This window comes from Melopsittacus undulatus, chromosome 1 (assembly GCF_012275295.1).
Source record: "Melopsittacus undulatus isolate bMelUnd1 chromosome 1, bMelUnd1.mat.Z, whole genome shotgun sequence".
Taxonomy (NCBI): domain Eukaryota; kingdom Metazoa; phylum Chordata; class Aves; order Psittaciformes; family Psittaculidae; genus Melopsittacus; species Melopsittacus undulatus.
In genome coordinates, this window is record NC_047527.1 from 76,120,106 (window position 1) to 76,192,194 (window position 72,089).

The 72,089-nt window shown below is 39.4% G+C and overlaps 1 protein-coding gene across 1 annotated transcript; it reads right to left on the bottom strand.

Moving 5' to 3' along the window:
* Nucleotides 1–17,891: 17,891 nt before the first annotated feature.
* MARCHF11 (membrane associated ring-CH-type finger 11) lies at nucleotides 17,892–50,215 on the bottom strand. The gene is made up of 4 exons (XM_005153555.4): nucleotides 49,925–50,215; nucleotides 48,743–48,898; nucleotides 26,668–26,860; nucleotides 17,892–18,241 (listed from the first exon to the last, which is right to left on the bottom strand). The coding sequence occupies exons 1-4, from the start codon at nucleotides 50,213–50,215 to the stop codon at nucleotides 17,919–17,921; spliced, it is 963 nt and encodes a 320-aa protein (XP_005153612.3). The 3' UTR covers nucleotides 17,892–17,918.
* Nucleotides 50,216–72,089: the final 21,874 nt, after the last annotated feature.

Consider the following 72,089-nt stretch of genomic DNA (forward strand, 5'->3'; position numbering starts at 1 on the left):
TTGTTTTGCAGAAAAAAAACAAATGTATTAGGTCAGTGTCCTTGTAGCCCAGGCAGCAAGATCTGGAGCTAGCATGACTGAATGCACATAGGATATTCTGTTTTCAAACCACATCCTCTCCTAGGCAGTGCTGTGCCAGCTGTGTAGAGCCAGCTGCTACAAGAATAGGCATACACCCTGCCTATGTCCCTGTCCTAGGAAACAGTGCTGCTTCTCTTCCCTGTTCAACTCTTCACTGGCCAGCCTGGTGGTATTACAGGTGGCCTCCCACCAGCCACAGGTCTGTGACAGGGCAGGATTCTACATATACATGGAGGGGCCAAGCCAGAGCTTGTCTTTGGGAGGGCTGAAGCAGGCATTGCGTTTCCATCCAGCTGTTTCTCTGAGCACACTGGTGACTTGCCCAAGAGTTAGATACTGAACTGAAGCTTCCCAGGCCTTTGTTTTGAGAGGATTTTTCTTCTTTTAAGTAGATAATGTATTTCTAGTGAAAATAAAGCTAAACAGCTGGCAAGTAGCCAAAGCTTAAAAGTTGTAGCTTTTCACCTGAAGTATTAGCAAGAAGCTCTTGTGCTTTAGCAGCAATCCTTTTAACTCCATGGATTTTTACGGCTGACCGAAAAGTAACTCCTAACTATTAGCATTATGCAATTCTCTCTGACTTTAATGAGAAAAGGTCTTTCCTTGCTTAGTAGGCCAGTTTCTGAATTATGCTGTGTATTCTTTTCTGGTTTAAGTTTTCTTATGAGACTCATCACAGAAGAGGTAGGAAATACTTTAACTGCTGTCCTGCTGTACAGATAGCTGCTTGCTTACCCTGTAAAACATCAAGGCTATAACCATTAGCAACCTCACTGCACCATTTCCCCCCTAGTGTTACTGAAGTAAACATTTCCATAATAGGTATCCCAAAAGCTCCCAAGGGAAGAAAAGTATGTATTGTAATGCAGGAAGATTTCCTCTGCCTGCTTTAAGCGCTGTTAACACCATGTCCTTGCCTTCTCTGATTAATTGTACTGCTTTTATCGTGATTAGCACATTTACCATTAGGCTGGCCAGCTGTCAAGCTAAGTTCAATCACAGCAGACAAGCACTAACTGCCTTTGTTATTTTAGGTTTCTGACTGATCATCCCAAGAAAATAGGAGGCCCAAATCTCCCAGCCCTGCTTGTTCCAGGCAGAAAAAACTCCTCCCTATGCAACTAATGGCACTGGCTTAATTAACCTAACTCAAAGAGGGCATCACACAACAGCAGAATTGATTCAATTTTCTTTTTTTTCTTTAAAGAACAAACTGTATGCAATTTAGATAGTGGAATTGCTTAGGTACACGATATTCAATTACATTGGGCTCTAGAGAAGAAAACATTTGTCGGACAAATTGGATATCAGTTTGCCTCCTTCTGAAATGTGCACATCAGTATCGATGTGCAACAGGAAGCCAGGATGGAGGGGAGAGGGGAGCTGGTTTCTTACAGGTCTTTGCATCACTACTTACCCTTGCACTCCTGCAATGGAGAGAGCACACACAGCTATCATCCAGAAGCATAATTTGAAAAGAATAACCAAAAAACACCTTATCCTCCCCCTTTTGTGGTGATGGAGACTGCATTCTGTGTCTTAACTGAGACAATCCTGCTGAGACTTGAGAAAGTCTAAATCAACTACATTAGATTCCAGTTCCTGTATTATGCAGCAGCTCAGCACACATATGCTTGCTTTTACTTTATGCACCGTATCATCTGGTGCTGCTTCACTATGTTGCTTCTATAGTTTTTTGTTACAGCTGCTAAGTGATCCAATTCTTTTCAAGCAAAAAGGCTGGAGAAGGTGTAGGACATAGTGGTTTATTGAGGTCAGATTTTTTTTTGGATTTCAAGGGTAAACAGATGTACACTGGAAGTCCAGTTCATATTTCATACAGAACTCCTTGGTCACCAAATAACCTGATCTTCTTGCAGACTGCAAAGCCTTTGGTTCAGAAATAATATCAATAAAAAGGGCTCATTTGTGGAAAATTGACCCTTCCATGGTCACCTGTATCAAAGTACATATCTAAACTAGCCAGCACCCAAATGTCTGTTTAGAACAGCTGCTTACAGGGACAGGGGAACACAGCTACTCAAAAGACATTGTCTTCTCTTGCTGTCCACTAATTTGTCTATTCCTCTACTAAACATGAGCTCACCACATCATTCTCTGACCACTGTGCATGAGAGATAGACTTTCAATGCCAGAACAGCAATTGCAGTCTAGGTCTAACAATTTTGTCTTCTAAAGAATTAACATAAGGAGACTGAAACAGCCTAAAAAGCACAGTATAATTGACATAACACAATTTTCCCGAAGTAGCTGGTGTACATATCACTGGACACTTACAATTATGGCTTGGTAAAAAGTTAAGATCTGAACTCATTGCAACAGGGACAGCTATGTTCTCTCTGGCACTTAGAAAAGTCTGACATGGTTTTTACCAAGTAAGCCACATTGGAGCATTTTCTGGGTTAAAATAAGCCAGAGCTGTTCCCTGTTTGTCACTATGGAAAGTAGCTTTTTTCCCTTTTGGTATGTCCCACCATTATGATCTTCTAGATTCAGGTATTTTAATCCTTTAGCTTCCTCCAAAACCACTAGCCAACCATAGGGAAACTTGCATGAGATGTTTCTGTTCTTTTTTTCTCATGGTTAGAGTCAGAGTCTGGCTCTGAGCTCAGGTTCCTACAGTTGGATTTCTATATTACTTGGTCCTCTATAAATGAAACTTTCGTTTAAATATACAGTGATTTAATGGAGGCTCTCCAGAAAAATCTAACCTCTCCTCTGTAACATTTCTCTCTTCTGCTCTAATTTATTCTTTGAACAGTGGTAAGATATTCACTGTCATTGATCTGTGGACTTCACACTGCAGAAGAGGGCAAATAAGTGACTGCTTACACATAAGTACATTTATCTCCTTTTACAGATAGCATTAAGGCTAATTTATCTGACTTGCAGATGAGACCAAGGAAAGGTGAGACTGTAAGTGAGAATGGATTCTATTTAATAGAAGTGGAAGAGAGTATTTAATCATAACACACTTCTGCTATGTGGGTTGTAGCATTCTCAGTGCTCTGGGTTAAAATAGTATTATTGCTTGCTTTTGTACAACAGCAACATCTCCTACTTTAGCTTTGCAGAGGAAACTTCTGCATCACTTCCAATGCTGAGATAGTACATACAGCATAGGTCTGAGACTCATAGCCCAGAGCAAGCATGACTGCAAAGCAACAACATACTAAAGTAGCAGAGGAAAGGTTGCATAGAGGAGCCAAAGTGCTGCGGTTTCTATAATTAATAATCACCTACTGCCTGCTTTGCTTTACCAAATGCTAGTGAAAATAATGATGTACCTTCAGCATAATGAATTTCCCCAGCTCATCTGAAAATGTCTTTATCTGTGCCTTTTGGCTGTACTCCACTTTGGCTGAGTAGAACTGTTTTGCCATTGTGAAACCACTTGAGAATTTGAGTTGAACAGGATGAAAGGAAAAACAAAACTCTGAAAGAGCAAATGGCAGCTTGGCTTGAAAGAGACACCATGGAAGCAGAGAGACCCAGGCTGGCAAAAGCTAAAATGCTACAGGGTCTTGAGTTTCTTTGTAAAATCCAGATGATTTTTTCCTTTTTCTTTATAAAGGGAGGCTCTATAAGAAAGCTGGGGATTTTCTCCTTACCAAATCTGATCTCAAAAGCTTAAACATTGGGTTTATATTTTCTTTTAAGATCTCCTGAATTAAAATCATCACATTTGAATGTGTGTATTTCAACCAGAGTTTCAATATACCCATGTGTTTCTGTAAATGTTTTCCAGGAAACAGTAAATCTGTCTTACTGAATCTGCATATGTTTTTCTATACTGTATCTTTACTTATCAAATTAATTGTATTCAAGCCAGCATTGAATGCTGGATTCATATTTAATACAAGTTTAGTATCATCCTGGAGATTTAGAGTGAGGATGCTGTTATATTACATTATGTGACATTTAAGTAGGCTTAAAAAAGCCCTGCTGAAGAGGGGATGCTCTTTTTGTGCCATACTATGTATGCATAGCAAGGAGGCTGTATATTAAAATTTTAGAGATCTAAGAATCTAAACTCTGGTTTAACCACATAAAGGGTGAGGGGGATCCAGGCACAGAAAAGCAAAGTGAGTGAAAATTCCTGAGCAGAGCCAGCCTGGAAGCCCACGTTCCTGTTTGCCAGTGCCCCTTTCCATCAATAACTTTGTTTTTCCTGCACAACCATGGCCACTTACCAGAGCAACTAAAGAGATTTTTGGCTTTATCTGTGATTTCTTCAACCAGTTGCTTCACACTTTCAACATGCTTGAGATTTTCTGTTAATATGCAAAATTGTAAATATTTTGTAAATATGTAAATGAATAACTGGAAAGTTAAGAAGGGAATAATATATATATATATAAAATCAACCGATAATGGCATCAAATGACTTTCAAATAAGAATGGAAGCATACCCTAAACAAATTGGAGCCAAAAAGAGGGAAGCCAGGAAAGGCATTCTTGTATTTTACAAGCTAATTCCCACCCCCTGCCCCAATCAACAGTTTTCTTCTTTCTTTCAACTGGTTCAGATTTAAGGTGAGAGAAATTTCTGAGTTCAAGGAAAAGAACCAAGAAGCTGGGTTGCATTGTGTATATTAAGGGCTTAAGAGGTTTTACAGGCTTTCTTGCATCATACCCAGAAGGTATTGTATAAGCTGTAGTATGGATCATGGTGAAAATTGTGCACAAGGCAAAAAAACCCCGCAGCATTGTTCATTTTGAAGATGTGAGTTATAAATGGATGCAACATTGAAACAGAGATACTGCCTCTAAAAACTGCCCAGTTTCTTATATATAATGAAGTATTTAAGAAGATGCCCTGTGGTAGGCTTAAATATTAATATCCCATTTCACCATAAAATAAGTTTTCTAAAACTGGGTATTCTGATCATCCCAAGTGTCTATTTTTAACTTACTGTCGATGTTTTTTCCCTCAGGCTCTACTTTTAGAAGTAGTTTCCAGCTCTGTGGTGTTGACATCTGGGAATCTTCATAGCAATATCTATAAATAGCCAAATCAATAACGTGGTTCTCAGGGGTCATGGAAAGATACGTAAGGACTATTGTGCACCATGCAGTTAGTACATATTCCTCATTGCAAACAAACTGTAGGTGAAGGGATCATCAGACAACAGAAACTAAGTTACAGCTGGACCTGAAGATGAATCACCCTTCCTTCCAAGAAATTAATTTTATCATACGTGAAGCGTAAGCAAAGAAAACGTGAAAGACAAAAAAAAAACAAAATACAAATACAAAAATCCTATGAGTTTGGAAGCTCCCTTTCATTCTATTTGGTCTGCCTTATTATATTCTGCTGTGAAAAACTCAGCATTTTTCAGGTAACTCTGTATTTTAATACACACTACAGATTGGAGGGCTAGAACCACACAATAAATCAGTTTTCCTGTGTGTGATTTCCTAGCTTGCATCTGTTTCTCATGGAAAAAATCTTTTCATAATGGAATACTCAACAAAACTTTATCTCCTTACTGAGGACATACTCAAAACTATACAAGCAAGTTTTTATAAGCAGGAGTCAACTAATGACGGAGCTGTTGAGTGTCCTCCTGTCATGTTCAATCTGGCAGGAAGACTTTGAGAGAGTGTTTACTTTATTCAGTCCTACATGTGAGGGAGGGAGAGGAGTAGCAACCTGCAGTCTGTGGTGGGAATTACTGATAAGATTTGCTGTGTTGCTGTTGGTAAATAATGTGACTTGGGCAGCTCTTAGTGTGTAAAGTGTGCTCCCTGGCAGCAACCAAGGTAGTTCCCCCCAGTCCTCAGCTGGACCAAAATATTTTATGCTTGCATTAAAACAATCAGACAGACTTAGCTACCTACTGCGGTAGTATTTACTCACCCAAGATAATTAGACTTTCTCAGAGCTCACTAGGAGCAGGTCAGATTGCCTTCACCATGGATGAGGCTCCAAATTTAGTACTAGGACAGGGGACTCTCTCACAAAGCTGAACACCCCAAGAGGCAGACTCACTTTGGGGATGCCCTGTCCTCTGGGGCAGGCAGCCACCAAGGTTGGCATGAATCTGGGTCTCCTGAGTGGAGAAGAGGCAAAAAGAAAGCAGGCTTGTGCTAGCTGTTAGGATGTCGCTTATGAGCAGTAATGAAGAAGTTAGGAGATATGTGTGAATAAAATGCTAGGAAAAGAAACAGCTACAAAAATAAGATGAAGCATAAACCACAAAGTTTGCAGCTAGAAAATCTAAACAGTTTCTTCGAATCAGAACTGGAGCCTCAGATCACGGCCAATTCTGATGTGTAGGGATCATTTACTGTGGTCTACTCAAATAGACCCTGTTAAAGTGATGGCTGCTATGTATGCCAAGGACAATGAATAGTCAGGAATTGTCTGGCTTGAACCTGATTCTCCCAGTCCTCCTTATGGTGATGATTCAGACGATCCAGGACACCAGGAGGCCCTATGATGGCCACATGCATGGACCACCCTGGGAGATCCCATGGACTCAACTGTGTCACTTCTGCTCTTGTGCTTGGTGTAAAGCAAATCACTTCCTTTAGGGTCAGGAAGAAAATATCTCCAGGTCACAGTGGCTGGGACAAGGCAGGTTTTTCATCATGCTTTGGTGCATAGAGCACCAGCTGTCTGCACCCTCTCTTTGGTCCACTTTTTCAAGTCATCTCTCATCTAGACAGGCTCCTCATGCCCTGCTTCCATCTCACCTCTCTCTCCATGCCTCTGACATCTGCCTTGGAAGAGATCTTCCTCTTTTATATGTTGTACTTTTATCTCAATAAAAATCAGTTTATATTTTATTTGGACAGTATCAGTTAGGCATTTTTTCATTCTGAGAGGTTTGCAGTCACTATATACCACTGTCTAAGCTTAGACATAAGAATCTGTCTGGTAGTGCCAAAATGTCATGTGTTTGCAAGCATTATGACCACCTGAGTGGTCACCTGGGTGAAGCTGCTAAAGCTTTCCCTTAGTTAAAGGAAGAACTATCAGGGTATCAGTAGAATTAACTTACTGAACTCTGATGCCAGAGGATGAGGATGGAAGCACCATAAACCTATGTATGTGCCATGGAGATAGAAGCATCAGGGTCCTCTGGAGAGCTTCTCAGCTCTCACTGCAGGTAGGGAAGGAGCTGAGCCCAAGGTTAGGAGGTTGGGTGTCAAGCAGGGCTGTCTGCTATGTTCATCAGAGTGCACCTCATTCAGCCCTTTTCCGGGTAATCAAGAAGCCTCAAACAATGGGATAATTTGTGTCCTCCCATGGGTTACTGGCAGAGGTTTGTTCCTGCCTTCTTACACATTTTCCTTTCAATGAAGGAGTGAAAGATAAGTTTTCCATTTTGGACAGCTGGAGGATGTCTTCTAAAGGAAGCAATTCTGTATTTGAGAACAGCATCCTACGTGCAGCAATGCCATTTGCTCTTGCCATCATTATCTCCAGAGGATAAAACTTCCCTTGAACTTGAGGAGGAAAACAGTCAGTGAACAGCAGAAGATCTTAATGGTATGCCTGTGCTGAATACCCAGAGGCATCTCAATCTGACAACTGTCAGCTCCACAGATTTCAGCTTTTTTGAGCCAACGAGGCACTGGGAGGGAGAAAGAAAATGTAACAGGGGTCAGCAGGACAGTGCTGGGCACAGACACTGTGAGCTATAGGTTAGGCATGATGTCAGGACTATATTCCCACACTACACTGAGCATATGGTACATCCTACAGTGAACTCTTGCTGTTGCTTTCCCCACACAGAAGTAAGGAAAAGTGCAGGATGCATCTGAGACCTGCAAATGCGGGTGCTGAGGAGATGGTTGTGACACTGCAAAGAGATTCAAGCAGAATAGCAGATCAGTGCTGTTTCACTGCCTGTTTCTGTTCAGGACTAATCCCAGTCTACTGCAGCCTGTCTGAAGTATCTTCTGCTACGATTATTTCATGTCCCTCCTGCTGTTCCCCTGTTTACCTCTGCTCAGATGTGGCATCTCCTCCTCTGCATGTAGACTCATTTCCAGGTGGGAGTTTGTTAAGTGCTGCCTCTGTTCTCTGCAAAGCTGTAATAGAATAGGTGAGGCTTTTCCCCTTCCACTGAAGACAGTCAGCCAAAAAGGCAGCCTCTGATGCTGGCTGTGCCCCAGAGCAGGGTGATGATGTGTGATGGGGTCCCAGGCACCAGGGGGAACACCAGCAGCAGAAAAGCTGGACTGTGTGTCGAGGGAGTGAGAGAATATTTGGTCATCCTTAGGCTTGGAGTCACTAATGAGGTAAGAAAGCAGTCTGTCCATTGCCAGGGAGCTGCAGCATAAGCAGGGTCCATGTCACCTGGGGAAGCAGAGGACAATGCTGACATGCGGCTCCTTAACCACAGCCTTCAGCCTATCTGGATGATGCTTGGGAAGAGACTTTCTGACCTGTACCCTTTCCATCAACAGGGTAAAGGTGCAAGATCTGAGTGCTAGTTTGATCTAAATGGTGAGTTTAAAGCTGTCCTATCATGTGAAAGGTGCACCTTTCATTGTGTGAGGCATGGTGTCTCTGGGGCTTTTCTTAAACGATGGGTTAGGAACTGTCACAAAAGACAAGAGAATTTGGGAAGAAGACAGGAAAACTAATTTCTCTTTATGAATGACTGGAAATGGTGGATTGGTCAGTAGGGGTTGTTACTTACCATGTGTTTGCATTTTTTAAGAGGTATTTTAGTTCATAAACAACATGAAACACACTTTTCTCCACTGGAGTAAATGGGTGTTTTATTATATATGTAATACCCATATTAATGTCCTACAGACGTGATCAACACTTCATGTGAGGATAAATGTTGAGTGGGTCTCTTAGAACCTCTTGTTTCATGGACAAATGCCAAATTGTCATTAGCAGCAAACTGGGATGTGGGTAAATTACCTTAACGTCTGGGAGTGAGTGATAGCCCAGATGTTTTTAGTGGGAATGAGCTCCCCACCCCAGCATGCACTGAATGTGGCTTGAAGTGTATTGCTAATATCTGCCCATGTACAGAAAAGTCACAATTTCAAAGTTTAAAAGCTTACACAGATTCTTTTCTAGAGTTCTTTAATACAAGTTGCATCTGCCTGGGACAAGGAACAGCAAAGTCTAACAAGAAATGCCACCCAAACTGAGCAAGTCTGTGCCTAGATAGATTTCTTCATCCTGCTGGATGAGTAGATCAGACACCTGCTGCATAATTTGGGAAGTTATGTCAACATGTTATATTTAAATTATTTGGGCCTTTCCTGCATTTAGTTGCTTTCTTTATAGGAAAGATTCAAGAGTTATATCTAGGGATGCTCCCTGATGTGAGAAATGTAGCTGGGACTGAACTTCTGTTCTTAAACTGGACTCTGGCTACTATTAATTTTGACTGGTTGCATTACAGAATCCCAGAATCCCAAGGGTTGGAAGGGACCTCGAAAGATCATCCAGTCCAACCCCCCTGTAAGAGCAGGGTAACCCAGAGTACATCACACAGGAACTTGTCCAGGCGGGCCTTGAATATCTCCAACATAGGAGACTCCACAACCCCCCTGGGCAACCTGTTCCAGTGCTCTGTCACTCTTATAGTAAAGAAGTTCTTCCTGATGTTAATGTGGAACTTCTTATGCTCCAGTTTACACCCATTGCCCCTTGTCCTACCACTGGATATCACTGAAAAAAGCCTAGCTCCATCATCCTGACACCCACCCTTTACATGTTTGTAAACACTGATGAGGTCACCTCTCAGTCTCCTCCAAGCTAAAGAGTCCCAGCTCCCTCAGCCTCTCCTCATAAGGGAGGTGTTCCACTCCCTTAATCATCTTTGTGGCTCTGTGCTGGACTCTTTCAAGCAATTCCCTGTCCTTCTTGAACTGAGGGGCCCAGAACTGGATGCAATATTCCAGATGCGGTCTCACCAAGGCAGAGTAGAGGGGGAGTAGAACCTCTCTTGCCCTACTAAACACACCCTTTCTAATGCACCCTACTCTTGCTCTTGTGGTCACCTTGGTATCATTTTTGGTGTCTGCCCAAGGCTGATCTGAATTCTGGCACTCATACAGACTTGCCAGCATGGACCCGATTCAACACAGTTTGCTCAGATTGGGGTTAACACAAGTTCTGTGTTTGGCTCCAGCCAGCTTCTTCCTTCTGAAAATGTGATTTTATGAGGCTTTTACAAATTTTCAGTCAGCTGATATGTCCTTTATCCTTCAGAGGACAGCCCCTCGAGCCCACTGCTTCTGAGCTAAGGGAGCAAGCGGTAGGTGAGTTGGTCCAATTCATCTAGAGTCTGTACATGTGGAGACTCCAGGGGAAAGGGTAGTTTCAGTCTGTCAGGCAAGAACTCATTCAGCAGGAGGAGGATCGTGGGTTTCCGCATGCCTGCAGGGTAGCTGACTGGCCACAGCAGGAAGGAGTTATGCTGCTGATTGCTATTTTACTGTTATCTGCAGGTTACCTTTGAAAGGTGTTTATGCTTCTCAGGGGCCTGTCTGCTAATGCTTCCTTTTTAATGTTCTGCCATGCGACTGGTTCTAATGAATGCATCACCTTTAATTCAGGCATGGTTGCACTCTGCAGTATATTGTAGGTATCTTTTCTTAAATCCAGGAGAAATATCAGTCTGACAGATTTATGAATGTGGAAAGATCCAAAACCTCATTTCTGATTTAAATAAAATGAAATACAAGTACTACCAGTTTTCAGAGATATCTCTGGTGTCCTCTCTGAAGTAGTAAATTAAGCCCAGACACTGCTTTATCTCCTCTTATCCAGCAGCTGACAGGTAATTCTAGGAAGCGGCAACTCACTAGGGGTTTATTGAAATCATTACGAGATTTATGAAAATGATTATTTTATGTGAGAAAAACAAGAAAGATGAAATGTTTTCAAGAGCTTCCTCATTTCTCTTCAGAATAGCTGCTAACAGCTCCTATTTTTCAATCGTCAGGAAATGTTCATATTCTTCAGCATGTAATTACTGGACTCACAGATCTGACAAATAATAACTAACAGTTTTCAAATCTAGTCCACTAGAAATCTTCAGTTCTCTTTAAAACACCTGCTGGGGTTTTAGGAGGAGAAGTATGCTTCCAGGTAAAGTAGCATCTACTTGCATTGTCCTGTGCTGCTGTGCATAGACTTGAGGTAGATTTCAATATTGGTAACCATTCCATGAGTACATCATTTACAGACTAGAGATACAATAAACTAAGATATTTTGTAGGCAAAAACCCCAAAACGTTACCAAGTACCTATCAAGCAAATCACACATGTCCTTTCCTCAAAGTTCCTGTTGCCATGGAGTCCAAGTTGCAAAGCAATTCCCGAGCAGCTAACAGCAGTCTGCTTTGCAGTCACTGTGGGTTCAATGGTATCTTATGAATGGAGTAAAAGAAATCCCTGTCAAACTGTTGTGGCTTGGTCTGTAGTGTAATTAGACTGGCAGAGCTCAGTAAGCGTGCTGCCTGTTTCACTGCAGTGCTGTTTGAATTGCTAAATTTGATTTACACACCAGAGCGGGCTAATTCTGATGACACACGGTTTCAAGTGGAGAATATGTGAAAAGAAAGATTTGCTTTGATGTTACATGACTTGTTTTAACGACAAATTGAAGTTTAATATAATTCCAAAGGGAAAAAAAATCAGCATCCAGGGAGTTGTTCTGTAGAGCTCCCAGAAGATTAGCCTTCTGTGGTCAAAAAATGTTTATGAAGCAGTTTTATTTTGTTTCTCTTGGTTTTCTAATTGATATTCAAAAGGGGTCTTGAGTGTGCCCAGCGGCCTCTCCTGAATTTGACTCCCTAAGCTATGTGCCTCTAATAGTAATCTAACTGTTATAAAGCTGTATTTTTTTACTTTAAATATTTTAAAACCTTATATGTACAGTAGTGACTGGAAATGGGTCTGTCATTGAGAGCCTTGGAAGACTGCATTTCACCACTGAGAGTTTCGGGATAGTAATCTTTGGTTTAAGCAACCAACACTGACATCCCTGAATGAACATTACCCAATCCCTCCTTGCTTTCAAGGTGATACAAATGCATGGGCTGTTCCACACACACTTCTTGCTGTTTCTACTGTGTTCCAACAGTAACACTTCAGAGTTGCCCTTATGCTGCCTGTAGCCCATTGTTTTACTGCCAGCTGGGACTAATGCAAGAAAAATGGAGAAAATCTGACTTTCTAGAGGTGGTGGTGCAGCAAAACCTTCAGTTTGTGCTACACCTTGATTCTCTCCAACTTGTAGTTTTAATATTCCAACAGGATGATCACTGAAATAGAGGTTTTATATGAGGTCTGATTTCCAGTGTTGTCCGTCTGCCTGGAACTTCACGCAAGACATCCCCTGTCATGTTAATATGGTTCTGTGGCTGATTCAACAGGGATTTTTTGCTGTTCATTGCATACATGCTTCTCACATAAGTTGATTAATTCCAAAGTTTAATTTAAAAAAAGAAAGTTTAATTGTTTCAAGGAGACATGAAATCCTTCTTCAGAAGAGATGCATTTTGTGTCCATCGGAATGAGCACAATGAGAGAGGGAAGGGTATTAACCCCAGTCTTCTGACACCAGTAGTAGTAACATCTCAGTTACTTCCATAAAGTCATCAAACTCCCTCCAAAACAGGTTGGATGTTTTGTAGTGGCTGTCTTTATTGGAAGGCTCTTCCAGGAATTCACTGTGGCACTCTCAGGAAAGACAAGCAGGAAAACCAGGCATGGAAGAAGAGGAGGGGGAATGCCCAAGGCTTCAAGGAGCAGCTGGGTTATACAGAGCTTTCCTGTGATTCAGACAAGGGTCTGGTGAGAGCTTGTGGGTCAGAACCAAGGGAAGGACAGGGTGGGTGGCAACGTGTGGGTAGAATATTGTTGACCATGGGGTGAGGGTGAAGGAGGGGATGAAGCCTTCCTTAACCCCCACAAGGAACCATGGGAAGGACAGAGCCTGGCACTCCTGAGGTCTGTAAACCTCCCTGTCACCTGCTGGAAGGGCAGCACAGGCGGGACACAGACAGCCCCAGAGGTTTGCACAGGGTGGCAGGGACAACTTCTTCATACAGAGCCTGGATGAGCCAGCCCAAAGGGTCACACTGATGGATCTGCTGCCCCTGTCATGGAGGCGTCCACTGGTAGGGGAGGCACTGGCCTATGGCAGCCTTAGGATAGTGAGCAAGAAAAAGTGGAAATGAAGATCTGAGGGAAGGAAGGAGCATCACAGAGCCCAGAAGTGGGGCACCAGGCGAGCTTGTCCAGAGAACAGGCAGCTGGGATAATACAGGAACAGCTCTGAAGGATGAAGGACATGAAGGGATCTGCCAGGACCCTACAGATCACATCCTTCGGATGTGAGAATGGCTCATCCTGATACCTGGGGAAGCAAGCAGATGTATCAGCAGCACAGCTTGGCTAAGCCAAGAACTCATGGTACAGCAGGAGACAGAAACAGGGCCAGGCTAAAAAGGAGGTTTTTAGAGATATTGTCCAGGCATGCAGCAGTAGGTTTAGGAAAGTCTAAGCTCACTTGAACTGAGAAGCACATCAAGGGTAAGACAAAGAGCTTGTCTCTGCATGAGCAGTAAAAATCCAAACAAGGTCTCTGCTTATTGGGGTGAGTGATTTTGTGGCAGTGGACACAGAGAAGGCTGATGTTCCTAATGCTTTCTTTGTCTTTGTCTTCACTACCAAGGTCTCCCAGCCTTCGTGCTTAGTGAATGGGCTCAAGAAGGATAGGAGCAACAAGCAGTGGGTAGAGACTGAGTCAGGGATTATGTGCAAGAGCTCAGAGATCAGGGAGGTCCCTGGTGGCTGTCAGAGTGACCTAACCAGGCTGGAGGAATGGGTCAGCACAAACCAGTTCAAATTCACCAAGGACAAACACCAAGTCCTGCTCCTGGGCAGAAAGCTCTGGTACAAGGACACAGATGGTCCATGCCTGGCTGCTCTGCGAGAAGGGACCCAGGGGTCTGGACAGGCACAAGCTGGGAATAAGCCAGCAACGTGCCCTGGCTGCAGGAGGGCAGCCCAGTACAGGAAAGACATGGAGCAACTGGAGCAAGTCCATCAGAAAGCCCCCAGGCTGGGGCACTTGCCCTGTAAGGGGAGACTGAAGGATCAAGACTTGTTCAGCCTGGAGAAGAGATGGCTGGAAGGGAGGCCTAACAGCAACCTGCCAGGACCTGCAAGGGTCAAGAAGACAGAGCCACCCACTTCTCAGTGGGGCATTACAGGAGAATGAGAGACAGTGTGTGTAAATTGGAACAAGCCAAGAGGTAGGGCAGAAGGAAAAACTTCTTCATTCTGGGAACAATCAAGAACTGTTCTGAAATTTGCATCCTTGCCCTGAGCAACCCAGTCTGACCTCAGAGCTGTTCCTGGAGACTGGAATAGATGTCCTCCCCCAGCTCCTTCCAGCTTGAATTGCTGCCTGTGACTCATTCTATGAATATTTTAAAACTACCTTGAACTTCCAGCTAAATTTATTTGTGATCTGTTTGTGTCCTTAAGTTCTTTTGCTTCTTAGGCTTGTTTTTTTCCTAAAATACATTTTATTCTGCAATGTATTAACTGAGAGCAATAATATCTTCTCACAGCTTCTGCTAAGCAGAACATGCTACACTCTTCTAATTTCCTCATGTGAAATAGAGCTTGTACTCCTTTTCCATCAGAAAATCCCCTCTCTGCACCTGTTCTGATTTGAATTCATCTATCATGCATGTAGGTGGTCGTAGCACTGCAGTACTGTGCAAATCCAAATACATGGACAATGAGGAAATAGTCCTGTCCTGCACTCTTGCTACAGAAAGCTTTCTGCTGGACAACACAGCCACAGACATTGCTGTTTTTTTACAACCACAGCCTGCCTATACTAATCCTGTCACTCTGTAACTTTCCCTGATCTTGCTTTCTACATGCAAGAATACATAAATGCAGACACATGCAAAATATTTGCCATATAAATTTTCCCTACTATTATAAAGGCCTTTCTGACATTTGCCCTAAACATTTCTCTCACTACTGATTTCCATTACTCTTAATCAGACCATTTTTTTCCCTCGAAAGCTGTTAAGTGTTCTAGACTCAGGTGTCTTTCAAATATTTGCACCATACTATTGGGATGTGAATGAAAAAGATTTCTCTACAACAAAACATGTACATATAGTTCTCTATTTTGGTTTTAGGATCTTGTAAAAAGACCACTGAAATACTCCGTAAAGGCCAGAGACTGCAAGCATCAAAAAGGTGTGAGGCACAGACTTTTCAGAATACCGATTCTAGAATGCTGCCTTCTCCTTATATCACAAGTGCTTTCTGAGATACTAACTTTGATCTCAAGTGGGTCGTGTGGAGTTGTGGTCCTTCGAGAAAGCAGACTTCATTAAGTAGTAATTAAGAGCAAGTAATTCCCAGCGATACAGCAAGTTTCCCCAGTATAGTTTCTCTTATCTGTTTTTCCACAAATTCCGCCTGTGGGAAATTGTTTAAAGATAATCTAGAATGATCTAGAATTCTCATAGTTTCTCAATGAGATTGTCTGTCGTAAGTTGGTAATTTGCCCTGCAGGAGATATATTGGCTTTTTTGAGATAGCGTTTTGTTGTTCATGGCTTATGTTCTGCTTTTCACAGTAATTGCTTAAAGAGCAGTAAGGCAGGTGCACATTCAGTAAGTGTCAATTTTTGCTTGTGAGACTGAAACACAGAATGCTGGGCCCTGTGTAGACTTCCTTGGCTGGCTAAATGTTTATGAATATATAAGGAGCTCTTAACTCCAATACTTAAATTATTTCTGTCTCCCTTCCAAGTCTAGTTACAGAAGCCTCCTGTGTCTGGTCCTGGCATGTGAGCTGCTTATGAAGGGAAGACATGCAGTGATTCCAGCACCACCCTGTTGATTCCTGAGAGGGCATTTTCCAGCCACAGCACTGCAGCCACTGACAAAATAACTAACATTTTTCAGTCCTTGGTTACAATTCCTTTTGACATGGATAGATGTTAAACTGTGTACTGGCTGCAGCCAGTCCCAAGCAAAGATTCTCCTGAGACAACTGAGATATCCCAGTGGTGCAGGTTTTTCCCTGTAGCCTGTGGAGAGACCACAGTGAAGCAGGTATCTCCTGCAGCCCATGAGGAGGACCATGTTAAAGAAGATATCCACACTGCAGCCTCTGGAGGACACCACACCACAGCAGGTGGATGCTCCCTGATGGAGCTGTGGCCTATGGAGAACCCATGCTCCAGCCGGTTTATCCTGAAGGATTGCAGCCCACGGGAAAGCTCTAGGGTGGAGCAGGGAAAAGTGTGAGGAGAAAGGGGTGGCAGAGGAGTTGTCATGAACTGACCACAGCCTCCCATGCCTCATCCTTTGCTCTGCTTAGTGGAGGATGGAGAGAAGTTGGGAATGAAGGGGCAAAGATGAACCTGTGAAGACAAGGAGCGGGGTGGAAGGAAGGTTTTGTTACTGTTTAGGTTTTGTCTTTGTTTTTCACCATCCACGTCCATTTTAATTAAAAAAAAAAAAAACAATTTTTGCCTGTTGTCTTTTTCACCTGTGACAGTAATTGGTAAGTGATGCCCTTCTCTTTGTCTCAAACTAACAAGCTTTTTCACCTTATTTTCCCCCTCCTGTCCTGTTGAGGAGGGGGAAAGAGCAGCTGGTGATGATCTGAGAGCCAGATAAGGTCAACCCACCACAAACTCTTTTAAGCAAGCTAGTGTTTTCAGAGTCATTTCAGCCCTACTTTTTCATCTTGATCTTCAACAGACTTAATTATTAGCTTGGAATATATTTCCATTTCCATTTGATTAAATGATGTCAGAATTTTTGCCATGAGGCAAAAACAGATAAACCTCCCAGCATCGATTAGCTATCATGATACAAATGAATACTGGGTCATTTTTAACAATGATTCATTACCTGGCAAAATTAAGGCCCAGCATTATTTCTACTTCACTTTCCATTAGGATTTATTATTATTCCAGAAGTTGTAATGTACATTTCTCTTTTTTTCTAAAAAAAAGGAAAAAAAAGAGAAAATATACGGAATGTCAATGTCCTATAGTTAGAACGATACTACAAATTCACAAGCTGCTAAACTGAGCACCACTGTTTGGAAGGTAACGTCATTTCTGTGCACAGGCCCAGCACCAGCACTCTGCAGATCTTAGAGACTAAGTGCCAGACTCTTCCTCTGTCTGTGTCATACTGTGTCTGACATCTTGCACGTCCATGTGGGAGATCAAAAAGAAGAGCTCACATCTTCCATTATGTTTTGCAGAACATTTACTGGGCATCCTGCTTAAAGGCAGATGACAGTATATCCCTTACTTTCATACACCTGAACTGAGCTAAGAACAATAACAACAAAATAGAAACAGAAAAAGAAGAATACTTGACTTGTGTCAATGACCTTTTTTTTTTTAAGAAGAAGATTGTTCAGTTTAATCCTCATGAAAGTGGAAAAAATAACAGTAGTGGGTTAAAGTAAAGCCAGAGTTTAAGAAAATACATACAATTTTTTTTTTTTACTTAAAAATGAGTTTCCTCATCTTTCAAAGACCTAAGAGTTAAACTATATTGTACACACCTCAGGTACAAATTGACAAATGATCTAATAAACCAGACTATATAAAAAGTGAGAGACTTTTCTTTTTTTTTTTCCAGAAAAATGTATTTGTGTTTTAGCTGATCATATAAAAAGCATTAAATTTTTAAAAAATGTGTATATATTTTTTCAAGTGTTAATGGTTTCTCCATTCATCGCAATTACATTCCAAAGTTGTGCAAGATCAGGGCACATTATCCTTATCTATGTAGCACAGTGAGCATAATCTTTACACTGAGGTCACTCTCATCACTACTTCCCCAGAGCCGTTATCCCCCGATGAATCTTCCTGAGGTCTCATGCGGTTGAACAGGTGTAACAATACATAGCCACACTGAAATCTTGGTGAGGTTAACTGTGTTGGGTGAACTAAACTTCTGTTTCTAAATGCAGTCAGTGGTAACCACAATGTCCTTCCTGCTGAGGATTCTCCTCGATTGCTCTCTTCTATGTCTGTGGCTTTATCATAATTTAACACATCCCAGTGTAGATTCACAGCCCTCCAGCGCTTAAACACTCGATAAACAGATGCACCTTCATGTACTATCAGTCCTGAAATTAAGAAAACAAAGAGTTTGTATAAAATGTCAATGGATACCATTTTGAGAGCAAAGATATAACACATTGTGATGAAACTGGCAATTGCCAGAGCCTATTAAGTTACTTGTAACTCTGATAATTCAAATAAATTGTACATATGTAATATAACCGGTTATTTGTGTGTTGAAGATAGGGATGTAGGGACATGCAGAGGAAATAAAATTGATCTGAATGAAAATTCAACATAACCAATACTGCAATAATCTGAGCATGCCTAACTAAATATTTAGAGCTAAATAAATCTATATAGAAGAACCTTACTCGCAGATTCGTAAATTGACTGCTTACACTAGTGTTATCCTTGTTCATGGTAACTACTTTTTATTTATTAAGAATTGTACTCATTTGAGTAGATTTTTAGGTAGGTTAGGCCTTCTGTAATGAACAGAATAATCTTAATTTAAGAGTGTTTGTAGAATTCAGTCCAGCTACATATCTATTTTCACATTCTTAGTTCAACTTAGGAGCATAGAAGATTTATGAAAACCTGAAACAGCTGTAAGTATAATTACTTCCCTGTCTTGCTTCAGTTGGGCAAAAAGAAATTAAATTTTATTATTAACTATGATGAGCATGACAAGGTTGATGGACTTTCCTCTTTCTCCTCAAAATTCAGTAGAAAAAAGTTGAGAAACATCTTTTTTGTTATAACCCAGGAAATCTTGTAAAAGGTCATTCAAGGAAAATACAGATTACCTGTAGTCCTCAGCAGACCAATATGCTTATGAACTTCCATATAGGTAATATTTATGCTTATTGTATGCATTCAATTTATTCATTTAAACTAAAATCTTGATTTTTCATATGTATATATATCTGTATTTACACACACCCTCTTTATACGCAGGTATTTCAAATATGGATTTGCTGGGTAGATGCATGGGGCTTCAGCCTTCTTACTAGGTTTTTCCTCAACAAGCCTGGTAACTTATATAGTTCTGAGCATTGCCACGTGTTTTCTCTGGCTCCTTGCTTTGGGAGGAAAGCAATCTGTCTAGCCAAAAATATTTACAAGTTTTTTGTCCAGTGTGTTTCTTGCCTAATATTTTCCTATACATGGGCATATCTAGCCTGGTGTCACAGGCTATAGTCCTTTATCCCAAGAGATTGTATCAATCACCTGTTCCTACACAATGAAATTGTGATTTAAGTGTCTGAGGGCTCTCAGCTTGATTAACAGAAAGGAGACATTCAAAGAAAGATGACAAAAGCAGAAAGAATGATATGAACATTTATATGAACAGCAAACCTCAGATTCAAGTGCAATGATTTGCAGATAGCAATGCCTACCCTAACACATTTTTAAAGATCATTACACTTGAAGATGGAGAAACAAAAAGATTACTTTCAGAAGGACATGATAGCAAATGTAGCATCTCTGTAGGCTTTCAAGTTGCCTATATTTCATTGAAGCATCTAATACAGCAAAACTAACACAATATAAACTTAATTAAATGTTAAATATTCTAAATGCATTTTGTATCAGCATAGCATCTTAGTGGTCTGGATCACAAGATGTTTATCTTCATCTTCTCAGATATATATAAAGTAACCTGTCCTAAAAATTTAGCAGCCATGTTAATACATAAATGCATCTTTAAGATTTGCTATACTGCCTTAAAAAAGAAAAAGGTTGTGTGTTTGATCAGATACAGAATTTGCAAACCAAATATACCATGATTTTGTCAAGGTGACAAAGATTCCCCTCCCCCCCCCCCCCCCTTTTTTTTTCTTCTTTTGAATTTCCTGTAGAATGATAAAGGAGATGAGCATAATTTTCCCTCTACCTGTTCCTGGATCAGAGTATCATTTGGCCAATTTCCTTCAAGACTGTGATGAAACAAAATTGAGAGAACCTATCTGCCCCCATGTTGAGATTTTTGACACCTGCCTGCACTCCACTGGAACCTGAACAACATATTTCAGAACAGAGAAGGAAGCAGTTGAGAAAGGATCATTTCAGTACATGAGGTACATTTAAACAGTCAAAAGCATCCTCCAAAAATTATGACAGAAAAAGCTGTAGGACAACTTCTTTTAGGGAGCTCTTTTTTACTGTTTTTGAGCTTTCAGGATCTAGTGAAATTACATTTTAAAAGTTTTTTCAACAACGGCAAAGAAGTTTTCTTTAAGATGGAAGCTGTTAGCCACATATGCTCTAAAAGAGCTACCAAACAAAGGATCAAATACTGCAAGGCTTAAAATAAAGTTGTCAGATTTGGCAATGCTGAAGAAGAAAAGAAGCACTTTCATAATTTCTCCCATAAAGCTTTATTTTCATCTGATAAAACTACAGATTGAAAAAGACATACATAGAACAGGCAAAAGAATTCCAGTAGATCTTTTGTCTCTTTGAAAACATATTTTCCAAGGAGCAAGAGAAAAAAAAGCTCTCAGCACTGATGGTTCCAAGACCACAAACAAGAGAAAAACTGGATAAGGTTTAAATGCTGGAGATTTTCCAGGTGCAGATTTCTGATGCTAGTTGATACAGTGAAGCTATAAGGAAATGGCAGAATCTCCTTTTTCTTAAGAGATCCACAGAAATGAATGAAGATATGAGAGAGAAAACAAGGATAAATCCATGAATAATATTAACTTGTTCCAAATGCCATGATTTCAATGACACAGAGGCCATAGTTGTATAGTCCTGGAAAGCGGGTGGAAATTACTTGTTTGATCCAGATGACCCCAAGAGGAAGTGTTAGAATTCACTACTGTTAGCTGTTTTGACATTCTGTCCAATATCTACAGGGAAGAGGTTTGGGATGATAGGCCCAGCAAAATGTCCTAAAGCTCTAAGAAGACTTTAGATTAGGCCTTTAGAATTTAGATTAATGTCTAAGATGTAGGGACGGTAATAGGATCCCAACAATAGGGTTATGGAGAGATCCTAATTTTCTCCTACTGCCAAATACTGTGACATTCTTTCCCTCTATCCCAAGGATTTCTTACCCTGAGTCACAAGACCACTAGAAATTTTTCATACTGCATACCTTTGCAAGCAGGCAACTGTTCTTAGTTCATTCAGATTTGGTGGTATTAGGTTCCAGTGTTGTCTTATTTATCACAGTAATCCTACTTATAATCATTTAGTAATAGTCCTTCTAGAAACATCATGAACTTTTACTAGGTAATAAAAGACCTGTTCAGAAACAAACTTTACCACTGGACAAAATGTCACGTCTTAATACTATTCTAGGGCCCACAGATATAAGAAAAATGCAGTAAATGCTCAAAGCATTAGTGAAACATGTCAACTCTAAAAATAGCAATATAACTCTTTCTAAACTAGTAAGAATTATATCTAATAATTAAAAAGACTTTTTGAGTAAAGAAATATTAAGTGCAGCTAGATGTGTTCATTATGAGTAACTTCAGCCTATACATTTTTACAACTAGGAGTTACACCAATGTTGCCAAGTGCCTTGTCAGGGAAGAAAGAGGCTTTCAGAGGGCTATTCACACCTCACATTGGCTCCCATCTCTTACTCACTTGCCACAGTACTCCTGGCACCACTCACTTTTCTATTGTAATGTTACAACTGCTTTTCATGCTGTAAAGGAGCTGCACAGTTGTTCTGGGATTGCAAGTGACCTGTTATTATTTATGAGACATTTTGTTCATTTTAGAACCATTTACAACTAGTAGTTTTGATTACATTCTGGTGAAAATAAATACAAAAAAATATGTAACTTTACTGCTACAAGAAATTGCTACGTCTACAGAGAAGAATGGCAAAGGCTTGGTGTACTGTCCCTCTAACAAGGGGGTTATAATATGCATTCCTTTTGCATTAACTCATTAACTTACTCCCTTGGTAATTCCAAACCGCTGCAATACCTCTAGGTTTCACAGGCAGTAGTTCTTTCATTAACATATTCAAAGTCTGCCTTAGAAAACTTCTGCTGCCAGCAAGTTTCAAAGAAAACAGCTTTACACCCAGCTCAGATGCAGAAAAGTACAAACTAGTGACTTGTAGGTTTGAAACTGACACTGATACGTAAAAACAATCCTGTTTGTTAGCAAGAATTCTGGAAAAATTTAGAACAAGGAGAATAATGGACACCAGTAAACTATGTACACTGGAATGAATAGAACATATTATATTGGTGAACTGTAACCTTTGGGAAGTTTCTTCTGGTGAAAAGTAGAACAAGACCAAAAATTAAAATACAAGTTACATGTAATTTACATGATAAGAAAGAGGGTGGTATGCTACATATGGTATAGAAATCGATCATTGGGAAAAAAATTTATATGTGCAAGTTTTCAAAGATATCATTAAAATGTTTCAGTACCTTTAGGCTACTGCTGTTAAAAATAGTAACAACAAAGCATTTCAAAAAGTAGAGATATTTACACATCACAAATGACCAAAAATATTCATATTGTTCATGCAGAGCTTCAGGGAGGCACAAATGAAGGCAGTTGGAATAAGTCTTGTTCATACCACCAGTAACTCTAGCGCTTGTCTTAAAATATGTATTGCACAGGAAAACCCATATGTCTGCATAGATTTTTCATTCAAATAAAGAGAGATTCCAGTGGGAGTATAGGTATTCACTCACTGTAAATCTTGTTGAAAACCTACAGAATACCGTGGATGACTAACACAAATGAGAGAACATACTAAGTGAGAACTGTGGCTGGCTGTAAGGCTTACAAGCTTTATGATATAAGAAATTACATATAATATGCAATGGTAAAATCACACATTAATGTGTTTTGGAGGTCATCAGCACAATGCACAGTGCTGTGGGTTTTTTTAAATCATTCCTATTTAATAATTACATCCACATATTAGAGAACCTTATTTGAAGGTTTTAAATAGAAACTATCAATCTAAAATCTTTCACTTTAGAGAAGAAAAAAAAATAAAATTGGATAAAGCTGAATTTATTAATAAACATTTTCTGATGCAGATTACTTGAAATTGTATGCAGAATAAGGGGGATGAATGAATCTGGATCATCAGAATTCTAAAATTACCAAACCTCCTTTATAAAACTTTCTGAATTTCCAGATACAGTTTAGAAAACTATTAAGTCATACCTGCACTGAAGTTCATAATGACAAAACAATGTCCAAATATGTTTCATTATAGTCAATATTACATAAAACATTCCATGTATAATTTATGATTGAACAATAAAATATGCATTAATGCTATTACAGGTATATCAGTTTATCTGGTGGGTGAAAAGCCACACTTCTACTTTGCTCCTGCATGGTGACAGTTAGGCTAGAATCATAGAATAGTTAGGGGTGGAAAGGACCTTAAGATCATCAAGCTCCAAACCCTCTGCCATGGGCAGGGACACCTCACACTAAACCACATCATCCAAGTCTCTGTCCAACCAGGCCTTGAACACTGCCAGGGATGGAGCATTCATTCCCTGGGCAACCCATTCCAGTACCTCACCACCCTAACAGTAAAGAATTTCTTCCTTATATCCAATCTAAACTTTCCCTGTTTAAGTTTGAACCCGTTACCCCTTGTCCTGTCACTAGACTCCCTAACAAATAGTCCCTCTCCAGCACCCCTGTAGGCTCCCTTCAGATACTGGAAAGCTGCTATGAGGTCTCCACGCAGCCTTCTCTTCCCCAGGCTGAACAGCCCCAACTTTCTCAGCCTCTCTTCATATGGGAGGTTCTCCAGTCCCCTGATCATCCTCGTGGCCTCCTCTGGACTTGTTCCAACAGTTCCATGTCCTTTCTATGTTAAGGACACCAGAACTGCACACAATACTCCAAGTGAGGTCTCACGAGAGCAGAGTAGAGGGACAGGATCACCTCCTTCGACCTGCTGCTCACGCTCCTTTTGATGCAGCCCAGGATACGGTTGGCTTTCTGGGCTGCAAGCGCACACTGAAGTTGGGTCATGTTCATTTTCTCACCAACCAACACCCCGAGTGCTTCTCCGCAGGGCTGTACTGAATCTCTTCTCTGCCCAACCTGAAGCCATGCCTGGGATTGCCTCAACCCAGGTGTAGGACCTTGCACTTGGCACGGTCAAACTTCATGAGGTTGGCATCAGCCCCCTCACAAGCATGTCAACGTCCCTCTGGATGGCATTCCTTCCCTCCAGTGTATCAACCAAACCAAACAGCTTGGTGTCATCGGCAAACTTGCTGAGGGCACACTCAATCCCACTGTCCATGTCAGCGACAAAGATATTAAACAAGATCGGTCCCAACACTGATCTCTGAGGAACACCACTTGTTACTGGTCTCCAAATGAACATTGAGCCATTGACCACAACACTTTGCGTTCAGCCATCCAGCCAGATCTTTATCCACCGAGTGGTCCACCTATCAAATTGATGTCTCTCCAATTTAGAGACAAGGATGTTGTGTGGGACAGTGTCGAATGTTTTGCAGAAGTCCAGGTAGATGACATCAACTGCTCTACTCCTGTCCATCAGTTCCGTAGCCCCATCATAAAAGGCCACCAAATTAGTTAGGCAGGATTTCCCCTTAGTGAAGCCATGCTGGCTGTCACCAAGCACCTTGTTGTTTTTCATGTGCCTTAGCATGCCTTCCAGGAGAATCTGCTCCAACATTTTGCCAGAAGCTCCATAGGCACATCAGGTACATGTTAGTTCAGCACCTTCCAGTCCAGAGGTGGCTTGACCCTTGGTGGCTTGAAGGGGAGGTACATATCTGCATGTACCAATTTACGGAAGGCTTGCCTTCCAAGTTTACATTCAAGACGAGGCTGGATGTGGTTCTGGGCAACTTGATTTAGTTGAAGTTGTCCCTGCTCATTGCAAGGGAGTTGGACTAGATAATGTTTGGAGGTCCCTTCCAACCCAAACTATTCTATGATTCTATATAGTTAAACACACTAGTATTTCTGATCACACACAGATGTTCTTGACTGACTTTGAGATTAATCTGGTTTAGGTGTCTGTTAAGTCAAACAAATAGAAGGAAATTGAAATAGTTTGAAATAACTGGCTATTCCAACTTGTTAATGCATATGAAAGTAAATTTTTTATGATTGTAATCTTTGTGGAAAAAAAAACAAACAAACAAAACCAACAGCAACAAGCCCCCCCCCAGCAGAATTCCATATAAATAAAATGTTTACAATGCCTGAAGCACATTTTGTCTTGACTTAATGTTTTTTTAAAAACAAAAGCAAAAACCCCAGTATTAAATGTTCAGACAGGAAAAGTGGCATTCAGGAATCAATATGTCAATATATCAATATATATATAACAAATATATATATCAATAAGAGGATATGTAGCTGAGCCCTTTCTGTTCCGTCTCCTGTCTGAGAAGATTTGGGTTCACAGAAGAAATCCTGTGCCTTAAAATATTCCAGAGTGGGCTTCTCTTGGAAAAATTACAAAATAGACAGAACTGCTGATCCAGCTGAAATATAAATATTTTTACAGTAATGGGATGGTTTCAGTAAAAGATGATATGGCTTTATGGTTGGAGCAAAAGCCTTGGTATTAGGAATCACTCTGTTTCTTTGCAACTTATTGAGCAGAATTCAGCACTGCCCTGAATTCCCATGTATGAGATTGGGATAACATCAACATTTATCACTCAGAAATCTCAAATCAGACATCAGGTTACTTTTGAATTTTCTTGAATTGTAATTCTGAAAATGTGGTATAATTTTTAATGCAATTATTATTTTTTTTCTGCAGATAATTGTAGCTATTTTAACAATTCAAGGTCGTTTTATCAAATGCTACAGGGATTTCTATTTAAATATTTTCAGAAATTCAAAACTGGTCAAAATAGCTTTGCAGTAAGTTGCATTTTCTTTTATAACATTTCAGCTAGAGTTAAATGACTCACAACTTTTTAATAATAAATTAAATTACTATAGTTAGCACCATTACAGTGCTTCATAACTGTTTATGATGTACAAAGAACTCATGCCTGTCTTCTCTGTTCTCTGTTACTAGCACAGTGACCTATATAAGTCTGTGCAACTTAATTTTGGGTATGTGGTTTGATGACATCCTCAGGGGCTTTTTCTGTGCTTTGTGATGGTACAATCTAACACACAGTGGCACCAGTAGAAGACTTGACAGCACGTAATTTGACATATTATTTTAATAATGTCTTTTGTCATTTTCATCTATTTAACTTCCTGAACTTTGCTGGTCGCCTATTTTTTTTCAAGAAATTGAAACTGATCCTGTTCTCACCACTAAGATCTTGGGGAGACACTGATGAATCTGAGAGTAAAGCTTTGGCTCTTTTCTCTTTGCAGAATTTGCTAAAGGTATCAGCTGAGAATTAATCTGCAAAGAACTGGAGTGATCCACTAGAGTGACCAATTAGAAAAATAGATATAGTCACAGTCTTAAACCACAGTCTGTGCTGTTTAAAGATTTTGAGCTTACCTATGCATACTAGATCCATAAAACCATACATTCCATAGCAGATTTGAAAAAGGATGTCCTTTCTTTGCCATACTGCATAAGGGCTGAAGGCTGACCATAGAAGCCAAGTCACACTTGCTACTAAGAACAGAGATCCTAGGATTACAGCAACCATCTGCACTTTCTCAACCAGTGTTATAGTAATGCTTTGCCACTAAAAGAGAAACAAAGTCGTATAAGATAAAAATGTTATTTTCTGTGATTGTACATTCAACTCCATTATTTCCTGAAATCAGAAATTATTTTAATATTTATACATATCTTCATAGATCTTTACTAATATCCTCAATACTAACATTTTTTTTCCTATTTCATTTTAGTTAAAGTGAAACTAACAATTGCTTCCCCATCCCCTCCAGCATCATTATTATCACCATCTAGCTGTGAAGTTCAGAAGAGTTAATAGTTTTATCTCTGTTTTGAATACATAGGCAAAAAAAAAGAAAGATTTAGTCTTAGAAATGGAACTCAGTCTTTCATATTTTTAGGCTAATGAACAGAATAAAAAAAGTTGGGAAAACAATCTTAAGTATGCCTTATGTTAGTGTGACAAGTGGAAGATGACAACTTTCCTTTCCATCCCGCCCCCCTAAAGTCAGAAGCCATTTTCCATTCTGCTGCTCATTAATGAAGTTCCAGACATACCACCGGAGTTGTCTTTCTCTGTATAAACCAGTGTTAACAGTACAAAAAGACACCTGTAGCCTAGCGTGGAAGCAAACCGAAGACTCAGGAGGAGCCCTGAATAGAGGTAACACAAACATTTCTTTTCATTGCACCTCAGTTATGTCTACTTTTCTAGGGAAGGCTGCATCCTCCATATGTGAGGTGAGCGATTTATGGTGTGACAAAATTTAAATATAAAAGCGTATGTTTACTGATTCTGTCTAGATAAGAATAGAAATAAAGTTCTGTTAACCTAAGAGTCACAAAAGCAAAACACAGCATAAGGAAAGAAGCATTCTAGCTTACCCTCAACATATATAGTCTTTCTTGGCCATAACTGTCTATACTAGCTTGGCAGACTCCCCAGTCTCACCCCATCACCTATTCCAAAGCTAGTATGCAGACTCTGTAGTCTCTCATCTTTCCTGTTCCTAATTTTGCCTAACATGCCTGCTCCTTTCCACAGTTGCTATAAGGAACAGGTGGAGGAAGCTACTCCAAGAAGGCCTTCATGACCTCTTTTCCCACCTGGCAATAATTTTTCCTTTTTCCTCTTACTTAATGAAAGCTTTCTCTTTTTACCAGCAGTTGGGTACTGTAACACAATTTCCTGCTCAAAACATGGTAATTTTTAAGCTCAATCAGGTCGCTCAGGTAATACGTTGAAAACCTCTAAGTATGGAGACTGTTCAGCCTCTCTGGACAACCTACTTCACTTCTTGACTGTCCTCAGGTTGAAAAATATTTTTCTTAAAAAAAAGTCTTATATCCAGCCTGATTGTCTTCTGTTCCAAATTATGCTCTCTTCCATCAAGTACACTGTGAAGAACTTGGGTGAGCAAAGAGGTACTCTGACCTTTCTTCCTTTTCAGCTTTTTCCATTAATTTCTCTACTCTTGCCTAATTTGCACATCTGGTGCTGTGTGCGTTCTCTTGTTGCAGTCTTCTGAATATAATAGTATAAAAAAATAAGCTGTATAATAATTTATAAATTGTCTATCTTGAAATACTATCCTTTCATAATGAACTTATTAAATTCATACTAGCTATTTCATCGAACTTCAGGGTTTGGAATGGGGCTATTCATATTAAATAATACGTTTTTATGGTAAAGCAACTATGGATACTCATTTGCTTTATTAGAATTTTTTATTGTAAGATCAAGGAAGGTCATTAATAAGTGATGTATTACAGAATGGTGTGAGCATCTTATGACTCAGATATTATTTGCTTGCAGTATTTAAATGTCAGGGCTGAAATTCATCAAACTCTCTTCAAACTCTATAGGGTTGTTTTGACAAAATTATTTTTCATTTCTCAGCTGAAGCTGCATAGTGTGACTTAGCAGAAAACTAAAAATGCAGTTGGTTATGTATCTCTTTCTATCTTCTGTTATTATCAGCATGAGACAGACCTGCAATGAATTTGTTCAGAATGCCTGAAATCAAAGTACATTTACATGAAATAAAGTTTTAACTGTCACAAAATATTAAACTGTCAGATTCATGGAAGCTGGCAATAAACTGAAAAAACTGCAATATCATGGAAATAGATCTTTCACAGTACAATTTCAGCAATGCAGAAGTGCCTAAACTAACTTCAACTTATTTTATTTTATTTTTTTTTAACTTTGACTGGTCATAACTATTCTGCAAACATAGCACTGAACAGAAGATAAAATAGTCTGAGTATTTGGGATAAGTAATGCAGCATTCACTTTAGATATAAAGCCCAACCCTTATTCAGGTGTTGCCTGACAACCAATTTCTATTCCTATCTCCCATTCAAACAGAATCAACCACTCCTATGATCTTTTTCCATCTCATAAGAGTTTTTGTTGGTTTTCCCAAACTTTTTCTTTCTAGCAAAGCTTGACCTTAAAATGTCCTAAGAAACACAGACATGGATCTTCTCTTCTTCCTAGCATTTTCTCAAGAATGTGTTCTGGTTATTCTGCTGTTCTCCTGATCAGATGAATTGTCTATCAAGAATGCAAGCAATTGAATCTCTCAACTTCGAAAAATTCATTAATACCAAAGAGTCAGCATATTAGCATGCTACTAACCAGGAAGGGGAGCCTCCCCACTTACTTACACAAGGATCCCACAGGCTGTAATTCCTAACTCCTTAGCTTTTAAAAAGCAAACAAAATAAACACCAACAAATAAGAACAACAAAGAACCCTAAAACGGGTTTGGATGTTTTCTTCTATTACCCATCTACTTTGGCCATTGTGGTGTTCACTACCTTTCTTCTACAAAAGAAACTGCGGTCCTTCACCTTCCTGGTATTAAGCTCAGTAATAACCAAACAGTGTAATTTTAGGAAATTTTCCTCCCTGTAAGTTAATCTCTAAATCAAACTAATTGATGAAATCCCACAGTTGATAAAGAACTGTGTGCATAAGATGGAAGACATTCAGGAAGCCCACACAGTTTTATGAAAAACTGCTAACTTTCCTCCTACTGCTAGGCAGCCTGCCATAAGAATCCAGCACCCTAAGAGTGATAAGGTGGGATGGATCGGTAGCAAGCTCTAACATGGGATCAGTTTGGGGACCTTGGTTTCCGTGTATGGCCATCCTTACTGCTAATGTCAAGAAAACTATGGATGTTCCTGATGGCTAACTTACCTCAACCCAATTTTCCTCCTTGTTGCCCACCTCCAATCAGTTTTGATTCAAAACAGTCTGTGATTGCCTCTTGGGAGTGAAGTTTCTCCCATAACTTTTACTGAGTTTGAGTACAAATTATAAAAAGCTAACAGATGTTACTGAGACAAGCATATTTTTCACATAATGAAAAAGTTGTTTTGTAGTTAGGAAGATATTCACATTTAAAAAAGTTTGGAAAGTTTAGTCCTTTACTTAGCCATGGACAGTGTTAGCCATTAGGCAACAAGAGGAACTGCATAGGACTGTATCATTTGGTGGCACTGAATTTCATAACAAGGCTTGTGAACAGGAACTGAAGTTGTGGTCACACTGTTTTCTTCTACCTCAAGTCTTACCCACAGCATAGCTAATACATGTCAGCATACACTCTGACAGACACCCAGGAACAGAAGACTCTTTTTCTAAGGTTCTTTTTCTAGTACCAAAAGCTACCTAAACTTTGATTTCTCACAATCATTTACCTTATTGTATGCCTTGTTACATGTAATTATAATTACCTTTTAATGTCAAATTAATGGCTTACAATAAAGAGATCACCAAAATAATGCAGTAAAAATTATTCATTGATAGTTGAGAATTTCCATTTAGAATTTAACAGACTGAATTATTTAACATTCCAAATTGAATGATCTCATTATGAATGTGTCATAATTTAAATCCATTATTTCCATGAAAGTGTTTCTCATTTTCCTGATATAACTTGTCACAATTCATAACTGCTGGTGATTATAAGTTATGACTTCCTAATTTGTTTTTGTCATTTGCTGACTATACATTCAATTATCAGTAACAGCTCTTTTAGCTAAGTATTTTGCAAGTTAGAAAAGATCTATACAGCCTTCTAGTGTCAGCTTCTGCAAAACACATGACCCTAAAAAAATAAGTATTATGAGAAAGATTACCATTTTTACTTAAAAACTAGAAATTGAAAGAAAATGTTACTTTGTATATAGGCAACAATAATAATATTGTGAGCAAATGTTCAGATTCATTAAAAAGACTCTCATTTAAATTTTTATGAAATGGGATCCCATTGTGTGGGAACACATTTTACTTTAATACACAATGACAATGGACTCTTCCTTTGAAAATAGTTCCTTCATAAATGAAATATAATTCATGTGTCTGATTTTAATGTAATACTATCTGTTCCTTGAAAACTTCCTACACTTTTACTCCTACTGACACTTCGTTACTTTTGGCTCTTTTAATCTTTTATTTACCACTGGTCTTCCTTTCATGAATCATTTGGGAGTCTAGTACATTAATGGTAGACTGTATTTCTAATGCTGACCCCAGAAACATTGCTTTTCTTTTCTTCTAATGGCTCTGTCAAACAGAAATATTGCATGATTTATTATTTTTTGAGGTTGAGACTTACAGAAGTTGAAAGAAACCTATTGCTTTGATGGACTAATTGCTAAAGAACAAAGTTAATACAGTGATATGCATGTCCTTGTTAACATAAAGATGGATATAATATTAAAATATCTGTCATCTTTGAGATAAATCAATATTAACCTGGCTTTTTTTTTAATGGTGGCTTGTAAAAGCCCATTGATTATTGTAAAATACATGGCAGAGACGTGATATAAGTCCTGACTGAGACTGTACTTGTACTTAAGAGTACATTACATAAAAAATGTCTGCAATGAAAATAAGGGTCTTCCTACATCCTTAAAAAAAGAATATCAAATTTCCTTATGGCTCCCTGAACATGTACCAGCTTCAACTGCCCCTATTTGTAATGCAACGAAACTCCTTAAACCAAAGAGCTGTTGGGGGTTAACCCACTCCGCTCTCTCAGAAACACAGCTTATTATGGACAGTGCTGACTGAAACCTCTCATTCCCTCTAGTCATTTTTGAATGCATATTTTCTATAAAAGTAACTAAAAATAGCTGGCAGTGACCTATTATAACATAACATGATTAACCTGAATATATATCAATTATATGACTTCAAAAGTTTTTGTTGGTTTGCTCTAATTGCTCTGATTGCTACAGTCAGCCCTAACAAGAAAAAAGTTCTGTCATTTATTATACATAACGGATTTGCAATCTGTGTACATATGAATAAAACTCTTACAGAAGTAAAAGAACATGATGACTTAGGTCCGACAAACCATTTTTTGAATGTCTGTTCTCTACCTTGTTAGTAGTCTGGATGATCAGATAATTCAGTTTTCTAACATGTTTTGAAATAAGCACACATTGACTACCTGATTTTATATGCAACCTTGTTTAATACTGTTAACTTATTGACCAAGCTGGATAGAAAATAGTTGTGAGTACACACACACACAAACACTTGAAGTACCTTTTTTTTTCTATAGTCTTCCGTATTTGTCTTTTTATAAACCAAAACAACAAAAAAGAATCAATGCCATGAAAATTGCAGCTCACTGTTAATGCTTACCTATTTTGATAAATTATTAACACATAGACTGCCTGTATGCCCATTATCTTTTCATATATTAGAGAGCTCGTTTGTACAGATAGTTTGCCTGTATGCAACTTCCCAGTCTGACTGAAAGACTTTATCAGTGTTTTACCTGGGACATTCTGAGAGCACAACATTTACTGTGGAGATTCTGTTCATCTGTGCACCACACAGCAATTTAGTTGATGGTTACTGAATATACACATACAGAGGATGCAGCTCAGATTTCTGAGTGCCCAGAAACCTGAACATCCTGAGCTATGTACAAAATCTTCACATTCTATTACATTCACCTTTCAAAATATTACTATTCATTAGGCAGAATAGTTTAAGATTTTATCTTACTATTTTTAAAATCATGGTAGAATCAAGATCGATTTTTTCTTATTCCTGATTTCTGCTTTTCATTACGAATTGCCTGTCAATCCACCAGGATCAAATTCTGCCCAAAATATATACCACAAAATACTTCAAATTCGTGGTGTGTTGTAAAGATGTATCTGTGAGAAGTATGTGAGGTTAAAGTGAATGACTCTCATGTCAGCTTTTAAATCATATGAGACTGTAATCAATTAAGTTTAGATTAGAAGCTTAGTTCTTCAGTATTTTGAACATTTAATGGGCACATGTGTATTTGGTGAAAGCCAGTGAATGAAGTTACCACTCTATGTGAATAAATACTGTTCCTACTGTAAAGAAGGAACTGTTTGATTTCTGTTGCAACTTTATTGGAAATACTGAATTTTGCTGCAACATAGCTGTACTCTTGATAGCGTTATCTGAAAATTAAATATGAATGAATGGAGGGAATGGAAGCCTGCCATGGTTGTTGAATTTTCTGCAACTTAAAGATGATGTTCAAAATTAAACTGAAAAAATAGCTCAGGCATAGATTTTCATGCTATGGATAGGTCCACATTCCTTAAGAACACTGAGGAAAAAAAACAACCCACATTTATTCTAATTATTAAAAGAACAGAAGTCTCATCAAAATTATAAACCAGCTGTGTGAAGGAGGTATTAACATTTTTCATGCTGACTAGTCACTTAGGAGGGTATTTTTCTTTGGACACAAACAGTATCAAAAGGGTTCTGGAGTTGCTTTTTCCTTCTCTCCTGGGAAAGGTACTGTTTGTAAATTCTAGCTAAAACTGCTGCTGGATAATTTTAAATGTAAAAAATTTGAGCATGAAGCTAAAAGACATGTAAAAAATTGCTCAGTATGGAGGTACCAAACAAGCTTCTTTCACACAAATGCCTTAGCCACACGTCAGTATAAAGAGAGATCAGCTATTCTTGATTGTTACTGTTGATATCTTCTTGTCTATCTTATTGAAAGTGTTTGAGTATTAATTCCAGTTCATTTATTGAAATTCACACTTTATCTACTAGGTGGACTTTCTGAATGTGCTAGCTACTCTTTCCAAGTAATTTATTGGAACACTTCCATTTCCCATACAATACATAAGTGCTCACTGAAACAAAGAGAAAGCAAATTAAATTGATTCCTCTATTCACATCACTATAGGGATGAGTAGGGGGATGATTTTAGTATGCAACAAAGTATCAGGAACTATTTCTGACACTGTCCTCTTTAGTGGGTTCTGGATGTTGAAAAACTGTCCAATCTTCTTCCTATTGCTATATGGCAATGATGTGAAAGAATTGCATTGAAGGGTGCAAGCTCACCAGAACAACTGAGTATAACTACTGGCCCCGACCTTTTTGAACAAAAAATAATTCACAGAATGGGATCAGAATTTTCTTGTGAACATCACGAAAATGCACATGGGGTAAGAGACTATCCTCATTTCATGTGCTTCTTTGTAAGAGATAATCTGTAGGAAACTTCAGATTTTGAGGGTAACAAAAAGACTAAAGAAATATATCCTGAGTTCAGAGGTAAGGTTGTAGCCTTGCCTACTCCCTAAGCAAGACTATGTGTGTTTTGTGTGAAGGTTAAAAGGCAGGATGATAAGAGTATCAAGGTAACCAAGGTATTATCTACAAAATCTGTCACAGCCTGCTCTGAAAGTCAATTAGAATGTAATTTATTAGATTGGCAAATCAATTAGATTGATTCTGGAATCAATTAAATTAGCAATAAATCTTCACTTGAAGACAATTTGGCCCTAATTTTAAAATCTTAAACTGTGCAAATGAGTATAGTAAATAATATACTGCTTGAAACTTTGCCCTAATGGAAGAATTAGCTTATTTATTGACACTGGTTTATATATTGTATATTGCACATAATTAAACTTTGTTAGATGTGCAATACATTTAAAATTACAATAATTAATATCATGTATGCTTAAGATAACAATAATTATTTTAAATATTAAGTTATTAATTTAAAAATAGTCAGAAACATTCTAAAAGTAGATTGCCTGGTTTTTCAGGTACTGCTATATAATCACAACTACAAACTAGTAGGTACTGTTAGCAGCAGTAATCAATTTTTTTTAATAGTTTGGGGTAGCCACGGTTTTAATCACCCAGTTACTTTTAAGACTTCATTTTTAAGATCTGAAAATATATAAGATATAGTTCTTAATTACATAAAGTGGCAATTTAGATACTATCATCAAATACAATAGCTATGTCTGTAAAAAAAGAAGAGTTGCCTTTCCAGTATACACTATACCAGAAACTCGATATTTCTCTCTAACTATATTATGAATATGTCTGAAATCTCTTGGAGTAAATACATTAAATTGAAAATATCACTGATGCTTTTGGACACTGAAAATACCCAGTTTTCTGACTTGTTATATGGTGCATCAACATTCATAGCACTGCAAGAAGCAATGACTATAACATCAAAAACTGTAATATCCATTCTTACCATTGTGTTTGAACATCACTAAACTATAAATTGTTCTTGGCTTAATGGTGGTTATAGGACTTACACATAAGCCATGCACCATCTCTTGCAGTACCAACATAAACGTAAAAATACCCTCAGTTTCTCTCAAATATAAGAAGCACCTAAAAGAATGAAAGGTAAGTACATTCTGTCCACATGGAAAATACCCTTATCAAAGAACCACTTTCTTGTTTGCATGTTTCATTTCAAGTTTGTCTATAAACACAGTCACATTTTGTTGTCTCTAGACAACAGTCCTTATGTTCACTAATTACGTATGATTGAGGTATTGGTCTTCTTTTCAGAACAGCAGCTCTGAGATTGCTCTGTCCTATAGTCTACACTTTTTCTAGATTCCTTAACAATATTAACAGTAACAACTGAGCTCTGATTAAACTAGTTTAGAGCACTCTTGGAAAAGCACCCCAGTGGTCCTATATGATATGTGTCCTGAAACAAATTGCTATCTACTTGGAAAATTTTTGCACATAGGCTGCTGGTTTTTTTGACCTCTCTGGAATGAAACAGGCAAGCAGGTCTTCTACTGGCTCTGGTTCTGCCATTGCAGTAAGACAAAAGTTCTAATACCCAAAGTTTGTGAGCAACTTGTCCTTACAAGAACAATCCCTAATGAAGAAAGCAAGGAACGTTTCTCCATCTCAGATGGCACTCTCACACACTCACTAGACCTTCAGAAACATCAAAACTGCAAGCTGAGAAAAGCCTCTAAGACTAGTGACTGCAGACAGAGCTAATGGGATATGTCTTGGCACTATGAAATAGCTAGAATAAATTCTCATGACTCAAAGCACAGAAAGATATAACTGGCCTGGACAGCTGGTAAGGGGAGGACATAACACTCTTCTTCACGTATGTTTGCCAGGCAGACCTGGCTGAGTATTAGTAACTTTGCCAACATCTATCTGTGAAGTATAGGAAATACTCGATATGGCTCAATATCCGAAGGAAATATAAGAAAAACACCTCAAAAGAAAACAACCCCCAAACCAGGAAAATGGACAGTATTCTAACAGACACCAGACAGCTTTTGCTATAATGTAGTGAAGAGCACCATTTCTGCAGTTATTGACCCTAACTCATACAGGATTCTAAGAGAGAAGAGCAATTGAAAGAAGGAAAGCATCATTTCTCCTCAGGCACTGGGAATGGCCATGCTGAAGGAGAAAGGCTGGTATTTTTTTTGTGACTATGAAAACAATCCTTGGCAACTTTCCAATAGAAGAACAGCTTTTAGAATGTCACTTTGGAATGCCTGCTCATGGTCTACCAAAGTGAAGCAGCTCAGGCTCTCAGCCAACACATTAACTCAGTCCAGTGGTGCAATTCTCCAGCAGGCAGCTGCCCAACACCCTGCAGAGATGCTGAGTGCCACAGACAGACAGTAGGATTGCGGCCTTCAAGCACATACAGAAATTTTCAGAGAGAGCTTTGAAAATAAACATGAGATGCAAATTAATCACCCCTTGGAGCAATGAAAATTCCACATGAATTTCAGTCTATAAAAAAAGTTATTTAACTTTTTCAAGTGATTTTCTTGTTAATATCATAAAATGTATTCCACAAAGCCCTCTTCCCCTTTAAGCGGGCCCACAGGAAAGATAGGGAGGGACATTTTATCAGGGAGTGTAGTGATAAGATGAGGTTTAATGGTTTTAAACTGACAGAGGGTAGATTTAGATTAGATATTAGGGAGAAGTTCTTTACTGTGAGGGTGGTGAGATACTAGAAGAGGTTGCCCAGAGAAGCTGTGGCTGACCCATCCCTGGCAGTGGTCAAGGCCAGATTGGATGGGGCTTTGAGGAAGCTGGTCTAGTGAAAAGTGTTTCTGCCCATGGCAGGGAAGTTGGAACTAGTTGATCTTTAAGCTCCCTTCCAACCCAAAACTGTCTGCGATTCTACGATTCCCCTGAAGTGAATGGAATTAGGCCTTGATTACCAGAAGAAAAAAGTGAAAAAGACTGTAACTCCTGACAAAATAACTCACTAGACCAAGAATCTTCCTGACTTCTGTCACAAGACTGGAAAAGGAGTAGTCAGCATAGTTACTGAGGAGAGTAGAGAAATAGTCACAGGTTTAATCTCCTAGTCAAGGATCACTTCCTTAGGGTTTGACAGGTCAGAGGCAGCAATAGTTCAGTACTAAGATAACATGGCCAATTCATCAGCAAAAAGGACAAAAAAAAGGGACAGAGTGACACAGGGACAAAGATATGGCTTTTTATTTACACCTCAGATATGCTAATTCCAGCTCAGAGGACGTAGCACTGTGGAAATGCTAGATGATTTTTAAATAAACAGACTTGAAGCTTGTACCTCTGAACCCAAATAAGGAAGAAAGAAACTTATTTGGAGGTTATTCTGAGGACCTGATGCATTAGAGATGTACAATGAAGACAGATTCACTTTTGTCATGTGATAAACACCAGGGTAACTTTAAACAGCTGAAACCATCTTCTCCTCTGCAGTAGCCCAAGCTAGAAGACTGAAGTCCTTGGATCTTGTAGGTCCTAATTGCTGTGGCTAGGTTCACAGCAATTCTACCAACAGGATTACAAAAGCATGAGGGAAAGGCACAGAAGAAAGATAAGTTTCTAAAATCTCCACAGCTGTAAACTCTTTGCAGTGAATGCACATCAGATTTTCCACAGATTTCTGAACACCTTCAAGTACATGGTGACCATATCCACTCTCAGTGGAAAAACTCAAAGTACACACATTTCCCTAGAATAACCACCAATTTCACATATTTTCTAGGTCTTTTACCCAAGGCTATAGGAAAAGGACAGGCTGGAGCAGAAGATTTTGAAATCCCCAAGATGCATTTGATGGTCTCTGTCCTTATACTGATTAGTGGATGATATTAAGATCTTGCCCTTAGGTTTGACATATAGCAGAAGGCATCTGTAATTAATCAAATTTCTAATTGGTGCAAGCATCCAGAAAGCAATGAGACGATAGACAATACTCTGTAAATGCTGCCTGAGGAGGAAGTGACCTTTTTTATTAAGCCTCAGGAGAATTAAAAGTAATAATTTTACAGTTAAATACAGACAAAGTGTCTTTTTTGGAAGGTGACACCAAATGATTGGAGTTTCCGATGATTCCTGTGGTCACTAAAGGAGGAGGCTATGTGGAGGACAATGTTGCAAATGCAGGAAAATGCTGTAAGTGTAAGGTTCGTATATTCTATTTGTGTTATTCTGACGTGAACCAGTGAGCTCACATCAGCTGTTATGCTGATTCCTTCAAGTAAAGTATGTGATACTGCTTTCCTCCTATGAAACAGCAGCTCTGAAATTGAGATGCAGAATTTAATCATCCAAGGAGGAACACAAAGTGCTGGAAGTAATCACAAGCAGGTATATTGTAAACTGCAAATTGCTCAGATAGTAGCAATGAAAGATACATAAAGCATTCCATTAAGAAGCAGACTCTTTTTCTGTTCTTGCCTCGTGAGCAGAGAGAGCTTCCTTAGCCTGAGAGAAAGCATACTGAAGTTTACTCTCATTTTCTCCAGATACGTTTTCCTGGGTGCTAACATATGGAATTTGCCTTTTTCACTACTATCCTTGTAGTGCTTGGAATAATCTTCTTTCCATATAAGCAGAATAACAAAATACATATGAAGCTCACAAGTATTTCATCTTGATAGTAAGGTTTGTGATTTTACAAAACTACTAAGGATTTATTTATTGTATCTGTTCTTTGGGCATAAAAGATATGGAAATGAACCTTAGCTCAAGAAATAGCCTCCACCAAGTAGTATCGTTTGTGTGGGTATCAGCACAGTGTATTCCTGTACTGGAAATATGCTTGTCACAGAAATGGCAAAGTTTAATGCTTTCCTGGAGGGAAGACACTGCCAGAAAAGCACACAAAAATTGGGGGTTGAAGGGAAAATAAGAGGAAAGTAAATAGCATGTGGCTAAATCTGGAATACTCATTCTCCATCAGCTTCACTGAAATGTAAACAAACGTAGACAGAAAAAAAGAAATTTAGAAACAAAATAAAAAAAGAAAGGAAAAAGAAAAAAAATAAATTTATTAAATAAATAAAACCAAAAAGAACAAAAACAAAGAACCCTATGAGAAAAGAGTCACAGAAGCAAAACTCACAACACAGGTGTTCTGACCCAGGTGAGTTCTTCAAAAGAACTGAGGCCAAATTTTTCTTTCACTGTTGAAGTGTTAGCAGGAAAGAAGATGGGTCTGCACACTGCCCACTGCTGAAGCAATAAGAGTTTTCAGTCTGAACACCAAACATCCAATTTGAATGTATTTATGGGACAAAGAAAAGAAAAAAAAATTAACAAATCTAAGTGCAATAGATGCAAAAGCTGTCTCCAGCTGAACAATTTAAGAAAGAAGTTAGCATGACTACAGTCATTTGGATGGAGCACTGAAATGCAAACTGACCAACATTCAAGACCTAGAAGCATTAAAAGGAATTTTTAAAATTAATTTAATAAAACTTTTCTTTGACAAATTTAGTTGTGGAAATAAAAACTGCAGTGGCACTTCACAGCACAGACAAGAAGAGAACTGGAAGAGAACTCAAGAGGTTATAGTGCTCAGGGCAGGTTACTTACAGTGCCAAATAAGCATGAGCTAAGGAATCATAGACATGAGGTATAAAAGCAGCACACTATCACTTCTTGCCAAGTTTTCATATTAAGAGATAGAAGTAGCATGCTGAAACAACCAGTACTTGGTAACAATGTTTTTCACTAATCTCTGTTGATAGTAATTAAGGACCCAAATAATCAGAATTTGTATGTAAGATAAAAAGATGAAAATTTGCATTTGAAAACTCACAAATCTTTGATCACTAAGTAAATTTTATCAATTTTAGGCTGGAAGATGAAGCTATTGGAAAAATACCAATCAGACAAAAAAATGACAAAAACCAGTAACTCAAAGGCTCCTCAATGCAGGTCTCATACCATATCTTAAGCCTTGCACTGTTTACTTAGATATCCTCAGCACTTTGTTTACTTAAAGATCCTAAGCACTTAAAATGGCAGTAACCATGTACATGCAGCAATCTAGATTCCCATTCACAATGCCTTTTAATTTTGAAAGTATTTTCCCAATGCAATCTGTTGTAAATACATAATTTATGCTTATAATTTCAGTAATAACTGTTATTCAAGATATTTACTCTGAAAAACAACCTTGCACCATGTCTCCTGTTAATGAATTTTCCCCATGAAAATCTCAGGCTCAAAGAATCCACCTTTTTAATTGAAGTAGTTAAGCCACTATTAAATACACCAAGATAATAACATTTTTTAAATCTATATCTGTATCTATGTCTATATATCTATATATCTATGTATCTAAATATTTAAATATCTATACATCATCTATATATCTATATATAGATATATCTATATAGCTATATATCATTTATCTCTATCTATAGCCGATATATCTATATAGCTATATATCATTTATCTCTATCTATCTATAGCCAAATCTATCTATCTTGCCACTAGATCAGGATGGCACTTGCAGTTAAGACTTTATTTCAAAGTACCATTCACAGTGTACATTGTACTAACTGTTGCTTCACACCATTCAAGCAGTCAAACTGCTGTAAGCACAATTCACACATTTCCCAAAATAAAACAAGAAAACAATTGTTTTTTTAATATGCTACAGGAAATAAAAGAGGAACATATGAGGGGCACACGCCCACATACCTTTAATGCTCTCCTTTTTTTTTTCTTAACATGCTCTGGTTTATTTTTTGTAGGTGCTTGACTAACTTAGTATAAAACAAAACTATGTAAGAGAACGCAATAGAACTAGTTTAAAAAGTCTATCCACATGTTATTACAAAACTGTTCTCTATGATCTAATCAACATTTCTTTGCCTAATCTATTTTCTACAGATAATCCCCTATCTTAGATAGTGAGCACCAGAGTGGCTTATCTATCTCCCTACAGGGTAGAGCTGATGTTCTGACAAGAACAACAGATTTCCTGAGTTCTGCCAGTTGAGATGCCAACTTTGACCAACTGTTCCATCTAGCAAAGCAGGAAGACACAGAGAATCAGGAAAGCAGACCTCAGGTGTTTGCTAGTAGCACTCAAGTCGTAGCTAAATCACAAATATTAACTACACCTTCTAGATCACTGCTTCAATCTTGATCCATTCCAGCCAGCCAGATAGCATAGTTTTTGCCATACAATGTTAAAATCTTAACGAGACTAGGAATGACCAAGTTCTTTAACTGAAATACAGCTTTCCAACAGGTGGTTTCCAAGGTTTGGCAGTTCTGACCTAAATCTCCCCCCTCCAGCCCCTCCTCACTCTCAGTTCCTTCATAGGACTCTCTGAAGCAAAATCAAACTTCTTCTGCTTTTGAGCTTCTATTTTCTGTGCACTTAATCCCTTTCTACTTCATCCTTCTAATTTCAATTCTTTACTGTCTTCAGTCTCCCACATTCTCTCCTGATGGTTTCAGTTCCCATGCTGACGACCACTTTGATATCTTACATTAATATCGTCCGTCTTCATTAGACTTACAAGTATGCTTCAGTGTCAACAGCATAGATATAGTTGTATTATTTCTCACACTCTTTCTTTTCTAAACATCTAGTTTTAGCTACTTCTAGATAGAAGTTACTAAAGTAGATAGACATTTCGACGTGATACACTCTGAGTGGTTTCGGTGACATGCACTAGGTAGATGCTGGTGATTATGGGCAACAGCCATTCATTGCTTTGATTAGCTTTTCACACATGTCTATTTTTAGTCTTTTGTTATTAGTTATTCCTTATCCCTACCAACTGTCACTGGGATATCAATGTGATAGAACCACTTCATTTGTTCATATATTACAATTTCATGATTTTCAGATCATTGATACTGATGATTCTTCTTATCCCATGCCTTCTTAGCTGTCATTAATTAGCAATTCTCTCCATCCTTCTAAAGCTTGTACAGTTTTGTTCCTCCTTTCCACTGTAATGTCCATCTTGCACTTCTTCAGTTCTGTATGCTAACAGCCACATCTTTTGTTTCTAGGATGCTAGAAATGCACTAGTGGTCTGCTCACTTGCTGCATGATGAATTTATTTCCTCCTCTGAATGCCTAACCAGATGTGTTTCTCAAGCTCAATTAACTTCTGTCTCCATACCTTTTTGCTGTCTTTATTTTCCATCTCTCTACTCATTTTATCTCTGCGTCTGTACATTAATTACAAGAAAACAGAGGAAACATAAGACAACATGAAATTCATTACCCCTTAGCATTTTCCCTCTGGTGCTTTCTATTTCACATTTCTGTCCTTTCCGTCAGTGGTGAAATTTTTACTGTCCTCTCTTTTTCTACAATTGCTCTACTTTGCATCAGTGACATGATTCTGTCCTTCCTCCCGACCCACTCACACCAGTTCTCCTTGTCAGTCTTTCATTCACCTTCCGTTCTTTCACAGAAAGTACACAGGAAGTATATTTTGCCTTTCCCACCATAGAAAAACCTGACAAATTTGACACTACTGGCCTCTCCAACAGTCCTGCTAGTCTTTATTTGTAAACTCATTAAGTATGTTACTTAGAACTGACTGTAATCACCATTAGCTCATGTCACTGAAACCATTCAGTGTTTTGAATCAAAAGGTTTATCTACTCTAGCAACTTCTCCCTAGAAGCAGCCAAAAGTAGATGCTTAGAAAAGAAAGAGTATGAGAAGTACAATGACTGTATCTATGCTGATGACTGACAGACATACTTTTCTGTTTCAGGATTCTCTGTCCTCTCAAAACTAAAATATTTGCCTTTTTCTACCACCTTTTGTACAGATCTTACCATACATTTAAGTTCATTAAAATCTCCAGGATCTTCACAGCCTGGCTTTATTCAAGTAGTATGGATTTGTCCTTCAACCCATGAGGATTCTATAACCCATTAAATTTAAATATCTTTTTAGATCTTCCTGTTCACAGTATTTCTAAAGCTTGCAGGTGCTTTCTGTATAGCACTTCTAAGACTATTCATATATGAAAAATTAATTTTTCATCATCTCTTTCATCTTATATCTACATTATTGCAACACAGCTTTTAAGTTCATGACGAATGCAACTTCCTCCATGACTACAAGACAGCTTGAAATACAACTTTTTTCATATTCCACTACTTAGACCATGTTACTGCCCTTCTTTCTTCACTGTGTTGGTTTGTCTTTCCAATCACGTCAAATAAAACAGACTTGACTTGATTTTTTAAGTCCTTCCAGGCTTTTACTGACATTAATTACCTTCTAATGGCTACTCAGACATTGACTCTCATCTCTGTTCTGTTCATTATAATTATCTCAGCCAAGTATTTAATTTTTGAACAGCCCTTCTATATTGCCTTCATATTCAAAGGGTGCGTGCAAAGATTCATTATTTTCTTTTCAAGAGGCATCTTAAAACTCACCTCATTGCAGATGCCAAAATCTCAGTGACAGATAGTTAAAAATGGTTTGTGTACAGAGATCACTGGTTTTATAAATTCCCATAGACTTGTCCCTTATCTCTTGTTCAAACTTCTTTGTATATTCTTCAAGACTGGGACAAACCTTTTTCTTTGTGTGCATCGACATGTTGAATAGCACAATGTATCCTCCTTGATCTTCATTACAGTAACAGCAACAACATTAGTAGATTGTTGTTAGTACATAGTGTAGTTTTAAAAGCTTTGTTGGAAATTTGAGCCTTCTCCCTTTCTCCTTTTTAGTTATGCCTACAAAATGTAAATGCTTTCATCCAGCTGAGCATAGTCATTAGCAATAACTTTTACTAAACATTTACTACATATTTTTTCTGCCCACTGGCCTCCATACTGAAGTATCTGAAGAACTTTTTTACTTTTTAATATAACACACATACATGTGTATGCAATCTGCTACAGAGCCTCCAGCTCATGCTTAGCTAATTGATGGCAGTGAGATTACTCAGATGAATGAGGACTACTCACATAAACAACACTTGAAGAAATTGAACCTGTAATTCACAAAACTGTTGAACAGAGTATTTTTTATTCTGAATACCTCAAATGTGCCACAATTTGGACCAATGAAAAACACTGAACTCATAAACCACATCCCACCTCCAGTAACTACATACTTGCTTAAATAATGATACTAAGAACAACCTTAACTTTTTGTCTATATTAACAAATCAGACTTAACAATGAACTATTTACTCTTTTGAATAACTGGTCTGTGATTTTTTCTGATGTCAAAGAAGGTGCTGAATTGTCATGAAATTAGCTTTTATATTAGCATACCAACCTACTGTATCGCTTTTGGAAAAGGTCCAACTCACTGAAGTACCAGAAAATAATGTCTTAATGAAGAGAAGCACAGGGCACATTAAACATCTAACATATTACTATTTTATGATAGACTAGAGTAGCAGTCTAGAAAAGGTTATTCTTTAAGTATCTTTATTGCTTACTTTTATAGAAACGATGGAGTTTAGCACAAAGTCAATTGTTTTAACCTTTGCATGACTATATCCCACTTTTAAACATTATTTCTGAATCTTACAAGAGAATTGACATTCTTAAATATACATTCATGCAAGCCTAGTGAACTGATTTGCTAATAGCTTAATAATTAAATATAACCGATAAAAAATAAAGCAATAGGTTTATATTTTCCTTGAGAAGGAAATCTGTACAAATTATAAAGCTTAACCAATATAAAAATACTCCTGCTTGTGCTTACTTTCTCCTTGTTAATTTAAAATTTAATTCTAAGTGGATTACATTTCCAAGTCAGACATGCTTATGAAGACAAGCTAAGAAAGTTGGGGCTGTTCAGCCTGGAGAACAGAAGGCTGCATGGAGACCTCATAGCAGCCTTCCAGTACCTGAAGGGGGCCTACAGGGATGCTGCAGAGGGACTCTTCATTAGGGACTGTAGTGACAGGACAAAGGGTAAGGAGTTTAAACTTAAACAGGGGAAGTTTAGGTTAGATACAAGAAGTTCTTTACTGTAACACTGGTGAGGCACTGGAACAGGTTGCCCAGGGAGGTTGTGAATGCTCCATCCCTGGCAGTGTTCAAGGCCAGGTTGGATGGAGTCTTGGGTGACATGGTTTACTTTGAGGTGCTCCCTGACCATGGCAGGGGAGTTGGAACTTGATCTTAAGGTCCTTTCCAACCCTAACTGTTCTATGATTCTGTGACTCTATGATTTAAAGTTTTCCCCTCCTCTTTAAGTTGTTTAAAGGAAACCTTCCAAAACTCCCTGCCCAAATCAGTATTTGTTCCATCTCCCCTCACTATAAATCAGGGGAGAGGGTTTCTAGTTATTAATATAATCTTGCCTATTATTGGATCAAATTACACCCTGCCACGAGGAGAAAGTCCAGCAATGTGAACATGTGCTTTCATTAATGGACTAAGGCAAGGTTAAATAAATATTTCTGATGTGATCCTGAGAAGGACACTGAAAAAAATTTAAACCTGCATTTCTCTGTAAAACACCATATCAAATCTCATCACTTGTTTGTGTGCTTACCTATCACTGTTAGCCCATTGGTTTATTTGTTATTTTTTCCTATGCTAATAGTCTATGTTTGTCCAGGATTGGATTCTTAAAAGTGATAAGTAGTAGCTGCTGAAATATACAAAGTGACACTGAAAAAATTTCTATTGGAATAATCACTTACCATAGTAAATTTTGTTCCTTGAATGTACTGCCTCTAAAGAGGCCCCCCTTTGGGATTACTTTCCCTGCCATGAAGCAACAGAAACCATAAAAAATGTTAGATATTAAATGGAATATTCGCATTTATTCCAATGTTCTGGAAGAAAACATAGAAAAATCTCCTACTTCTTAACTCCCTACACACTGTTACATTCCATAAATACAGGAGGTAAAAATGAACCTGAGGAGCTGGTGTAAATCTGCATAGACAATTCACTGAGTAAAGGTCACACAGATCTAGTAAGTTAAAGACTGGTAGAGACAACCCTAAGAACATGCTATTAGTCATAGAAGACTGATCTACTACTGTCCAAACATTGCCTGTAATGTAATGCAGGAAGTCTTGCTTGTTTGGGAACTTTAAGTACATTAGTACCTCAATAAAGATGTGGTAAAATACTCCTATATTGAAATGGTCTAGCTCATAGGTTTTATCAAATCTGAACAAAAAGTAACCTTAGAAAAACTTGCATAGTCAAGCAAATGCTCCAGAACTTGTCCAAAAGCTTAAATCAAGACGGCTCTTAAAAATCACCAGTACTATTATACTCAAGAATATGAGAGAGGAGTGAGGGCATTTTAGGACTGATCACCCTCATAAAAAAACACAAACAACTCTGCAGTTTTGAACTTTTCTTTTAGATTTTGGAACTACAAGAGGACTATTCAGTGTAGGAGAATGAGAAAGGTATCACTGCGTCTCTCCAAAGAGATGTGTGGCCTTTTGGGTATCAGGAGTTGACCAGGGAAATTTATGTCAAATTTATTATTTGAGTATGCAACTCCTTTAAACCTTTTTTTTTTGTTGTGATATTTTGTCAAGAATAGAAAAGGACAGACTTGAATAATTCACATTAAAAATGAAAGACAGAATTAAGAATAAATCAAGTATTTTTTAAGCTATTGAAGAAGAAGCATAAATCTAATCCCATCCTATCCTGTGCATCCACCCCCAAAAAACTCAAAACAGTGCCATAAGTCATGAAGAGAATGGCATTTAACTTTTGGCACTTTGGTTTCTTTCTACTTCAGTCATAGCTTGGCTGAACATTGTTGTCTACTCTGTCACTTACTGACACTTTCTTCTTTGCTTCTGTTTTCCACAGAAATTGAATTCAAACTGGGGTTGATTCTATTCTCCACAGATAGGTGTCTAGTGCCATTTCAGATGTCTTTTAACATCCCACTTGGCCTCCAGTGTTCCAGAGTCTCTCATAAGTTGTGCCATATCTGCTGTCCTGTTATGGGTATTTTGGCTACCTTGGAACACCTTAGATGGTATTAGATGCCTGTTTGCAGGCCACTGTGTCATATCTTTGCAGTCAAGCAACTATTTTCAGAAACTACCATTGCAAACTGTTGCTAATATAACCTCTGCTAGGAAAATATGAGATTGCTGTGGATATACAGGAAGCAAAAATTTTTAAAGGGTTAAAAAAAAAAGCCAAAAGGATCAAACAGAATCCCATGCTAAACCATCAGATAAAGTCTATGTAGAAGTAGAATCTACCACCATTATTTTCTGGTGTTCCACAAATCCAGTACTTTTTTTACATCGCAAAGGTCCTATCTAGGAAAGCTCATTAAAAGGCTTGCTTTGTGGATTCATAAAGAAAAACGTTCAAGTCACAGCCATCTCCAAAAGTACTTGTACCTAATCTGAAGAGCTGTAAGCAAATACTACAGACATCCCCTACACCCAAGGAATGCTTATCACGTTCACACAACTGCCATTACCATCCAAGCATGTCTTTTCTATAAAACTCCAATCAAACTCAGGCGCAGAAAAATGACCCGAGTGCTCTTGCCTTCGAGAGCTCCATCATCTCTGAGCTCACAGCATCAAAACTAAAACCAGATACAATTATCTTACTAATGTGTTCCTCAGATGTTATGAAATACAATTTCTCGGATCAAATTTTAAGCCTCTAAAGAATTCTGATATGCAAAGTGGTATTAAGGCTTCCCTAACAGGTCTGCTGAAGCTTTGAGTTTCCCCTCCCCTCTCCCCAAACATGCTACCACTATAATATTTTAACTTCCAGCTGCATATTGTGATGTTGTTAAAAGGTAGATGTGGAAAATGTTACTGCACATTTCAGCTTCTGAAACAGCTGTTGGTGGACAAAACTTAAAGAACGTTCTGCTATTCTGGATCATGCCAAGACTGAAAAGTCAACTCCTTTTACTTTTTTACAGTATATGAATGCACAGGCAACAGTTTTCCTTGACTCTGTCCTCTGGACCCGAAGCTGGAATGAATGAACGAAATCAACCTCTGACTGAGTCTTTAGCAAACTGTAATGACATGTTTAAAGTTTAGAAAGTGAATCAGGGAGATTCAAGTTGTTTTGTCATGTCTCAGTATGACTTATCTAATTACAGAATTTCACAGCCTCTGAAGACAACTTCTGTGGCAAGCCAAATGCTAGAAGAACATAACAATCGAATGACTGAATGTTTTAATATGCCTTAACATACTAAAATAATCTTAACAATTAGCTTCAGGTGGGTGTTGGTGTGTTTTCCAAAAACCTTGAAATAAACATAGGAATCGTGTTGGTTTTAAAAATAACTGGAAAAACACATTTTTAAAAGAAAAACCAACCAAACAACAACAAAAAAAAACCACAAAGAAAAAAACAAATTACCTGGCAAGGCTTTTTCATTTTAATTGCTATAACATGGTATCTGTAACAGCAGAGTTCACAGGTCCATGATCCTCTTTCACTTATCCACTTTAACAGGCAAAGCTGATGTGTGTATCGTACTGACCCATCACAGCGGCAAGGATTTAACAATTCACCCTGAAAAGGCAACACAGAAACATTAATTTAAAGGAATCTTGTCTATACTGGTATACTCACTACCAAAATTTTTCTGGTCTATAGCAATGAACTGGTCTCAATTTCAGTATGTGAAAAAGCATGCATTTTTGGCTACAAAAATGGTCACAAATTAAACTGCCTTAAAACTATCCAGGTGCTTATAATGAGACAAAGCCAAATAACTGTCTATGCATGTCTACATGCATAGGTGAAGTGAAGAATTACTGTGCAGCAAGCAATAGAAGCATTAGCCCTTTCAGATACCTCAGACAGTATCCAAAGTGGCTATGTATTTCTCCAACAGTTATTTGCAGTCATCATAAGGAAAAACATAGGTGACATCACAGAGAAGCCTGCTCTCGGAGCAGGGCTCTGTGCTGTACAGCCAGACAGCCCTAAATGATGTAACTGAACACTTCCCCCATCAGTGCACCTATTTCTAGATTATATAGATCATCTATTCTCTTCTTTCCTAGAAAAGATTTTGCTTAGCTCAACTTCAAGGCAAACTATAAAGCGCTAGTTACGGAATCATTGCTGATATTGTGTATTGCCTGTAGTGAAGAAGATACTTGGAGGTCTTCTCGACATTATCTGTAAGCTAACACTCTCATTTTAAATTCTAACAGAAACCTGAGAGATTCGTACTGTTCAAAGTCCCTGAGGGGAGATCCAGCGAGCGCGACGGCATGAAGATGCACAGTGTGCAAGCCATCCATCGCAATCTGAATTCTCCCAAAGCTCTGCGCGGACTCAGAACTGCCCCAAGCGTTTGCCACAGCAGAGGCTGGCTGCCCGTTCGGCCGCCGACACAGCAGAGAGCTGCTACCGCAGGACATGTCTGCTGGGGGGCTGTCCTCCGGGGGCTCTCGGACAGCCGGGCTGGAGGCGCCGAGCCCTGTCCGCGGTGCTGATCGCTGCCTGCCGCTTCCGGGAGCAGCGGGCGCCGGTGAGAGGGGTCGGTCTGTCCGCTCTGAGCCCGCCCGCCTGCCCGGCTCTGCTCACCTGCTCGGGGCCCTGGAAGCAGATCTTGCAGATGGGGCCGGCCCCGCCGGGGTGGCTGCCGCTGCCGCTCTCGCTGCTGCACACCGAACGGGTCTCGGGCTTGTCGCCGCCGGCGGCCCCTGCCTCCGAGCCGCCCCTCCGGCCTTCGCCGGTACTGGGGCCACCGCTCTCTCCCTCCTCTGGGGTGTCCCCGCTCGCCTCCCCCGCTCCGGCCGGCAGCCCCAGCGGGGCGCCGGGGTCTCGCTGCGGCTCCGCGGGAGGGAGGACGAGGCTCCCCCCGGCGCAGCTCATGGCCCGGGGCACCCGCTCACCCGGGGCGGGGACGGGCCAAAGCGACGGATGGCGGCGGGGTGGGGTGGGATGTATGGAAAGAGAGTGTCTGGGGCGCCCTTCCCGCTGCCAGCGGCCGGGAAGGTGACCCGGCTGGCGGAGCGCGGCGGAGGCAGGCGGCGGGCAGCCAGAGCCGCCCCGGCGGCGTGTGAGTGTGAGTGAGTGTGGGGCTGCAGGGGGTGTGTGCGGGGGGGAAGGAGGGCCGGGCCCGCCCGTGTGTGTGGAGGCGGCGGGGCGGAGCGGGGCGGAGGAGGGGCAGGGCCGGCCGGGTCCAGCCGCCAACGGGACCGTTACCCGGAGCGAGCCGCGGCGGGAGGGGACGTGAGGGGAGGTGCGAGGCTGGCACCGCAACGGCCGCGGACCCGCAGCGGCTGAGGCGCCTCTTCCGCCCTGCTCGGGATCGCCGAGGAGCCGCCAGCCCCTGCCCTCCCCTGGCAGCCAGAGGGGCATCTTCCGCCCCTGTGTCCTCTCCCTCAGCACCGGCTCCCTGCATGGCTGCCCTCTCCTGCCTCACTTTGGCGCTGTCCTTCCTCCGCGGCCCCCGCCTCACCCCAGGGTCTGGCCCCAGCCCTGGACAGTGGCAGAGGGTTTCCCTCGCCCTGCCTCTGCAAACGCTGATCCCACTGGCGGTCACGGCACTCCAGTGCCCACAGCGCTCCTCGGCCTGGCGCTCCAGTGCCAGGGGACCCGGGCCTGTAAGGGATGATGGTAGATCTTTTCACTCTATCAGGGGCTTTGCTGCAGAAGGTTGCTCTTGTGAAAGCTCAGCAGAACAAGTATTCAACAGTTGTTCTTTGGGTGTGAAACTGTAGTCCTAGGCTTTAGTGGCTGGCTTTTTTTTTTACTGTTTTTTTTTTCCCCAAACTCATTACATCACCTCATTTTCAAAATTAAATCTGCTAAAAGCATCATGATCAAATACCTTCTAAAAAAAAAAAGGCAAGCATTCAGTGGTTAGAAATTCGTTCAAGTTTGGCTGGGGCTGCTAAAGGGAAGCATGTGTGAATTTCAGCATCGAGTATAACACCAGCGCACATTTCATCTCGTGAAAATGACAGCAACTGTCTGCGCGGGGAAAGAGAGAGAAGAAAAAAAACCCTCAAGAAACAATTGTGAAGCCATATGCTCTGCCATACCCACATTTAGATCCAGAGCTTGATGAAATCACCCATCTTCTTCACTGGCTGCTTCATACATAGTCTTAAGATGAGGGTGGACCTGGGTGAGCTCAGCTGCTGCCTTCACCAGCCATGTGTTGGTAGTAGTGGCTTTCTTGGTGTGGACATTTTAACAGGACACCAAAGAAGAATACGGAACTGAAACAGGACTCATCAGTCCTCAATGTATCCATCTCTCTGGAGAAGCTTGCTGAGCATACATGGTCATGGTCTGACCTCTCAGCCTGGCTGGAGACCAGCTCAGGCATCATGCTACTTGTGGGAAAGCCACAGCACCCTGTTGCAGGAGAGTGATGTTCAAACTGACTGGGGCACTTTGCAGTTAAAACTGCATCCTTTTGGTGCTCCTGTGGCCAGCATCTATTATGGAGGCCATGTGGTACATACATTAAGGACAAAGAATGCCACCACTGCATACATCTTTACTCTAAAATAGTGCATATTCAGATATGCAATAGTGGAATAAGAGATATCATTATACCCTCTCTCATCAATGACTAATGCCCATCTTCATGAAGATCTTTCTTCTGGTGGCTCTGAATTAGCACTGGCCATTTAGCTTGGCATTAGGACAACATGCTCCAATGCTTAAAGTACTTTTGTTCACAAAGTGGTTGTTGAGTAGGTAAGTAACATGGATTCATCCAGATTTGGTAATGGAAACCAAAAAAATATCACACTGACGTTGACATTTTGACAAGCTACAGACACATACAATTTTTTTTCTTAGCAAATAGAAGGGGTTGCCAGAAAGACTAAATAGAATTGGAGACAGAATTAATCAAATAGAAGAAAATTATAAGAAGGGGCAATCACAACCAATGAAAAACCAGGAAATGTCAGAACAAACAGATGAGTCAAAAATACCAGGTAGAAGAGAACTAAGGCAGCGGCAGAAGGAAAAAACAGTGGAACTGAAGTAGTGAAGAAGTAAATGAATGCTAAAATGTTACTCATCTGCACCAGAGGAATACAGTATGTCCTTGCCATTTGCTGTATGTGGGGGTTTATGCCATTTTTCTTTCTCGTCCTTTTATTTGTCAGCAAAAATTCAGTAAATAACATGGCTTTTGGAAGAGATATAAAGAGAAGATAAAAATGTCAACACAAAAATGGAATGGCTCCCTAGTGATGGAAAGGAAAGATAGATTTGACTATAAAGAATAATAGAGTGTCTTAAGAAGGTCAATCTTTTCTACTGAATCTTACCCAAAATAAATGTGTAACATGACTTAAAAGGGAAGACATCTAATATGAATTAGAAGAATTTTTCTTTTACATGTACGTAATTAATTTGGAGAGCTGATTGCAAGCTGGTATTCCACAAACACGAGTTTTTTAACACGTCGCCTGTTTGCATGTCTACCAACAGCTACTGGCACAGTAGCTAAAGCTATTGATCCCTGCATTTCAGAGTACATGAGAGCTGCTGGGCATGCTGGGTGGGGGTGGGAGGAGATGCCGGCAAAAGAGCAGAAGGGGTGGAGAACATTCTATAACACAGCCTCCAACCGTGGTAGTGTTCAGCCTTCTGCTGAGCGAGAGAGGGGGACAGGAGCCAAAACCAAAGATGGAAACAGAAAGAAAAAAGATTTAAGGCAGGAAAGGATATTCTGCTTCGTAACAGCAGTAGTGTAGGTGGTTGGTTGGGAGAAAGAAAACGAGAGAAGCTGAAAACAGGAAGAATTAATTTGTGATTAAGAGAGTGAGCCAGAGCTGATGGGATTTACGTTCATGCACAGCTTTGCTGTGCACCCCTTGAACAACCTTAGGCAAATGACCTCAAGTGGGTTGAACATTGTCACCTGGTACCTGCACACACGCAGCTAGTCATACTGCCAGCCAGGTGTCCAACAGCCTCCTGAGGACTGTGGCACTTGACATCTCTTTTGGGAACAGTGGGACATTCAAACTGGCACTAGACTCCCAGTTGCAGGCACATCACCCTTAGTCTCTCGTCTGTCTTGTTCTCTACATAAAACTAAAACAGTGTTTGTTTTCTCTGTTCTTGTTCCTGCTTCTTCCATTAGAATCTGCAGTATTTTACTGGCAGATTCAGGCCATATTTGTACAGTCTTGATCTTGGCTGAAGTACCTAGTTATTATAACAAGACAAATAAAGAGCAGTGATACAGATAAAAATAACACTGAGGTAATAAGGCTGTGGGGCAGTGAAATGAATAGAAGCTTCAGCAAGCAATGGAAAAGGCAGAAGAATCACAGCCCCTGAGGGAATGGAAGTTGTCTCTCCTCTATTTTCCTCTCAGTTCTGCTCCAGGCATGTTCTCTTTTCCCACTACACCAGTTCAGCACTTGCAATTTTTCCCTCCAGATAATGGAAACTCAAGCAAGTATTGCTGTATGGGGTTTTTTTGTTGGTTTGTTTTTTTTTTTTTACCTGAGGACAAACAGCTTAGGTAGAATATCCAGGAAGCAAAAACAGAGGCAGGTGTTTGAACAGTGGGAAAATGTTCAGGGAGTGGATAGAATAGTTTTGGGGTTTTTTAATTAGCATCTATCAAGATAAACATTTTAAGTTTTATGTAAGGAAGACATTGCACAGGAATAATGTTTGCAGGTAACATACTACCCGGGGGATGTTAAAAGAATGGAAGCACTGTGCTACTGCATATTTAGAAACCAACCCTGTTCTTTTTTCTCAGAAAGTTCCATGACGCGTTGGCCTTCACCGTAAATGCAGTGACGGAACAGCTCAGTGATGGGTTTGTTCCATTTTGCTGCTTCCTGTATCCCTGAGCAAAACAAGATTATATAGTTTTAAAATATTAATAAAGAAGTAAAGAAAGTGATTGCCAGTGCATTATATTCAAAACAATATGAGACAGTGGAAAGTGAAATCTACTTAAATAATAATACAGACTTATAATTATTCTATTTACTGAATAGCATGTATATGTCCCCTTTAGAATAAAACTCAGGATAGCAGGGATCACCTGTATGCAAAAATCTCTGCTGTAAGTAAATTAATTCTAAATGCATTTTACATTTAATGCAACATAAAATGTGTTTCTGAGTAGTATCCCCACCTGTGAAATTTCCATGTTCAACTTTATTAGTCTCAAAGATCTGCGCAGATGGTTAATAGCCATGCTATTGACTGTGTGTATTATTTGCTGGTTCGCTGAACGTGCCTGATTTTTGTTATGAACACATGATGATCCTGCAGCTGAAGCTTTTATGGTTATGTCAAACAATTAAAATCTCATGCAGACAAAAAACTATTTTCTAATAAAAATCTTTATTTTCACATTGCTCTCTTGCTTTTTTGGAAATGCATACGTAGGTTCCTATCTAACCTGGTACTGCTAAACACTGATATATCTCCACATGCCAAAAGCTCCTGTGGATTTTTTAAGCTGAGCTTCTGCCATTTGACCCCCACATCAACTACAGCTCTTGCCACATCACAGACCGTGCCTGACCACAGCCACGCCAACCCAATCCTGGCCTCATCCCCATCCCCAGTGAGGTGTCTGATGCCCAGGGCTGGGGTTGCCCCAGTGTTCCCCTGCTGCCCTGGCTGCCAGGCCCTGCCATCATCTGTCCAGGGAGCCCCCAACACTCCTGGTACAGGAGCCCACAGTGCACTGACAGTTCTCTGTAGAGCCTTTTCTTCTGTATTGTCCAAGAAACGGAGATTGGCATTCTTTTGTTTTTACAGGGAACTTACAAAAACATGCATCTGCTAACTTTCTGATGTGCTTTCATGGATGGCAACATAAAAGTTTAAACTTTGTATTTTCATATCATTTTTATTCCTCAAACGTTATCACACCATTCATAATTACTGAGTTTTATCTGTGAATTCCTGTGTTACTTGCCAGTACACTGTTTTTCTTCAGAGCTGATAATTTGTTTTTAAAACATTTGAAACTAGTTATGATTGATTTTTCTCCACCATGAAATACAGCTTCGTGTGAAATATAGTCTCCCTTTTGATCTTTAACTGTTTGGAAGGGAGTTTTAAACATTTTCCCTTTTACCCGTTATTGAGGGGGAAAAGGCTTAGTATGACTGCCAGAATGAGGTAATCTTTGTTTGCAAATAAATTTAGTTCCTTGGTTTATTTTGGAAATAGATCAGCTGTCACAGATTCTAGAGGGCGGCATCATTGAGTTCAGTGTATTGAAACAGAAATGACAGAATGTCGATTAGCTTCTCCATTACATGTTATGTGTGCAAAGCCAAAGTAATTTTATTTTAGTATCAGCTGTACAGATCCCTTTTGATCTGTTTACAAAGAAATGAAAAATAAACTTTTTTTATACATATATATATATATATATAAGCATTTTCCTTGGATTTCCTTGTCTGCAAGGATCAGAATGACAAATATATAGCACAAGCAACCTCAAACTTTGAAAAGTAGTGGTGAGACCTCAAAAATGATACAAGCCCTTGCCCATTGGCTTTTACTCCTTTCTGCATGCCTCCAGTAAAAAGCTGCAAACTGTCCAGTGTTTGTAGCAAGACAGTGAAATGTGGCTTCTACTGCTGAAATGCCTTCTGGGGGATACCACCATGATCTGAACTCTGGTGTGCTCAGCACTTCAACACAAGGCAGGTCTCTCCCCTAAGCAGTAGCAGGCAAGAAAGAAACACAACAGCGAGTTTGCAATGGTGGGAACTGGAGCTCATCGTACTTACACCATGGTGTCAAAATTCACACCAGATATCCATTAAATAAGAATAGTATTTTAATTGATAAATCAAGCTAAAAAGGGCAACAAAATATGTATTTTGATGAACTATCTTATTGGTATGTATGTGGTGAAAGGAAAACGGCGTGCATCCAGATTTGAGATACTCATTCTGGGATGAAGCACCATCAGTTTGGTTGTTTCTCACACCATAGGCAGTTATTTACTGTTTTTTCTCCAAAGGCTCAATCTCATTCTGGAAGTAAAAATACGAGCGCTGTGATTTGAAATAAAGAGCAGCTATTCCACCCTTGATGCAGCAGCAGTTGTAAATTTCTCTGTGTGGTCTGAGCCACAGAAGGTATCACAGCTATGATGAATCAGTGTAACTTACAGAATTACCTCAACTAGTGAGTGGTTTCTGTGACAAAAATGCAAACTGCCACATTTGCCTCTGGACTGAGTTCTTTGCAGCATTACCACAAGAGACCTATGGAAATTATCTGTTATATAGCTGCTAAAAAAGAGACTAACTCCTACAGATATAAAAATTTGCTTCATAAGGGGCTCCAAAACATTGATGTGAGTTTATAGAAAAGCTGGAGATAGAATTTATAATTTCAAGGTTGCAGCTTGAGTGCGATTTTCTGTGAAATAATCTCTCATTCTCTTTATCTTGCTACCCACCAGCCCTCTCAGAGATGAAAAACCCCAGCCAAACCAAACTCTATCTCATGAGATTGCCCGTGTGTATTGGGAGCCAAAATTCTGTTTCTTGTGATAAATTTTGTAAGAAAATATATAATCCTTACCACAGGCCACACTCGGTTAGTTTAGGAAGGTGTTACATCACTGAGGAGTGTCTTCTAGTCCTTACAAAATCCACTGTATTTGACAGTTAAATAATCTCTTTTCAGGAAGACAGTTACATAAACCAGAAGAAGTGACATCTTTTATGTTGCTTAAAGAAGAAACAGTAAATACCCCCTTCTTGCTGATCCCACAGTCCTGCCAGATGACTACCTTATCAAACTGAGATGTTAGCTAAATCTGTTGTTTTAGCTTTTTTTTTTACTTCATTTTCTTCCTCTGAAGACACTTGCATAAAATGTGATGTAATGCAAGAGCATGTCATCTGGTGTGGGAAAGGAAAAGGAAATGGTTGGTTTTGGTGGAAGCTCATGAGTGTTTAATCAAGATCTGTGGCCTGAAATCTATAATAAAGGAAATGTGGGATTTCCTGTGCATTGGTGATCAGTCAGGTACTGAAGGATAGTTTTATGAAGGATCATTTACTTATGATCCTGTGATACTTTGCAAGCGAGGTAGGACAGGGCAAGGACAAAAATGACAAAAAGGGAATCACAGATATGCCTACAGTGTGGTAACACCCAGAGGTGGTGTGTGGCAAGAGTTACTGTCTTTGACTGAACTTCTTTCATGCATGAACTCCCAACACACCAAGCACACAAAGGGTAGAACACGGATCTGTTAGATACCTGCTTCCTCCACTGCATGCTTTTTGCTTTCACTCCAGAAAGGCATGCTGGGTTCTCACTAGCAGATACTCAGAGTCTGCAAAGTCACTGCAAAGAGAAATTGGACAAAATACGCTAAAGAGCTGCAGAACTGTGGTTCATTAACTGCCCCTCCCTGGTGAACTCTGCATTGTCCAACCTTAACATTGAACTGAATAAAACCTCCTGCAGATATGAAAGCATGTATTAACTACAAATGTGACCCTTTTGAAGCACAGCTGCAGGAAAATGGTAGACTGCAGATGAGTCCTGCAACTGGTTTGAACACTCCCTGACTGCTAAAACTGCAAAGTGAAACATGCCTGAGTGATACTGGACATTGTGGAGGCAGTGGGACAGGAGTGGCTTCAGATCCAGTGGCAGACACTCTAGTGCTCATCTGAAATCTGTGTCCTCTGGACACAAACTATTATTGCATTCCTCTGAGACATTCACACAAGAGCTTGCAGGTATGCCATAGGACCTATAAGGAACCCATGCCCTTCTGGGGCAGCATCTGTAAGTCTGTAGATCAAGCAAGATACCAAAGGACATTCAAACTGGTACCAAATACCTATGTGCATGCAGCTAATTAAATCCTGAATCAAACACCTAGAGAAATACAAGTGGGGAAAATGAAACTGCACTTAAGTACATCTCAGCCTCACACTGTTTCTCTAGACTTCATGAGAACTAAAGTGTTACCACTCCCACTTCTGTTTTGGCACAGTTCCTTTTCTCTCTGTCATTTGGGGTGGTGATGGTAGAGAAAGAGATACGTGGGCAATGCTAAACTGGATGAACGGTTCCTGGATACAACTTTAAAATGTTCCTAGATTAAGCCTATTGCTAATCATGAATCTACAGTTAGTGAACTTGACCCTGTTCTCCTGGTAACAAACACTTCCTTCTGGTGCAATTGCTTAAAACAGCAAGCAATTGCTTTCTTTTGTACATTTGATTACTAATTTCTTACCAGAACAATAAAAAACAAATCACTTCTCTCCCAGTCCATTTCTGTTGCCAAAGCATGCCTGGCTTCTGCTTTGTGTAGTTGATGTGCAGCTGTGGTAGGAAGCCACAAATAGCGGCACAGTGTCTTTAAGAGCTGTGCTGCCAAGGGTAAAAGGACCCTGCAGGGCAGCTATTCTGGAGCCATCCTAACTGCCTGGAATGTAGCAAATCATGTTGTGATGAGAAAGGTGCAGAATTAACCAGAAAAGTGTTCTTTTTCTAAACTTTTCCCATTGCAGGATAGAAAGTGGCATTTGGCCAACATACACAAAAGAAATTGGTACTGTTTCTTGCTAGTTTGAAATGCAGCCATAGGCTCCTCTAGCTGAGTTATATATTTTTGGAGGCATGAGGCAGTATATAAGTATTGTACCACATGTTGCTCTTAATTTTTTTACCTGCTGCAATAGATGGGCATACTTACAAAGCAATCTATCTGTAGGATGCCTTCAGATTAACTACAAAGGGGTTTTTTTTCATCATTTACTTTAACTAACAGGTTTGGTTTGGTTTTCCATCATTTACATTAAGGACATGGCATGTGTTTAACTGAATAACCTTATACACTCAAGAAAGGAAGGGAAGCATCCTTGAGCTGCGCATACTAGAAACTAGTTGCTATTCCTTATTGAGTTAGGTTCCATGAATAGGCATGGCAGATGTGTCTGTCTTCAGGTGAAATGGGGCAACCTTTATAAGGCTTACATGGGTATCTGAGCTTTTCAAATTCTGCATGCCCCAGAGACTCCTATCCATTTTTAGCCAAGTGCTTAAATCACAGCACTACCTGAAAGATAAGCCTAGCTGTTTAATTAAAATGTGAAGTAAAGTGTTTGAGTGTGTTACTTTAAATTTCAGCCCTGCTTTTGTCTGAGAGATGATTCTTCTGACAGCATCATCTGTTTTGAAATTAGCCTCCTCTTGTTTACCTGTAATAAGCATTCCCAACTCTCTCTTGATAATATTTCAATGAGTGTAGAGTGAGTTGGGTGATTTGATTCAAAGTAAATCATAACACGCAGTGATTTCTATCTTGTTATGTCTGGATCACGTTCACCTGAATCATCAGGAAAATAAGTTTAACATCTTTAATAAAAAATTTCCCTTGGGTCATATACTAAATTTGCAATGCAACAGCTGATAGAGATATGAGAAGTTACCAGCTAACCTTAATTAGCACTTTAAAGGTGGAGATCCTGGCAACAAAGTTTAGTAGTTTAATTAATTCATCTTTCTGCCTATTTCTGTACTTTATCTTATTCCCATAAACATTCTCATAGTAACATGTAACTTTGATATCAAACAAAGAACATGGAGCATACATTCTTATCCAATTGCAGGCCATTATTGACTTCCTATCAGATTTAATATTGCATTATGAATAAACATGAAACTGCAGCATAAAAATCTCTAGGGGATTCCAAGACAAGTACATGGACTGTGGTAATTCACATATCTATAGGATGGTGGGTTTCAACAAGCCAGAGAAGATCAAGGTCTAAATGCTGAAATACCCTGCCTCTGGCAATGGTCAGTCTTTCAAATAAAGTTTACATAGCTTATTCCACACTGGATCAAGCCTATGTGAAATATATGTTCAAATGCTGGTCATATGCTTGTGCCCTACAGCACTAGATTTGTTTTCCTAAGTCATTCTGGATTTGTTCTTATTGCTCTCAATCACACCCCTTTAATCTCATCTTTGATACTTAGGAGAAAAGTTAATCCAAACAATGAGATTCCTTTAGCTAAGTGTTTCCACATGATTTCCCTCTATTTATTTATTTATTTTTCATTAATACACTGGCTTCATTATAGAAGATGAAAAATTCTAGTGACATAGAGTTTAATTACTGTGCTTTTTCTCAAGGGATCTTCATTGTAATCTGTATCACTACTATTATTGCCTTAACTAATAACTAAAAGAGGTCATGTTCTAGGTTAATAGCCTGCAGCTGCAATGTAGAGAAATCTGCAGTACTAAATACTGCTATCTAAACAAAGTAGATATAGCTAATAGTGCCATCCAATGATGGCAAGTATTTGCACACAGATGTTGACACTAATCTCAAGTGCCAGTTCATTTCACTCTACTTGACTTTATTGTATTTGCACCTACATTGGAAAGCAAATCAGGCCTGGAAACAGCATGTTGGTCAAATAACTTTCAAACTGAGGAATTTCTGAAGCTGTCCAGCTGGGGAGAAAGGTGTCCAAACCAATGAATTATAGGTGGTCCCAGCCATCTTGACAGTCTTCACTTTAGATACTTTTACACTCACTGCCAAAATAGTTTTTGTGAAGGTTTATTCATCTGTCTGTTCAATGGCAAATAAATCACAAATCCCACTTCAACTTCAATAATACTTTCAAATTTTTAACAAGGACACTGACAGTGCTCTGCTCTACTTAGTACTTGTAGAGTACAGCATAATTGGTCTGCATTTCCTTTCTGTCAAAACTAATAGCCAAGTATCTGTACGTATCTACTTTGCTATCAGGAGGGAGCTTATAGTAAAAACTTCATGGAATAAAAGAATTGTCTTCTTATATCTAACATGCTCGTCTTGCTCAGTCAAATCAGTTCTCACAATCTCTTGCTTGCCTTCACAATACATTATTAGACAAAAATTACACTTTGTTGTTGCATATTCATTTCATACATGAGAAATGGAGGTAGGAAAGTGCAAGAAACTGGGAATTTCAAAATAAAACTTCTGTGCCCATTAGAGTTGTCCTTTAAGGTGGTAGTTGTTGGGGTAGGTTGTTGGGCAGGGTTCTGTTTTGGCTTTTTTAAATTCACCTAGGAGAATTATAGGTTTTTTGTTTTAGCATCTTTGCACATTTCAATGTTTTCTGAGGAAGAACTGCCACCTTCTTTGTTTACACAGGTATTTTACAGTCCACAATTCCAGCCCTTTGACCTAGTGATGCATTCAGAAAATTATTGAGATGAAAACGTAAGACGGTTGGAAAGGTGCTGGAGAACAGCACTGAATTATGAAAGAATGAGATAAGAATGTAAAAAATTGGGAGCCATGTTGGCTATGGAGGGGGAGTGAGATATGCTTCACACTTACTACCAATGGTCACTAATGAGTCCTGACACTCAGATGTCCCACAGTTCTGGATGTCAGCTTTGATGATGATCCCTATGCAAACATAAGACCCCTGTTACTACAGGCCTTTCTGCACGTGTCCAGCTCAGACTAACAAACTTTGCAGTTTACTGCTTCCCCACTCCCCTGCTCAACTATGGCATGTGTGGCCTGGTCAGAGGCTAGAACTAGCTCTAGCTCTGTGGGAAAGACCACCAGCAGCTGATGGACAGACATAGACCTTACCCACTGCACAGTTCCTGCTCTATAGCAGGAGAAACAAGCGTGAAATGAAAATAAGAAGGGCACTGCACTGCTGATTTCCCCTGTCTTCTGTTTTTGCTATGTTTTACAGGTGTGATTTTGTTATGTAAAAAGCACAACTCATTACTGTTTGCAGACAGTTTTGTGTGCACTGAATAATTTCTGGAAGGAAAGGTAAGAAACAAAGCAGACAAATAAACTGTGATTACCTTCTACCAACAATTATACCAAAAATTCCTCCAAAATTATAAAATGGCCCTTTTGGCAAATGTTGGAAAAGAGCAAATACTACAAGAGCTGGTTTTGTGGCATGCTAGGTAATCAAGCAAGCAGAGAGACTAACATAATGTGTGTGATTTTATTCAAGTAGAGATTAGCATTCTCATTGTCTGAGAGGTTCAGAAATACAGCAAGGAGAAGAAAATGTCAAGAGTATCGTTTTCCTGGGCAAAGCACATACAATTGCAGTGGATTATTCATTAAAGTCATTGTACCTGGCACAGAAATGAACCCATAGGGCATTGCAAATTTCCCTTGCCCCAGATCCTAGTGTAATATTATTTATATGAGTACTTTCTGATTGTACAAATTAGTCTGTCAATTTCCAGAATTTTCACCATATGGAAAGAGTCACTTATAACTTCACAGATGTTGCACAGAGCACAGATGGACACACACACAAAAATGGTACTTTGTAACATTTACATCCCAGATACTTCAGGTACCGCTATCTTGCCTTTAACCTTCAAAATGTGCACTCTACTACCACTGTGCAGCTATTAAGAGTATAATTAAATGTTCTGCCTGTCTTACAGTGCTATAATAAAATTTCAAACTCAGCAACAGCAGAAAATGTGAGCACAACACAAAGTTTTACTTCATAGCTTTGATCACACAAAACAGTCACAATACTTACATCCTGTTGCAACAAGATGAGATGGAAAACATCACAGTTTATCTGAGAATGTAGGTACCTCATCTCTTCATCATCCTGGTGCCTTCTTTTTACCAGCGAATCTTAAATGAGAACTGATGAACCTGCCTCTACAAGGGCTCAGTGGTGTATACTCAGTCCCATTCAAGGGCTCATACAAAGGACGTTGAATGTCCTGCTTGCTCACAGTGGAGTTTGAAACCCCTGTTCTCTCAATGGCAGCTGCTCCCAGCATGCTTGATGTGTCCCACCCTGTGAGTAAATGAACCTCATTATAACTCCATAGGCCTCCACCATCACCAGGCAGCTGATTGACTTAATTACTGTTAATTAGCTTTGTTGGCTGAGTGGTCAGTGTCAAGGCAAGAATAGCATCAGAATGGCAGCACAAAATCACACCTGTAAAACATAGCAAAACTAGACACATATCAAACTGGCTGATAAAATTCCAGCATGTTAAAAATTACTTTTCACAATTTATGGAACATGGATGGCATTTCAGATAATGGGAAGAGTAAACATGTTGTGAGCTTTAAAAAGAAAGGGAGAAAATGTAGCCAGTGAGCAAAGCTTCTGTTTCTGGAAACAGAAATACTGGAACAAATAACTAGACAGACTTGTTGGAGGATAACAACGAGAGAGTAAAATACAATGTTAATTCTTTTGTGAGAGTAGATTACATGAGAATAAAATAATCCACTTTCATTCTATGCTGGGTAACAGACACTGCAGACAAAGGAAAAGCAATTACTATTGTATTTCTTAACTTTAGAAATGTTTTTGATGCACTTGTTCATTGCATTCTTCTTAGCAAATAAGAAAACATGAGGTAGGTGAGTCTAGAAGCAAACAGACACAACCCACATTGGAAAAGTCATTCTCAGAGACAGAGAGGGGCACAGTCAATGTGGAAATTTGTACTGAGGGGGCTCTGTGAGGGTCCATTGATGTTCAGGTGATATTCTGCAGCAAGTTGGTTCCTTGAAAATCTGTCCTGGTAAGGGTAAAGGTATTAAATGCCTCCCAAGACAGTGGTGTTTGCTTTAACAGAGCTTTTAAGTAACAAACTAGGGAAAAACAGTATGGTAAAAAAACACAGGTAGGAAGCTGAGTATTGTAACTTCTTAACATCCATTTTAACTGGTTGTTTTGGTATTTAGGAGCCTGAGCAAATACATCTCAGACCCTCCTAAAGGTTCATTTACCTTAATGCTCTGACTTTAATCATAAGAAAGAAAGCAAATACAAGCTAAGCATAGTGTGTATATGCCTCTGTTGCAGTTTCGCGTTTTCTGTTAGCTCTTTAAGGCCTGTTTACGGGTTTTGTAGGCTGGAAGTTACATCTAGAGCTGATAGCTTCTGATGCATTCATGGATTTGTCAAGCTTCTTGTCAACCTGCTTGTAGTTTTGCCTTGACACCATTCAGAATTACTGACATCTACAGTGAAGTCATGTGTGGAAAAGTACTTCCTTTTGTTTAATTTTAAATCAGCTGCCTGACACTTTTACCAAAGTCATTTAAATGCTATCACACAGTATTAGAGGTATGACTATCTCATGCAGAGGTGCTAGACTTACTGCTACTTACCCAACTGGCAAGAAGTATCAATTGTTCATTTTCTTTTCCATGATAAAAATTAGGGAATATCAGATGAAAGTAGTGGGTAACAGTTTCAGAGCAAACAAAAGGCAGTTGTTCTTCACACCAAGTACTTACTCTGGCTGTGAAGCTCCTTCCTATAGGATTTTGCAGATGCTAAAGGTTTTTCACTGGTTTTAAGGGGAATGAGCCTATTTCATGGAACAGAAATCCCTTGAGGACAACTATACAGGAGTAAGACTTTGCTAGGGGCTGGTACCAATCAATGCACTTTCATAAACTTTGAATCATGACTCTACATGGCAAATGCAGGACTTGCTGTTTATATTTGCCATAGCTTTTAGCTAAAGTATTAACAAATTACCAGCACAATATCAAAGTTTTACATTCCAAAAATTCCTTCCTGCTTATAAGAATATGGTGTTGTAATAATCATAACAACATTCAATAACACATAATCAGTCTTTATTTCTTTATGAGGAACCAAATTTTTCTGCTACTTCAATGAGTAGCTGCTTCTTTAAGAATGGTCGTCTTTCATTTCATTTGCATATTTTTGTTCAGTAATATTGACAGAAAATATATGACCCAACAGGCATAGGAATATCAGAACCTGGACCACTATAATTGGTACGAAATCCTGCATCATTAAGAATAAACATAAAACAAGGTTTTGCATCAAGATAGATTTTCTCTAAAGCTGATATACACTGAAAATCTAAATGCAACTGACATGAAGAGAAATTGCAGCTTTCATTGTTCTCACACCCTTAGACACTACTGTTGTGAAAGGCTCCCTTATAGGTATTTTCTTTGGCTTTTCCTGTGCACGTGTAATGTGAGTGCTAGGAGTGCTGTAGATCCTGTCTTGTTGGATGGACACTTAACTCTTAGGCATTACACCACTGAAATATCCTGTATTTCAGCCTAGTAGCCTGAAGTCATTAAAAAGACATTACATTAATTGTTTTGGATCAGCTCTCCTTGTTAACCATCATCTGACTAAACCGGGACTATCCATGTGAGGGTTTGCAGAATCTGCTTTACACAGCTCCTGCATACTAACCCTTTGAAAATTGCTGTTGTCAAATGCTGTTCCCAGACAACACGGAATAATTCAATGAGAAATGATGGATGAAAGCCAGATGACATAAACATAAAGTATCGATTATTTTTTATTCCAGTCTTTGAACCATGTGTTAACTGCAAAAAGATGTGTAAGGCTGGTGAAAATGTGGAAATGCAGTCTGCTGGGCTATTCTCTACACTGATAAAATCTATATAGAACTAAGACATGTGTCTTCATTTAATCCTATAATTGCCAGAGGCAATTCATAGGCCCTCTCCAATTCCCTTAACTTCTCTCCCAGAATTCATGGGCTGCAAAACCTGGCATGTTTTCTGTTCTGCCAGTTAGAGTGAGACTTGAAGAACTTCAGTGTTGTGACTAGCAATACCATCTCATGTTACACCAAAGGTACAATGTTCTTCAATGCCAGAAGAATGTTGTACTGTCAAATTACATCCTAATTGAAATATCCGTCTTGGTACGTCACAATTCAAGGATGAGTTGCTCCTATCTGGCAAATTTATATTAAGAGAGCTGGATATAAAGGATGCCATTCTGACCTGACAGCATTTTACACAGGTAGCAAAGACTAGGGTAAGTTTTGTCTGTACTCTGCACTTGTAACTCTTTTTCTAGGGAAGTACTCTCCCAATTGTAGCAATACTGAAAACTAGTACAGAAATGCAAATCAAATGCTTTTACTAGACATCTAAGCCTAACATGAGCAGAATAAGGTGCAAAGCAGTGAAAGTCTGCAGCAAGATTTCTTTTTATATTCCTGACAAAAAAAAAAAACCAACCTTTATTTTCTCCTCTCATTTACTCCTTTGTCATCTCGCTGAAACAGGTCTTCTCACATGCTTGCAGAACCTTTTTAATGAAACCTCTGTAGCAGTGACCCTTTGAATTCTGTTGTTAAATATGGTTTCAGATCAGCATGAAGGGTCTGCTTGTTCAAATCTGGGTTTTTTTTAATAAAAAGAAAATCTTGTATTTCCCTTATCATGTCTTCAAGGTCTACAAGCTGTTGTCACCGCCTCCTCCGAGTACTGCTTCTACAACATAACCCACAAGTCTTTTCTTTCACTGGCACTTGCTGCTCCTTTTATTGCGCTCCTATAATCAATAGAGTGAAGAAATGGCAAGTATAAAGGAAGTGAGCCCCAGGACATCACTCAAGCATTAAGACAGTGCTATTTGGGAAGCTGTAGAGAAGTGGTGTCTGATCTCATTGAACTGCCTGCATGAGAGAATATGGTTTAGCAACAGGCCTTGTGGGCAGGCTCTAAGCTGTTCTTTTTATCATTCATTAGAGCTACTGGCAGTTATTATGATCCCTTCTAGGTTCCTACCCTTTTCCTTCTCACTCCAAGAGCCAGGTCACTTAGTGTCTTGAACACATAGACGTTCAAGCAGTCCTAGACTGCCTCCTTCCCATTCTGCTCCCAACAACAGGCCCTCAAGCAGAAGTCACTTGCTTAAATGAGACGGCAACCAAGAGGCCATTTTGGCATCCTAACTAGGCCAGTCTGGCCTGTGATCCCTGTAGAATCACAGAAGGCTGAGGTTGGAAAGTATTTCTGGAGGTCATCTGGTCCATCCCTGCTGCTCAAGTAGCAGTGTGTCTGTCCAGCGTTGTGTCCAGATGGCTGTTGAGTATCCCCAAGGATGGAGACCCCACAACCTCCCTGGGCTGCCTGTGCCAGTGCTTGGTCACCCTTATAGTGAAATGGTGTTTCCTGATGTTCAGAAGGAACCTCTTGTGTTTCAGTTTGCACAGGTCGCCTCTGGTCCTGGCACGGGGCATTACTGAAAAGAACCTGTCTGTGTCCTCTTTGCACCTTCCCTCCAGGTACTTATATACATTAATAAAATCCCACCTAAGCCTGTTCTTTTCCAGGCAGTCACACCTCTCAGGTTTTCCTCTTGGTCCCTTCATCATCTTCATGGTCCTTCATTAGATTCTCTCCAGTATGTCTACATACCTCTTGTATGAGGAGCTCAGACATGGACACAACATTCCAGGTGCACTTCTCCTTGTCAAAACTCATGAGGTTACCTTCAGCCCAGTTATCCAGCCTGCCCAGGTGTCTCCTGATGGCAGCACAACTGTCTGGTGTGTCAGCCACTCCTCCCAGTTGTGCATCATCAGGAAACCTGCTAAGGGTATGCTCTAAGAGTGTACTCTCGTGGGTACTCCTCATCTTATCCAGAGAAGATAAAAGAAGATGAGAGATTATCAAAGTCCTTGAAACTGTTAATCCTGGCTTACATGCAATTTTGCAGCTGCTTTGATCAGTGGTTTTATTACAGCTCAGTAGATTCTGACCATGTTCTCTCAAATGGAGAAAGAAATTGGGCCCTTTTTTACTATACTCCTTTTTTCATCCACTTTCTAAAAATACATTAAAGACTTACTTACAAAAATACAGACAAGAACATATATGTGTAACTACATGAGCATGCTTTCTGAGACATGCAGAAGTAGCTTCTAGAAGCTTAAAAGATAATATTAGAGCCTCTACTAAATCTTTGCAATTTCAATATGTATAAGATTACGGGAATAACTGTAGTGATGGTGAAAATTAGTAGAACATATCATTATTGCTGTGTATTTGTGTCACCCTGCTTAATTCAGTTTCAGGGTAACACAAATACTTGTGTTAAGCCCAGCTATAGGGACAGACACCTTATATTTTTCTCAGAACAATGCTTTGGAGAGGGGCTGTGTGTTCCAGAAATGAAAGTCAATATTATTAATTTAAGTTCTGTAACTCTCTCTGCTACCTGACTTTAAATCGCCACATTTACTGAGGGAATAAAAGCAGATGTATCTTCCTCAACTTTTCTTCCAACTTTTCCTCATCCAAAGGGAGAAACAGAGTCCTGACAATCAGTTTACCCACATCCTTAGACGTAGCATCATCCTGCCAGGAAACAAACGATTTCACATGAATTATAAGTGATCCCATAGTTCAGATAATAAAATCTCAAGCACTTTAAGGCAACTACTCCAATAGTAATAGGAAGAAGAAGGAAGCAGAGTGATAAATAATTCTATCTGAATGCAGCTCTGATGGAGCTGGTTACTCATAGCCATTCTGAAAAGTAGCTTTTCCGTTCTTAGCAATAGGACTGCTTACAAAGTAAGGTCAAACACCACCATAGGAAAACCAATTGCTTTAAGGGGAATGAGATTAAATTAATCTGTTTTGTAAGCTATTAATTATAAATTATTTTCTCAGCTCAAACCATGTTTTTTACTAGTGCCTCTTGTTAAATCTATTAAAATTTTGAGATGATGAGTACAGCACAGAGAGAAAGCAATATGTCTGGTTTTGTTTGTAAAATAAATGCTTTCCAAAGCTCTGCATGTGAATCCTGGAAAAGAATGGTTTTGATTTTCCCTTGAGAAATGGGCTGAAGCATTTTTGTCAATAGGCATCCTTTTCAGATAGAAACCTAATTCATTTTGGCCCTGCTGAATGGTTTCAGAGCCATGCACCCTGGCAGCAATAATACTGTCAGCTTTACTCTCATATTAAATTCACACTTGAGGAGCTGTAGATGATGAATTTCAGATTGCTCTAACCCTTGTTCCTGTTTTCAGATTTTGAGTAAACTAAAGCAAAAGCTGCTTCTGAAGGAAGCTTATAAAGAATCTGTTGATTCGAGTCTGCTGATAAGGGTCTGAACCTTGGGGTCATACAGTAAAACAAATATATATATATACATATATATATATATGCATTGTATCAATTAATCTGCAGGTAGCACAATAGCCTTCCTTAGGGCCAGCTCAAATCAGGTACTTTGACTTTCTTTCTTTTCTTTAGGTGTGTTTATGTACGGCATTATATATGTAGTTCTGAAATCCTCAAAAAGAACTTATGTTAGGGCCAATTAAATAAACCAAGAAGGGATCTGGTAATCCAAGTCCAGGACAACAAAGACATTGAAGTAAACTTCAGTTTTAAACTTAAACTTTAGAAAAGACATCTTTCTCCAGTCTGGTATACATTGATCTCAGTGGGGGGTGGGAGGGAGGCAATTTCTGCACCTTGCATGTTCATACAAAGTCTTGAACATTTAAACAAGAAGGTGTGACTATTCAGGATGCAAGCATGACTGCTCAGCAATGTGTTCCTTTTCCCTTCTCAATAAAAGCAGCCAACTCCCCCAAACCCTTACAATGTCTGTTTAGCTTATCTGTCCACCAGAAAGCTCTTTAGAAATGAACACTACAATTTACTACTGGGGAAGTAATTTCTCAGCCTTGCCTCACTATAGGAATGTGGCTGCATCTCAAGCAGGTTCTACCTAGAGGTTTTTCTTTCCTCCTTAGGCCTCTGTCTTTTCCTAGAGCTATGCCCTGTTCCTGATTTACTGGACCCAGCATTTAGGCAGAGTGCACCTTAAAATCATTATGATGAATGGTAAAAAAATGTTAGTAAGCTTCACATTGCCAATTAAGCCTAAATTAAAGACCCTTACAATATTCACTATTTAATATGGCTTGTTCAAGAGAAGATTAAAATAAATATGACAACATTGTTGCAGAATGATCATGGAGAGAATTATGATTTGTTTCAGTTTTGAGGAAATTAGACTCAGTTGGAGGAGAAAAAAATTCCTCAGCCATAAAAACCAGCTGTAGCACTAAAACACAAACAATAAAATTAATTCCCAATTAAAAAAGAATCATAAGTATGTGGGGAGATGTTTCCTTGTAGTTTATGGAGGGAAAGTTGTAAATCTGTAAAGACTGGTTTTTATTTGCTGTCAAATTCTGACAGGACATCAGAAAGTCCTCTGAAACTATCCCCTTAGAACCCTGAAATAAGCAGAGTGGATGCTTCATACCAACTTCATGTCTTTCCTTTTACAGTGCTCAGTCCAAGCTATGATGCTACCTCAGTCCAAGCTATGATGCTACCTCAGTCCAAGCTATGATGCTACCAGCTACTCACCAGAGACACGAAGCCAAAGTGTTTCTACTCATTTTAGGCCTAACATGATAGAATCTGGCTCCTCACCAAGGTGTCAGAAATGCCTGGAATTACTTTTGAAAGACAGCCTTCAATTGTATTACAGATTAAAATGGAGAACATTGCGACTAACTCAACAGAAAGTAGAAATAGAAGAAAACTTTCTGGAAAGCACCAAATTCAGGTAACTACACCGCAAGCTAGCCTCAAGCACAGAAGCCTGAAGCACACTTGATTGCCAAAACCTATGTTTAAGCCTGGCAGCAGCCAGGTTCTGTATACACCATAGATGTAAAGGTTCTGCAAGGAGAGTAACTGTTACTTAATATTTCACGGGCAACTGGTGAGGGAAGCTTAGAACAAGGCCACATGCAAATGCTGCACTTGCCAATGTAATAGAAGTTTTTCCTATGCCCAGGAAGGAAAATGATGCAAGGGAAAAGAAATCACAAAAGAAACAAACAGAAAACATTCCTATACATTGTGATGGCCCTAACAGTACCAAACATAGGGAACCTACTGATTAAGTTTCACACTTGAGTGCTCAGGTTCGTCACCAGTATTTGTGGCATCTAAAAGCAGTGATGTATAGGTACCCTGGGCTAAACTGGTAAAATGCAGTATTCTGGGATTAACCATCACTGATGTACATTAATAAGGAGCACAAACCCACTGCATCAGTTCCTGCTGAGCGTTTTACAACACAGCTGCTCATTCCCTCTCCTCAGCCTGACTAGAGTCAGATATGGAGCAGCATCAGGACAATACTAACTCAAGAGCTGGCTCTTGTTTTGTGGTTTTCTCCCTCTCCGCATTTTAGCAGTATGTGGCTGTTTCTATTATTTCCTGATATGAATCCACTCTGTGTGTAGAGATGTTGCTAATGGCTAATTGTATTCATGAAATTGTAGCAGGGAATGCATTTCACCATGAAATACACTGTATATCCTGCATTTATTCTTAATCAGGAAGCTCAGCTTCTAAGGAAGTGTGCTGATACATCTCCTTTATTTTTATGTCTGGCAGCTTGAAAAAAAAAGGATTGGCAAGACCTCAGTCTTTACCAGACTGAGATTTTAACTCCTTCTGAGCCTTGTGTTAGGGAAAGATGAATCAGTCTGAATAAGAAATGTGTCCTTGTCCTTCACAATGTACATATGGAGAAAGCTGGTAACATTCTGAGGGTGGAATTTCCCAGCAATGTTATTCCTGATTTCAGGTGCAGCAGGAATTTGAAAATGCAGATAATACCAACCTACCCAAACCTGAAGGGCTGCATCATAAGGTTTCTGAATCTGTCATCTAGACTTGCTGATCCTGAGAACCTCAGTTGCAGCACTGAGCTTGATGCATGTCTCTGCATCTCTTGTGGCTTATGCATCCCTAGAGGAATGTACGTGAACAGAGGAACTCTACTTAGTGCCCTTTTCAAGTCAGGACTTGTGAAGCTTTCAAAAGGTACTCAAAGCCCCCAAAAGCCACTGAATTTTAGCAATTTCACTAGACCTGTG

Coding starts and splice junctions, on each gene's coding strand:
- MARCHF11 (XM_005153555.4), bottom strand. CDS start 50,215: ATGAGCTGCGCCGGGGGGAGCCTCGTCCTCCCTCCCGCGGAGCCGCAG. Junction 26,861..48,742: donor AAATGAAAAAGCCTTGCCAG/GTAATTTGTTTT, acceptor TTTCTCTTTTAG/TGGCAAAGCATTACTATAAC. Junction 18,242..26,667: donor TATGGATCTAGTATGCATAG/GTAAGCTCAAAA, acceptor TCTTAATTTCAG/GACTGATAGTACATGAAGGT.